General features: G+C 37.4%; 12 protein-coding genes, 1 long non-coding RNA gene and 1 pseudogene across 13 annotated transcripts in view; 10 read left to right on the forward strand and 4 right to left on the reverse strand.

The window, feature by feature from the left end:
• The first annotated feature begins 5,400 nt into the window (after positions 1-5,400).
• On the forward strand, positions 5,401-7,296 carry LOC103942191 (7-deoxyloganetin glucosyltransferase). Its single transcript, XM_009352396.3, has 2 exons — positions 5,401-5,947; positions 6,200-7,296. Exons 1-2 carry the CDS (start codon positions 5,416-5,418, stop codon positions 7,135-7,137), a joined length of 1,470 nt encoding a protein of 489 aa, XP_009350671.2. The 5' UTR covers positions 5,401-5,415; the 3' UTR covers positions 7,138-7,296.
• Positions 7,151-8,355, forward strand: LOC125474556 (annotated as a pseudogene).
• A 4,794-nt stretch (positions 8,356-13,149) lies between these two features.
• Positions 13,150-15,015, forward strand: LOC103942196 (7-deoxyloganetin glucosyltransferase-like). The gene is made up of 2 exons (XM_048578365.1): positions 13,150-13,889; positions 13,987-15,015. Exons 1-2 carry the CDS (start codon positions 13,361-13,363, stop codon positions 14,913-14,915), a joined length of 1,458 nt encoding a protein of 485 aa, XP_048434322.1. The 5' UTR covers positions 13,150-13,360; the 3' UTR covers positions 14,916-15,015.
• Positions 15,016-20,322: 5,307 nt separating this feature from the next.
• Positions 20,323-21,587, reverse strand: LOC125474557. Its single transcript, XM_048578482.1, has 2 exons — positions 21,441-21,587; positions 20,323-21,294 (listed from the first exon to the last, which is right to left on the reverse strand). Exons 1-2 carry the CDS (start codon positions 21,585-21,587, stop codon positions 20,323-20,325), a joined length of 1,119 nt encoding a protein of 372 aa, XP_048434439.1.
• Positions 21,588-22,428: 841 nt separating this feature from the next.
• LOC103942194 (7-deoxyloganetin glucosyltransferase-like) lies at positions 22,429-24,211 on the forward strand. The gene is made up of 2 exons (XM_009352397.3): positions 22,429-23,036; positions 23,151-24,211. The coding sequence occupies exons 1-2, from the start codon at positions 22,508-22,510 to the stop codon at positions 24,038-24,040; spliced, it is 1,419 nt and encodes a 472-aa protein (XP_009350672.2). The 5' UTR covers positions 22,429-22,507; the 3' UTR covers positions 24,041-24,211.
• A 297-nt stretch (positions 24,212-24,508) lies between these two features.
• Positions 24,509-27,557, reverse strand: LOC125474148. Its single transcript, XR_007255820.1, has 4 exons — positions 27,021-27,557; positions 26,577-26,824; positions 25,485-26,467; positions 24,509-24,659 (listed from the first exon to the last, which is right to left on the reverse strand). It is a non-coding gene; the product is annotated as an uncharacterized LOC125474148 (long non-coding RNA).
• A 1,394-nt stretch (positions 27,558-28,951) lies between these two features.
• Positions 28,952-31,293, forward strand: LOC125474149 (anthocyanidin 3-O-glucosyltransferase 2-like). The gene is made up of 2 exons (XM_048577591.1): positions 28,952-30,023; positions 30,557-31,293. Exons 1-2 carry the CDS (start codon positions 29,060-29,062, stop codon positions 31,036-31,038), a joined length of 1,446 nt encoding a protein of 481 aa, XP_048433548.1. The 5' UTR covers positions 28,952-29,059; the 3' UTR covers positions 31,039-31,293.
• A 248-nt stretch (positions 31,294-31,541) lies between these two features.
• On the reverse strand, positions 31,542-32,524 carry LOC125474150. Its single transcript, XM_048577592.1, has 2 exons — positions 31,903-32,524; positions 31,542-31,771 (listed from the first exon to the last, which is right to left on the reverse strand). The coding sequence occupies exons 1-2, from the start codon at positions 32,398-32,400 to the stop codon at positions 31,661-31,663; spliced, it is 609 nt and encodes a 202-aa protein (XP_048433549.1). The 5' UTR covers positions 32,401-32,524; the 3' UTR covers positions 31,542-31,660.
• A 3,366-nt stretch (positions 32,525-35,890) lies between these two features.
• On the forward strand, positions 35,891-37,826 carry LOC103955509 (gibberellin-regulated protein 14-like). Its single transcript, XM_048577593.1, has 3 exons — positions 35,891-36,040; positions 36,397-37,107; positions 37,452-37,826. The coding sequence occupies exons 1-3, from the start codon at positions 35,893-35,895 to the stop codon at positions 37,484-37,486; spliced, it is 894 nt and encodes a 297-aa protein (XP_048433550.1). The 5' UTR covers positions 35,891-35,892; the 3' UTR covers positions 37,487-37,826.
• A 2,532-nt stretch (positions 37,827-40,358) lies between these two features.
• Positions 40,359-42,147, forward strand: LOC125474517 (36.4 kDa proline-rich protein-like). The gene has a single exon (XM_048578366.1). The coding sequence runs from the start codon at positions 40,386-40,388 to the stop codon at positions 41,910-41,912; it is 1,527 nt and encodes a 508-aa protein (XP_048434323.1). The 5' UTR covers positions 40,359-40,385; the 3' UTR covers positions 41,913-42,147.
• Positions 42,148-43,499: 1,352 nt separating this feature from the next.
• On the forward strand, positions 43,500-45,796 carry LOC125474518 (proteasome subunit alpha type-4-like). Its single transcript, XM_048578367.1, is given in 2 exon segments — positions 43,500-43,805; positions 44,180-45,796. A coding segment is annotated over 1 exon segment (441 nt). The 5' UTR covers positions 43,500-43,805; positions 44,180-45,226; the 3' UTR covers positions 45,668-45,796.
• A 3,674-nt stretch (positions 45,797-49,470) lies between these two features.
• LOC103955512 (probable inactive leucine-rich repeat receptor kinase XIAO) lies at positions 49,471-51,197 on the forward strand. The gene is given in 2 exon segments (XM_018649497.2): positions 49,471-50,525; positions 50,527-51,197. Coding segments are annotated over 2 exon segments (1,248 nt in total). The 5' UTR covers positions 49,471-49,844; the 3' UTR covers positions 51,094-51,197.
• Positions 51,198-54,362: 3,165 nt separating this feature from the next.
• LOC103963010 (RCC1 domain-containing protein RUG3, mitochondrial-like) lies at positions 54,363-57,862 on the reverse strand. The gene is made up of 7 exons (XM_048578368.1): positions 57,235-57,862; positions 56,598-56,737; positions 56,166-56,360; positions 55,603-55,731; positions 55,354-55,509; positions 54,960-55,140; positions 54,363-54,884 (listed from the first exon to the last, which is right to left on the reverse strand). Exons 1-7 carry the CDS (start codon positions 57,801-57,803, stop codon positions 54,866-54,868), a joined length of 1,389 nt encoding a protein of 462 aa, XP_048434325.1. The 5' UTR covers positions 57,804-57,862; the 3' UTR covers positions 54,363-54,865.
• A 10,974-nt stretch (positions 57,863-68,836) lies between these two features.
• Positions 68,837-69,529, forward strand: part of LOC125474157 (F-box/kelch-repeat protein At3g06240-like) — a 1,620-nt gene continuing 927 nt past the window's right edge. Inside the window, exons 1-2 of the mRNA XM_048577599.1 lie at positions 68,837-68,849; positions 69,285-69,529. The exon at positions 69,285-69,529 is cut by the window's right edge and continues 927 nt beyond it. Coding sequence (XP_048433556.1) covers positions 68,837-68,849; positions 69,285-69,529 — 258 coding nt within the window. The remainder of the gene's footprint in view (positions 68,850-69,284) is intronic.

Consider the following 69,529-nt stretch of genomic DNA (forward strand, 5'->3'; position numbering starts at 1 on the left):
TTAATATTAAGAGTAAGAGCTTTTAAAACATGTGGATCTGAAAGACTTATTGTGAGATCGGGAAAACAATCAAAATGGATAGGTCCGTTGTAAAGACTAGATTCGATCATTCCGAGTATACTATCGTTGAAATCAGTAAATCTAGCGTCGCGTAGACATAAAAGGATAAAAGTGTTAAGACCTTTTCGTGTTAATGTTTTAACTACAATTTGAACTAAACCAATATGAAGATAGTTATGACCATTTTACGATGCGACTTGATTTGTTCTGGAGAAAATAATTGACAAGTCTCATGTTCTTTGCTAAGAGCATAAGCCTTCTCAACTGTTTTGACGTGATGTTCTGATTTAAAAAAAGTCAAAGACCATTTTTTCTTGTAAATATTTTGGGTTGAAACATTTGGAATATTCCACTCAGAAAAATCAATACTTTCGTCCGTTTGAAAATCTAATTTTTGTTCTTCATTGACAATGTCAGGTATAGTTCCTAAGTTGGGTCTAGAGCTAGTGCTGGCTATTAAATTAGATCTAAATAATCTACTCATGATGCACACAAAACAAATATGCTGTATGCAAGACTTAAAAGATTCACCTTCCTCGTATGTCTAGACTTTTCCCCCGCTCATGCGCTCCGCTCATGCCTCTCCTGGGACTTAATGTTTGGACCACGCCTTACTGTTTGGCTGGAAGAAAGAAGAACTGAGGACCGACGATTAAGAAATGCAGATAGAATATAAGAATGTATGAATCAGAAATAGATCAAATAGATGCTAATGCAATTACCAACCACTTGGCTCTGATACCAAATGGGGCGGAACTAACAGCAGCAGGCGGCAAAGCCGTCCATAGAATTCAAAGTGCGGAAGTAAAGCATATAAAAACAGAGAAGCATATCAATATATTGAATTAAAAAGAACTCAGGTTGATTGAAAAAAAAACATCCATGGATGACTGATGATAACATGGAAGGAAATAATTAAATTAATTATAGAAGATAATTCCATGAAAATAATGAATTAAATGTAATGATACAAATATATTTGGAAAATAAGTTTTATTGAAAACTTACTGCAATGCAGATTACAAACAGGTATTGCCTAATGGCAGATGAAACAAGTAAACAAGGTGTAGCTCACAGGCATCCTGAATAATATATGTATTACAAGTGTTTGGGAAAATAATCTCTGTCCTTCGTGGATAAGCAGAGAGATGTATTCTTGAACTGAGCTATTGAGTTAAAAACCCATGTTTGTCTTCTGAAGATGAATTCCTCTTTTATAGAGGGAGGAGAATGATTGAGGAATGCAATTTTAATCCGGGAATCCAGCTGGCATAAGGAGAAAGCTGGCAAAGCTGGCTGACTGATGAATCCTTACTGTGGAGTCACGTTGTTACTTTTACAAAAGCTAGATGAACAGTGATCTTTTTGTTTTTTCACTATTGAAGAATAATGCCTTGTCTTTTGCGGAAGAGATGATAGCAGCTACTGCTGATGATGTTGTTTGGCTGACACAATCACATGGGCAAATAAAGCAGTTTCAAAAATCGAACGGATCTTGTGCGTCTTGAAGGTCCACTTGATCAGCCTAATTGGCGGGAGACTGAGACCCTGCATCAGAAGCGTCAGAATCCGAGTCGGAATTTTTCTTTTTCTGGAGCATTGCTGCTTCGGCCATGAGCTGCTGGGCCAAGTCCAGAAGCTGGGTAGTCTTTGAAGATTTTTCTTTCTTCGAGCTAGAGGATTTGGTTGACTTGGTCTTTCTTTTGAGGGAGGAGGATGGACTAATGTCTGATAGAGATTGAGCTGGTACTTGAGCTTTCGGTAGTTCAGGAAATTGTTGAGTGTCTGGCAAGGCCTGTGAAGAAGATGCAGCAATTGTTGGGGACGAACTCTGGGGAAATTCAGCACGAACTAGATCAATAATCTTTTGGTAGTTGAATTTGTCCCACCATTTCACCCACCGGGTCCTAAAAATTCCTCTATTGTCTAACTGGAAATTCCATTTTAAGATCCATGGAACTTTGTATTTGGCCATGAATAAAGAGAATAAGGAAACCCGGCTGTCAAAACGGATGCGGTCAAAACCAGTCTTGAAACTATTGTTTAGTGATTGACGAAGATCTTCAGGGACAAGGGAAATATTTGGGCCATGAGTAGCCCACCAGTCTGGAAACCATGCTGGGAATCTCAATCTGAAACTTTTATCAAAGGTCACGAACCATGAATGACTAAAATCTTCCGTCTGATGAAGAAAAATATTAGTCCAAGCTTGAATGTAATCATAATAATTGTAATTGTTGTTTGGTATGAGAACATGCTGGGTGTGAAGGGTTTTGGTATGATAAAGGGGGAGACCCCAATCTTGTTCAATGAGAAATTTTCCAATATAAAGTGAATGGTATAAAATTTTATTTTGGTGAGTGGTGCTGTAAATTGGCTTAATAGCAATGCTTTCGGTCTCAGAGAGAATGACCTGGTAGTATTTGAGACTTTTGTATGGTGCTGCTGGGAGATAGTGAGAATTTGGGGGCAAAAGCAGTTTAGTAATACATTCTGGAGGTTGATTTTTATCAATGTTAAGAGGTATGCAAAAAAGCTTTTCAGTAGTGGGGTTTTGGATATATGGAGAAGTTTTAGCATAGCTAGGTGTTTTAGGTTGTGAGGGTGTTGGAGAACGTACTGAAGAGTAAGGATCATAAGGGGTGGCTAAGGCCGTTTGGTAATTTGGTCGGATATTTCCTATTGTTGATCCTAAGGGAGTAAATCTGTTTGTAATGGCGAGGGCCGATGAAGAGTCGGGAATTGTAGGATTAAGGTTTTTGATTGAGTTCTTATTTAATTTCAGATTGGAATGGGTATAATCTGAGCACTCCTAAAACTGAAAAGTTCTTCAAAGATTGCGAGAATGGCTGTGTCAGATATGGTTTATCGTCCATCCAAGAATAGCGTACAACAATGGAGGATGCTATGAGCTCATTAAACTTTTCTCTTCCTATTTGAAGTCGTTTTCTGAACATAAATTCTTTTATGTCCATTCTCCAAAGTTTCTACTGTTGTATTATTTTCCATATTTATTTAGCATGTTATAGTTAGGATTCAACTGAATATAATTTTATTCGACCTGTTCAAATCCTCTTAATCATGTTCTTGAATTTTACTGTATGTATCGTGTTCTTTGCATTTCAGTATCTGAACTCTGGTATTTGAATTTGGTTACCTGAATCGTGCCTAAAATTTGATGTGGCCAACGGCTTTGTATGGCTGGCTGGTGTGATTTGGGAGTGTTTTTAGTCAATGGGAGACAGAGGACAAAGGTGTGGGGCAGTGAAGTCAAGTGGGATTAGGAATTTAGGATAGTAGAATTTTTGCTAACTTATGGGATTAGAAGTCTTCCTTTATTTTTGTCTTGGTGTGATTAATTGTAACAAAGAATTTTCTTTGGTAACTTATGGGATTAGAAGTCTTCCTTTATTTTTGTCTTGGTGTGATCAATTGTAACAAAGAATTTTCCATGGATTGAAAACGAGTATGGAACCATTGGTCAAGCATACGGGGCTGTTGCTTCTTTTTCTTGGCGAAACAAAGCATTTTTTGCAACCACATATTTTGTAATCAGCTGGGTTGAATGTATATAAAAGTTAAGTTGCTTATCTTACCGACGTCACTCACTCATCTAGCCCTTTTGTTCATTCATGAATATATTGAATTTTTTTTCTTAGGTTAAATGTGTCTTATTCATGCAATTAAGGTTAATGCATTCAAATCCTGCAACAGAACGCATGCATATTACTAGTAATAAACCCGTTTTATGGGTACGGTACCATATGTATTTTCATAATTCAAGAGAGAGCAATCAAATTATTACATGTTACCCTGAAGGTGCAAAATGGGATCGATCCAGTAAATGTCATGGATATATGTTTAGCCAGCCACCATCTTCAATATTGCCTAGATATTAGTTTTTTTTTTCTTTATTTTTTTGGTTGTTCAGGTTGAACTTAATGTTACATTATTTTATGATCTATAATTACAAAGAAATAAGGTCATGGTGTCACCGGTGTCAAATTATTATATGATTTTACGATCCAAGAAATGCTGTGTGCGCTAAAAAATAGGTCATGAATCACAAACAAATTTTGTTATGCATATATGATTTCTCCTGCCATGATTTTACGATCTATAATTAATTACTCAATGATACAAGACAGCATCCAATTTTTAAAGAACAAAGTGACGGGCCGCCTTTGATTTTAATGGTAAATGACTTAACAAGATTATTGTATAGCATCTTTGTTGAAATCCTTGTATTAATTATTCATTCCCTCCATGTGCCTCCATGTGCTGATGCTCCACATGCAGACTGCCATCATTACAACTGTGGTCATCGTTTCCTTAAAGAGAGGACATTAACTTCTGGAAAGGAAGATTGCATGTGGCTGCTGTGCTGTTGCTCCTGGACAGCAGGGAGAACATTTTAATATTGCTGCATATGTGCTGTTGCTGCATGTGGCATCGGTGTAAAGCTTTTCTCCTCATATAGTATAGGTGTAAAGTTTTGATCTAATTATATATAAGTATTGTAAAATGTATGAAAGTTCAGATCAGTTGGAAATAGACTTTTTCTACACATATACAGTTCGCCATTTCTAGAATCTTCCCTATAGATTTTTTAATCCTTACGTTACCGTACAGCATTTCTCTTACTGTATAAAACAAGGGGAAAAGCCGTGGAGTCGTGATCAAATAGCTGTCTTTCTGTCTTGCTCGGTTGATTTTTTACTTGCACGGTATTTGTTGGCGGCCAAATCTACCATTAAGTCAATCCGTAAAAAGATTTCTTCAAAACCTTGCCTATTTTCTTTCAAATCTCTCTAAATTTACTTAACCTGTCAGCACAAGAATGAGAGATTTTTTTAGTGTGATTGGCACACGAAATAATACATTACGTATCATTATATAAATAGTAAAATTTATGTGTCAGAAAGTTAATAACTTAAAAAATAATTTTTTTACTATTTACAAAAAAACACGTGATATCATCTATGTTCCCGTTATAATTAAATAGAGTGAGGACACGAAGAGAAAAGATGAGAAAGAGAGAGGGAGGACAGAGGGAAGACAGTCTTAATCACTGAAGCTAGTTTATTCTGAGATAGTTCGGTGCAATAAGTCACCGTTTAAGTTTCTATTTTGGCTGCGCTGTATGCCTCTATCATGAAACAAAAGACAATTAGTCAATTACCTCGTCGCCCAAGATTAATTTTTGCGTAACCTGCAAGTCTTAAAGGAGCACGCATTCAATTTGACTTACGGTTGTGTCTACTTTTAAGAACAGTACTAATCCGCACATATATACACATATATTATATATATTTGTGTTGAGTGCAAGCACAAACGCATAAGCACAATCTTAAGATGGATTCCAAGGCAGCGGCTAACAATAAACCTCATGCTGTTTGTATTCCAGCTCCAGCTCAAAGCCATATAAAGGCAATGCTTAAATTTTCAAAGCTACTCCACCATAGAGGGTTTCATATAACCTTCGTCAACACAGAGTTCAACCACAACCGCTTTCTTAAATCTCTTGGATCCAACTCCCTCGACGGCTTGCCTGATTTTCGATTTGAAACCATTCCAGATGGCCTTTCACCAGACTCCAACCAAGATGCCACCCAAGACACCTCTTTAGCATCCGATGCCATCAGCAAAAACCTTTTGCCTCCGTTTCGAGACCTCCTCATAAAACTCAATGACGCGGCGATTTCGATCAATAATGTTAGTCCTCCAGTGACTTGCATTTTCTCAGATGGTTTCATGCCATTTACAATCACAGCTGCTGACGAAATTGGACTCCCTTTGGTACTCTTCTTTCCTATTTCTGCAGGCAGCTTCATGGGCTATAAACAATACCCTACTTTGGTGGAAAAGGGTATTGCACCACTCAAAGGTAGTGAAACAAATCATTTGAATAAGCTAATTGCATAATTTTATTGATTAATTTTTTTTAACGAAAAATTAAATTAGTGTATTGCACCATGGTAGCTCCTCGGAGTAGGTGTAGAACGCAAAACATACGGTCCTACACACTCGGGGAGAGTCCATGCCCATCACTCGTCCTATTGTTTAATCTCTCGTTTCTAAACATAAGATATTTAATTTCATTTAATTACTCTTACTAGAGTGTTAATTATATATGTAGATGAGAGCTGTTTGACAAACGGCTTCTTGGACAAGGTAATAGATTGGATTCCAGGAATGAAGGATATTCGTTTAAGGGATCTACCGGCAAATTTTCGAACTACAAATCCAAACGACAGCGTGTTCAAGCTCAGTTTGGAATCAGTGGAAAGAGTTGATAAAGCTTCAGCAGTTGTTGTTCATACTTTTGAAACATTGGAGCCAGATGTTTTGACTGCTCTCTCCTCAATGCTTCCACTTGTTTATGCCATTGGCCCTCTCCAATTGCTTCTCAATCACTTACCAAAAGATCCTTTGAACGATATGGGATATAGCCTGTGGAGAGAAGAAACTGAGTGCCTTGAATGGCTAAACTCAAAGCCACCAAATTCAGTTGTTTATGTGAATTTTGGCAGCATAGCAGTCATGACACCAGAACATCTTGTAGAGTTTGCATGGGGACTTGCAAATAGCAAGCTTCCATTCTTTTGGGTAATCAGGCCTGATTTGGTTGTTGGTGAATCGGCGATTTTGTCAGCTGAATTTGTGGCTGAAACTAAGGACAGGGGTTTGATAGCAAGTTGGTGCCCGCAAGAGCAAGTACTTAGCCACCCTTCAGTTGGAGGGTTTTTAACACACAGCGGTTGGAATTCGGTTGTTGAAAGTTTGTGTGCAGGAGTTCCTATGCTTTGTTGGCCTTTCTTTGCTGACCAACAAACTAACACTTGGTGTGCTTGCAATGAATGGGATATTGGGATGGAGATTAGTAATGATGTCAAAAGAGTAGAGGTAGAGAAGCTTGTTAGAGAATTAATGGAGGGAGAAAAGGGTAAGAAAATGAAAATTAAGGTCATGCAGTGGAAGAAACTTGCAGAAGAATCCACCAGTCCAAATGGTTCCTCATCCACAAACCTGGACAATTTAGTCAATAATGTGCTATTAAGAAACTCTTTTGGGTAGAGCGATAGCGTTAATGACTCAAAATAGTAACTTTTGTTGTTGTGTCATAAACTAGCATATGAGAATCTATTACTGTGTTTGAATGAGGAAATTTAACTTAAGATTACTAAGAAATTTCAAAATGACGGAAATCGAAACAACGGAATTTAATTTCTCGAATTTGTGCCTTTGAGACTATTTGGAAAAGGTTATAGATTGGATTCCAGGAATGAAAGATATCCGTTTAAAGGACCTCCCAACCCCTCTTCGGACTTCAGATCCGGATGACATCATATTTAACTTCTCAATGGAATCAACCGATAGTGCTCATAAAGCTTCTGCGGTTGTTCTTCATACTTTTGATGCCTTAGAGCCAGATGTTTTGGGGGCTCTCTCATCTATGCTTCCACTTGTTTATCCAGTTGGCCCTCTTCAATTACATCTCAATCAAATACCGGAACACCCCTTGAATATTGGATAGTCTATGGAAAGAAGAAACAGAATGCCTCGACTGGCTAAACACTAAGGCGCCAAATTCAATTGTGTACGTGAATTTTGTCAGTATAACAATTATGACACGTGAACATCTTGTCGAGTTTGGCTGGGGACTTGCAAACAGCAAGGTTCCCTTCTTTTGGGTAATTAGACCTGATTTGGTTATTGGCCAATCAGCGCTTTCGCCGCCCGAGTTTTTGGCTGAAACAAAGGAAAGAAGTCTCATTGCGGGTTGGTGCCCACAAGAGCAAGTCCTGAACCACCCATCAGTGGGAGGATTTTTAACACACTGCGGTTGGAATTCAACCATGGAGAGCCTCACTGCAGGAGTGCCTATGCTCTGTTGGCCATTCTGCGGCGACCAGCAGATGGACTGCCGCTATAGTTGCAATGAATGGGGCATTGGCATGGAAATTAGTAATGATGTGAAGAGGGATGAAGTAGAGAGGCTGGTCAGAGAGTTAATGGATGGGGAGAAGGGTAAGAAGATGAAAAATAAGGTCATGGTGTGGAAGAAGCTTGCAGAAGAAGCTACTGGTCCACATGGTTCTTCATCCAAAAACTTAGAAATGCTAGTGAATCAAGTGCTACTAAGAAAAACTAGACGTCATCCGTAAGAATATTTCTGGTCATGTGGTATCCATATATGCATATTTTATAGATATATGTATATATGGTAAAAATGGCTGGAGACATATTTATATCAAAAGGAAAGAAAAGTACATGTGCTGCTGTTTATAATTAGCACCGGTGAAGCACTAGTAGGTTTAGCAATATTTACCTTGGCTGTGAAAGTGTAATTTTTCCAATGCAATAAGTGGTTAGAATTTGGGAAAAAAAATTCATATAATCTGGACATGAACCTGCAAAATGAATAAGGATAATTTAAAACTTTAACAATGAAAATGCTTAATTTTCATAGGTGTTAAATGAATGAGGATATCTTAAAACTTTAATTAACCGGAATGACCAGGATCTTTTCAAACCTGTTAAAAAAACACCATCAATTCTAATGAACTAAGAAAACTATGTTGGCTTTAAAAATGCAATTACAATACTCAGAGAAATGAGAACAGTCAAACTAAATTAGGTATTGTCCTCTCAACACCATTGGCACATCTTTGATTTGCAAGAAAAATAAGCAATGCTATATATAATTGTGTTCCCATGTCTCCATTTTTCATTTTCCAATAAATATGAAACAAAACCCTATTAAAAACTAAGAAGCATAATTCAAGCATTATCAAATATACACAGCAAAAGACAATTTGTTCTACAAATAATTTGAATACAATTTTTTCTTTTTTCTTTTTCTGATGATTTTACATTTTTTTTATAGTTTTTGCATGTCCCGAAAAAGCTTATGATTTTTAAGCTTCATTTTACTAAAAGCTATAAGTGTGGTAAAAAATGGGAAGCCAAATGATTTGTTAACAAAAAAGGTAGACATAAAGGTAAAAGGAACAGGGCAGACATTAGTTGAGAAGAAGCTATTGTCACCTTCAATTGACGACAAACAGTTCTTATCTTCTTGAATTAACGAAGATAAGCACAATTTTTCGTTAATTCAAGGTAATATAAAATGAAATTATACCTGTACAGTATTCACACGTACCAATCTTATGTGGTAAAGACAAATAGGGGAAGGCAAGTGGAGAATGTAGCCAGCATTCATCTTAGAGGAAATCAAATACTATTTTGATTCCTCGTCTTCCTTAGCTTAATTTGTTTGAATGCTAAGAGCATTTAGGTGAAATATCACTGTGCATATTTGACATCAAAAGTTTCTCTAACCAAAGTGTTATTTGCTAACTGAAGTTGAAGGCTTTGTGATTTGTAATCAAATTTGACATTGACTTTTTAATTAATTTTAATTGTGGATCCCTTATTCCACTAACATTTGAACCAATAAAATTTTTGAAACTTTTTAATAATTCCAAGCATTTAAAATTCTATTTAATTAATAAAATAATATTTGACAATTTAGTTGGAGAAGTACAAAATTTGACATAAGACTTCAAATTATCATATCAGTCATCAATTGTAATTTGACAAACGCCTGATGGCTGGATCCAAAGAAACGTGCTATTTGGAGAGATTAGAACTGCACCCTTTGACATGTGTAATGGGAAATTAAGTGGATGACCTGGGTATTTAACGTGGACAAGTCTATTTTTAATCCCTTTACTTTTCATCCGATACATGCGATATTGGATGTGTTGGAATTTTGATGAGCCCATGATATAGTTTACAATAAAAATAACAAGAGATAGAAATAATACTCAAAAAGTGTGTAACAATGGAACTTCCAAAATATACTCACAATTGATATAGCAACTTGACATACTTGAGATACCTATTACTCTTTTACACTTCCTATTTCTTGATTCTTTTTTTTTTTTCTCACTCTTGGTGAACATAGTGCTCATGGCAACTCAGAGGTTTGGCTCGTTCAATTTTGTAAGGTCATAATGTATTTATATATTGTAATGGTTAAAATAAACTTTATGAGATTATTTCAAGGGGCGTTCGTGTAATCTCATTTCCTTTTTATTATGATATGACAAGTTTTCGGATGAAATTTTAGTAAATGGAGTTTTGTGAAATCAATTTTATACTCGAGGAGTGCTATTGTAAATTTGCAAATCTCAAAAAATTTTTATGAAATTACAAAAAATCTCAATATATGGGTGTTATGCTATCAAACCACATCCTTTGAGGCAGCAAATCACATCCTTTGTGGTGGCCGGCGTATGGACCATTGCCTTGCCGACTCCTCCTAGTCCAATTGTAATCTCATGATCATATGGATATGGTCCAATCGAAAATAAAGTGAAACGACTTGTAGTGCTTGAATTATGAAGTGAGGCTGCAATCAATTTCAGATATTTCTTGGGAGTAAGCATTGTTCAATTTTAATTGCAAATCGCAGCTGAAATTATCTTATTTATTATCATTATTGATTTGGATCTGTAATACACAATGTTTACATCATTTGATCGGTACTTAATTAAGTTTAATATTGGCGGTTTGGCTGTAATCGAATTGATCCAGTCTCAAATGGTGTGTCATGTGAGATGATAGTAGACTAACAGAGGAAAAGGAGTTGATGCACATCTGTGTTTGATTTACAAACTTTGGCAAATCCTTGCCATTTTTTTGGTTTCCTGGTGATATATATCTATCTTCATAACCAAATAGCGATAACTTCAAGTTTCTAGAAGTTTTAATGTGTTTCACATACTGCATTTTTGTATCGTCCGTACAAGTTGTCACTAAGATCTTTTGGTTTCTGGCTACTTTAGTTTTTCAGCATTGAATTGTAGGATTAAGGTTTTTGATTGAGTTCTTATTTAATTTCAGATTGGAATGGGTATAATCTAAGCACTCCTAAAACTGAAAAGTTCTTCAAAGATTGCGAGAATGGCTGTGTCAGATATGGTTTATCGTCCATCCAAGAATGGCGTACAACAATGGAGGATGCTATGAGCGCATTAAACTTTTCTCTTCCTATTTGAAGTTGATTTCTGAACATAAATTCTTTTATGTCCATTCTCAAAAGTTTCTACTATTGTATTATTTTCCGTCTTTATTTAGCATTTTATAGTTAGGATTCAACTGAATATAATTTTACTCGACCTGTTCAAATCCTCTTAATCATGTTCTTGAATTTTACTGTATGTATCGTGTTCTTTGCATTTCAGTATCTGAACTCTGGTATTTGAATTTGGTTACCTGAATTGTGCCTAAAATTTGATGTGGCCAGCGGCTTTGTATGGCTGGCTGGTGTGATTTGGGAGTGTTTTTAGTCAATGGGAGACAGAGGACAAAGGTGTGGGGCAGTGAAGTCAAGTGGGATTAGGAATTTAGGATAGTAGAATTTTTGCTAACTTATGGGATTAGAAGTCTTCCTTTATTTTTCTCTTGGTATGATTAATTGTAACAAAGAATTTTCTTTGGTAACTTATGGGATTAGAAGTCCTCCTTTATTTTAGTCTTGGTGTGATCAATTGTAACAAAGAATTTTCCATGGATTGAAAACGAGTATGGAACCATTGGTCAAGCATACGGGGCTGTTGCTTCTTTTTCTTGGCGAAACAGAGCATTTTTTGCAACTACATATTAGCTGGGTTGAATGTATATAAAAGTTAAGTTGCTTATCTTACCGACATCACTCACTCATCTAGCCCTTTTGTTCATTCATGAATATATTGAATTTTTTTTCTTAGATTAAATGTGTCTTATTCATGCAATTAAGGTTAATGCATTCAAGTCCTGCAACATAACGCGTGCATATTACTACTAATAAACCCGTTTTATGGGTACGGTACCATATGTATTTTGATAATTCAAGAGAGAGCAATCAAATTATTACATGTTACCCTGAAGGTGCAAAATGGGATCGATCCAGTAAATGTTATGGATATATGTTTAGCCAGCCACCATCTTCAATATTGCCTAGATATTAGTTTTTTTTTTTCTTTATTTTTTTGGTTGTTCAGGTTGAACTTAATGTTACATTATTTTATGATCTATAATTACAAAGAAATAAGATCATGGTGTCACCGGTGTCAAATTATTATATGATTTTACGATCCAAGAAATGCTGTGTGTGCTAAAAAATAGGTCATGAATCACAAACAAATTTTGTTATGCATATATGATTTCTCCTGCCATGATTTTACGATCTGTAATTAATTACTCAAAGATACAAGACAGCATCCAATTTTTAAAGAACAAAGTGACGGGCCGCCTTTGATTTTAATGGGAAATGACTTAACAAGATTATTGTATAGCATCTTCCCTATAGATTTTTTAATCCTTACGTTACCGTACAGCATTTCTCTTACTGTATAAAACAAGGGGAAAAGCCGTGGAGTCGTGATCAAATAGCTGTCTTTCTGTCTTGCTCGGTTGATTTTTTACTTGCACGGCATTTGTTGGCGGCCAAATCTACCATTAAGTCAATCCGCAAAAAGATTTCTTCAAAACCTTGCCTATTTTCTTTCAAATCTCTCTAAATTTACTTAACCTGTCGGCACAAGAATGAGAAATTTTTTAGTGTGATTGGCACACAAAATGATACATTATGTATTATTATATAAATAGTAGAATTTATGTATCAGAAAGTTAATAACTTAAAAAATAAAAAATTTTACTATTTATATAAAAACACGTGATACCATCTGTGTTCTCGTTATAATTAAAAATTTATTCACAGAAAGCCAGAACAGTAGATGTTGAAAAGTAGCTCAATAGCACTATCAATGGCTGCGTTTGACCAAGCACCGCAGCTTCCCGATTTTTACATCCGTTTCCAGTTGTCTCTTTCGAAAATATCTGCTTCCGTTGCTCTCAACTGGATCTGGATTGTCTGTACTTTTCGTCCTATACCTTTCTTATTTTTTTTAATTTATATGATCATGGTTAAATTATGTTAATATTATATTAATTTTTTTTATAAAAATAATAAGATAAAAAATAATAAAAATATAAAATATTAACATAACTTAATCGTGATCATATAAATAGAAGAGGATGAGAAGATTATAAGACGCGAAAGGCAGACAATCCAGATCCACTTGCCTTCTGACACTCTCAAACGCCGGATAAGCTATCGACCACCCCCTCTCTACCTTCTTCTTCTTCCTTCGCTTCTCCCTGTGCAAATCTGAGAGACGCCTACCTTTGCTTTCCAAATAATAACAATTTCGAGGTTTTCTTGAAAGTTGATCCTTGTATAATCTAAATGGATGTCACAGCAGTAGCTACTAAGCCTCATGCTGTTTGCATTCCACTTCCGGCTCAAAGCCATATCAAGGCAATGCTTAAATTTGCAAAGCTCCTCCACCATCGAGGCTTTCATATTACCTTTGTCAACTCCAAGTACAACCACAGGCGCTTTCTAAAATCCTGGGGCCCCAACTCCCTTGATGGCTTGCCTGATTTCCAATTCAAAGCCATCCCAGACGGCCTTCCAGATTCAGATGCAGATACCACCCAAGATGTCCCATTGCTTTGTGATTCAGTCAGAAAACAAAATTTCTTGGCTCCCTTCCGTGAACTACTCATGAAACTCAACGGCGATGCCATATCAACATCCACTAATCCTCCAGTGACTTGCATAGTTTCAGATGGTTTCATGTCGCCGTTCACAATCACAGCCGCCGAAGAGATTGAAGTCCCTCTGGTGCTGTTCTACACTATTGCTGCATGCAGCTTTATGGGCGTTATACAATTTCGTGCTTTGGTTGAAAAGGGACTTGCACCACTCAAAGGTGACATAAATACAACTTTTCAAACAATTGCTTAATTTGTCTTTAACTCTTATTTGCTTATTCCCTAATCATGTAAATGAAATTTTTCGTGTTGTAGATGATATCTGTTTGACAAATGGCTATTTGGAAAAGGTTATAGATTGGATTCCAGGAATGAAAGATATCCGTTTAAAGGAGTTCCCAACCTTTATTCGGACTTCAGATCCCGACGACATCATGTTTAACTTCATGATGGAATCAACAGATAGAGCTCATAAAGCTTCTGCAGTTGTTCTTCATACTTTTGATGCCTTAGAGCCAGATGTTTTGGGGGCTCTGTCATCTATGCTTCCACTTGTTTATCCAATCGGCCCTCTTCAATTACATCTCAATCAAATACCAGAACACCCCTTGAATATTGGATATAGTCTATGGAAAGAAGAAACAGAATGCCTCGAGTGGCTAAACACTAAGGCGCCAAATTCAGTTGTGTATGTGAATTTTGGCAGTGTAACTGTTATGACACCTGAACATCTTGTCGAGTTTGGCTGGGGACTTGCAAACAGCAAGGTTCCCTTCTTTTGGGTAATTAGACCTGATTTGGTTATTGGCCAATCAGCGCTTTTGCCGCCCGAGTTTTTGGCTGAAACAAAGGAAAGAAGTCTCATTGCTGGTTGGTGCCCACAAGAGCAAGTCCTGAACCACCCATCAGTGGGAGGATTTTTAACACACTGCGGTTGGAATTCAACCATGGAGAGCCTCACTGCAGGAGTGCCTATGCTCTGTTGGCCATTCTTTGGCGACCAGCAGATGGACTGCCGCTATAGTTGCAATGAATGGGGCATTGGCATGGAGATTAGTAATGATGTGAAGAGGGATGAGGTAGAGAAGCTTGTCAAAGAGTTAATCGAGGGAGAGAAGGGTGAGAAGATGAAAAATAAGGTCATGATGTGGAAGAAGCTTACAGAAGAAGCTACTGGTCCACATGGTTCTTCATCCAAAAACTTAAACATGTTAGTGAATCAAGTGCTACTGAGAAAAATCTAGATGTCATCCGTAAGAATATTTCTGGTCATGTATTTCTTCCTTTAGCTCTGGCGATGTTTTGTTATTGTTATGCATCCCCTTAAATAATAATCAGCTATAGTAATATAAACGGTACAGGGGTGCTATCCACACAATCATTTTTACTTCTCATAAGTTTGTTAATTTTTATCTTTTGATTTTTTTAATTCATTTGATTCAATGACTAAAGATTTAAGACAAGTGTGTGGAAAGTAAAAATAATGTGTAAATAACACAATTCTAAATAGTATTATATAATTTTGACAAAAAAAAAAAAATATATATATATATATATATATATATTACTGAGACACCAAATGGTTAGTGATCAAACAATCCTCTTGATTACTAGCCAAAAATATTTAACGTAGCGGTATTTCAATACCACAAAATAATTTGTCCTATAGTTTCACTTTCATGTCATTTCTAACTCCAAGTCCTCATCATCGACCATCGTATTATATTTACACGCAATAGAAAAAATAGCACTAATTAACCATATGTATTATATTATATGTAAAATCAATACAAAAGATAGCCCCTCTCTATCTCCCTTTTCTAAAAAAAGTAAGAATTCCTACTACAATACTCATGTTGGAGAGATGTTGACATGAAGCTAAGGCACAATTTTCATTAATATTCAAATGCATATTATAGGAAAGAAGATAAACACGAACACTGTTACATAAATTAAAGAAAATAAAATCGTACTTTAATTAAACAAATCCTCATGATTACTTGAGGTATAAAACATGCGACATTTCGGTACCATACAATAATTTTTCAGCCTAATTCGTCTAGCTCCTCATCACTAATTAAATTATACACGCATTGTTAGGCATTAAACATGTATTATATAATGTATAAACTCGAAGAAAAAGCAACATGAAGTATTCATTAATATTTAAATGCACAACATTGAAAAGAAGGAAAACACAAACAGGGTTAAAGCAAATTATAGAAAATAAATTCCTACTTTGAATATTCCTCGTCTCCCCTTACGTTAATTTGTTTGACTGCTAAGCTTCTTTTCTTGAAACTTTCTTTAATCTCCTATTTTGGCTGCCCTTGATGCGTATCTGAAATTCTGCTAAGTTTCTTCACCTCGATCAGCAAGCGCCATGGATCCAAAGAAACGTGTTATTTGGAGAGGTTGGAATTGCACCCTTTGACATGTGTACTGGGAAAACAAAGGGGATGACCTGGCTAATTTAATCCCTTTACTTTTCATCCGATGCATGCGATATTGGATGTGTTGGAAGTTTGATAAGCCCATGATATACTTAACAATAGAAATAACGAGAGAAATAATATTCAAAGGTGACTGCAACAATTGAACATCTAAAATATGCTCTTTTGACATATTTGAGAGACCTATTACTCTTTCACATCTCCTATTTCTTGATTCTTTTTCTTTTCTCACTCTTGAGGAACATGGTGCTCATGGCAACTCAGAGGTTTGGCTCCTTCAATTTTGTAAGATCATAATCTATTTATATATTGTAATGGTTAAAGCCTCATGACGATTATGTGAAAAATAGTAATTTGATGAGGTTATTTCAAGGGGTTTGTAATTACCTCTAAGGGTAAAATTTTCATTTCAATTTTTTTTATATGATAAATTTTTGGATGAAATTTTAACAGATGGAGTTTTGTGAAATCAATTTTAAACCCAAGGGGTGCTAATGTAATTTCGAAAGTCTCTAGGAATTTTTATCAAAATATAAAAAACCTCAATATGGGTAGTATAAATTGGAATGTATAATTTGAGTGTAAGTGAGAGTATGAAACTGCACTAACAAATTAGCTTAATCTATATCTCACATCTGTATGAACACAAGCCCGCCTAACATGATTCCAAATGTATCATCATTTGACATAAAAGCTAAGAAATAGGTTATGACCTTATCTTATCAAATAACAAACCTAATTTATGGGTACGGTACCATATGTATTTTGATAATTCAAGAGAGAGGAATCAAATTATGACATGTTACCCTGAAGGTGAAAAATGGGATCGATCCAGTAAATGTTATGCATATATATAAGGATATTATTATTGATAATAATAACTTTTGCGGGTGTTCCTATTGCTGGTCTTAACAACTACCAATAAGTAATACACAAACATGAGATATAGAGGCAGACTGAAAAAAGTAAAACAAAAAGAGAGAGAAGACAGGACATTGTCTCAATAAAACTAGCTACGGCCATTGCATTAGGGACTAAAATAACAACATTACAGAGAGGATTGGTTTGGATATGATTATTCACCATATTGAAGGTATTCTAAACAAAGAAATAGATGACAAATTCCTTATTTTGTCGAAGTTGAAGGTTACTCATGAAAAAAAGATATGCCTACAAATTGTTAGATTGAATTAAGCTCTGATTATTCTCTTGTTAAATGGATTCAAAGAAGATAATAAAAATGGAAAATGGTTTCTTCTCACTCTCTGCAAGATGCAAAGGTGCTCTCTTAATTTCTAATATTTTTCACACACCTCTCACACATAAGTCGTGAGATGAGGAATATAACTGTTAGGGACTGTTGGATTCCTTCTCACTCCTAGCTTAGATCACAGCCACACATCACATGGCTCTCATGGCCTTTACAAAACAAAACTTTACACTTGGCATTCTAAGCACAAGTGGATACACCAATTAAATCATAAAACTTATCGTATCAGCTCACAACTTATAATTCAACACTCCCCTTTAAGTTTTGAGTTGATTTCACACCAAGCATGTTTCTGAGATAGTTGAATCGATCTTTGGTTAGAGCCTTAGTGAAGATGTCTGCAACTTGCTCATTTGTTGGACAGTACACTAAGTCAATTACTCCTTCTTGTAGTGCATCCTTGATGAAATGGTACCTTCTGTCAATGTGTTTAGTTTTCTAATGAAATACTAGATTCTTGGTGATTGCAATTGCAGCTGTATTGTCACAGTGAACTGGAGGTACTTCAGTTTGTAACTCACCAAAATCTTAAAGGACAAATCTAAGCCAAATAACTTGAGCAGTTGCCTCGGAAGCACTGATATACTCAACTTCTGCAGTGGATAGAGCTACATAATTTTGTTTCACTGAGGTCCATGAAAACACACCATTGCCAAAAGAAAAAGCATATCCAGAGGTGTTTTTGCTATCATCAACAGATCCTCCCCAATCACTATCGTAAAAACCAATTAGCATTGCATTCTTTCCCTTCACATACTCCAAGCCATAATCCATGGTACCTTTAATGTATCTTAGCACCCTTTTAGTAGTATCAAAATGTTTATTTGTAGGACTGTGCATGAATCTAGCAAGGAGACTGGCAGCATACATTATATCTGGTCGAGTGGCAGTAAGATATAGCAAGCTTCCCACAATTCTTCAATATTTTTCCTCACTTGCTGGTCCATTACCATCATCTTTACACAGCTTATCTGATGGAACAAGAGGTGTGAATACAGATTTGCACTCACTTAGACCAAATTTATTCAACAGAGAGACGGCATACTTTCTTTGGTGAATAAAAATGCTAGTGTGAGTTTGAATAATTCCTATGCCAAGAAAATGATGAAGAAGCCCCAAATCAGTCATTTCATACTTAACCATCATATCCTCCTTGAATTCTTTCAACAGATCATTGCTATTTCCAGTATACACTATGTCATCCACATAGATTGATACCATCAGAATTTCATATCCCCTTGCTTTGGTGTAGAGAGTAGCTTTACTTAGACTTTTCACAAAACCACATTGTGCAAAATAGGTGTCAATCTCTCCATAGAGAACTTTATGAAGTTTATATACTTTGTCTTCTTTTCTTGTGATCACAAATCCATCAGGTTGCTCTACATATACTTCCTCTTCTAGAACACCATTCAGAAAGGCAGATTTAACATCAAGCTGATAGAGTTTCCAATTCTTTTGTGCAGCCAAAGCAATAAGAGTTCTGATTGTATCTAACCTAGCAACATGAGCAAAAGTCTCATTACAGTCTATTCCTGGTTTCTGGGCATATCCCTTTGCAACAAGCCGTGCCTTGTTCTTTTGTACAGTTCCATCAAGGTTGAGTTTGGTCTTAAACACCCATTTAACTCCAATTACAAGCTTGTTTGATCGATAGTCTACCAGTTCCCAGGTTGCATTTTTTTCAATCAAGGGAAGTTCATTCTTCATGGCTTTCATCCAAGACTCATCATCAGCAGCATCTTCATACTTCTCAGGTTCCATAATGCATAAGTTGCATTGAGCAAGTACATCATCCAAATTTCTCCTTCTCAATGAAGTATGATAAAAAACTTGGGAGCCTCTCACATCTTCACATGTTCTGCTAGAAGGTTCACTTGATTGGACTTGTGGAGTAATCTGAGTATCATCAGTACCACTTGGAGTTTCTCTTAAACTACCAGGTGACAGGTTGTTTGAAACTTGAGTCTCATCTTCAATGAACTCACTTCTTGGTATCTCAAAAGACTGCCACTCATAATTGGGCATAGTCACATGTTTTTCTGTGCTTTCTTGCCAATCCCAACTTGACTCTTCATCAAACACAACATCTCTCGACAATATTAACCGTTTAGAGAGGGGATCAAAAATTATGTATCTTTCTCACACTTTGCATAACCAACAAAAACTCCCTTTAGACTCTTAGCTTCTAGTTTGTGTCTTAGCTCGGATGGAGTGTGAACATAACAAACGGAGCCAAATACCTTCAAATGAGCAATACCCAGTTTCCTTCCACTGTAAGCTTCAAAGAGGGTTATGTTGTCAAGAGACTTGGTAGGACATCGATTCAGAATATAAACTGCAGTATGTACAGCTTCTGCTCACATATAGTAAGGCATCCCTTTATCATGTAGTATAGATTTTGCCATTTCAATCACTGTTCTATTTTTCCTCTCCACCACTCCATTTTGTTGTGGAGTGTATGCAAGAGAGAGCTGCCTTGAATGCCTTCTGTATCATAGAGTTGATTGAATTTAGTAGATAAGAACTCCTCCTCTGTCACTCCTCAAACATTTCACTTTTAAACCAGTTTGCAACTTAGTCATTGCTTTAAATTTCTTGAAACAAGAGAAAGCATCGGATTTATATCTAAGAAAGTATACCCAAATCATTCTTGCTGCATCATCCACAAGCAGCATAAAGTACTTGTTTCCTCTAGTGGATTCATTTCTCATTAGGCCTACATAGATTAACATAAACCAATTCGAGTGGAGCACTTGCTCTTTGTGCTTGACCACTAGGAAAACTTTCTCTGTGTTGTTTACCATATTGACAGCCTTCACAGACTCTATCATATTCTTCTAGATATGGTAGACCATAAACCCTGCCTTTATCCTGCAATTTATTGATTCCACCAAAGTTTAAGTGACGTAATCTACTGTGCCAAGTCTAAGTACAATGAGCAAAACTAGTCTTCAACACAAGTTGATTTTCAGCCCTTAGAGATAAAGGATAGCATCTGTTTCCTTTAATTTTCACACTGATAATTTGACATTCCAGATAAGGGCCATCAAAAACAGTACATATACTTCCACCAAACACAAGATAGTATCCGTGCTCATCCATTTGTCCCACACTTAGTAGATTATCCTTTAAACCAGGTAAGTACATGACTTCTCTGATGTATTTCCTCCCTCTGTTAGTTTCAATTGCCAGGGATCCCATTTCTGCCACATTCACTAACACTCCTGGTGGCATTTGAACTTTCCTTGCAACATTAGTCTTCACATCAACAAGAAGATCAACATTCCATGTCATATGGTTGCTGCAGCCACTGGCAATATACCATTCCCCATTAACCTTTGATTCAGCAACAACACAATTTGCATAAAGTAAGTTTCCAGTCACTTCCCTTTGATTTGCATAGTTTGCTTTCTGAACAGCTTTTCCAACAGTACATTCTTTGGCCCAGTGTCCAAATCTATCACAGTTATAACACTTAGATTTCCCCTTGTGCCTACATTCACCATAATGAAATTTAGAGCACACCTTGCACTGAGGTTTTGTACCCTCTTGATCCATGATTTGAGGAGAAATACTATTCTGTGCAGCATTAAGAATTGGCTTTTGCTGAAACTTGGGTTTTGAATCCCACTTCTTACCTTTCTGATTATAAATTTTTTGTGGCTTAAACGTACTAGACTGAGCATACCCTCGATTTTGTCCTTTTGAATTAACAGTAAGAGAAGAAAATTCTCTCTCAGTTGCATCAGAGGAATGCAAATCAAACCTCTGCTCTTGACTCTTTAATATAGCTAGTACCTCTTGTAGCTCAACAGATTCCAGACATTTGGTGTTTTCTATCACTAAACATATAGGATCATACATCTTAGTGAGACTATTAACACCTTCTGAACTAATCTCTCATTTGGAAGAGTTTCACCAAACGTCTTCATTTGATTAATCAGATCATTTAAACGAGTAAGATACCCAGACAAGGATTCATCATTATGCATTCTAGTGTATTCAAATTCTCGTCTAAGATTTTGTAGTTTCATAGACCTTACCTGATCCCCACCATGATATTCACCATATAACAGATCCCATGCCACCTTTGCTAAGTTTGCATTTGCGATTCGAGGGAATATCTGATCGGAGACTGCGCTTTGAGTGATGCCAAGGGCTTTTGCATCTTTCATGAAGATTGCAGTCATTTTCTCATCATCAGTCACCATCAGCGTCAGTATCTTCATCAGTCTTTGCCTTCTTTTTCGAATCGGGAGTCGTAATCCCTTTCTCCACCAGATTCCATAGTCCATGTGACTTGAAAATAGAGACCATTTTGATTCTCCAGAACTTGTAGTTCTCACCGGAGAAAATCGGAGTTCTCACTTCAGCATTCCCAGATTTGATCGTCGCAAACTTGTGTGAACCCAGAAACGCAACACAGTGCATGCCCAGTTCTAATCACAACCTGGCTCTGAGGCCATGTTAGATTGAATTAAGCTATGATTATTCTCTTGTTAAATGGATTCGAAGAAGATGATAAAATTGGAAAATGGTTTCTTCTCACTCTCTGCAAGATGCAGAGGTGCTCTCTTAATTTTTGATATTTTTCACACACCTCTCACACACAAGTCGTGAGATGAGGAATATAGTTGTTAGGGACTGTTGGATTCATTCTCACTCCTAGCTTAGATCACAGCCGCACATCACATGGCTCTCATGGCCTTTGCAAAACAAAACTTTACACTTGGCATTCTAAGCACAAGTGGATACACCAATTAAATCATAAAATTATCCTATCAGCTCACAACTTATAATTCAACATCCCCGAAAAAAAAAAAAAAAAAAAAAAAAAGGATTAAAAGAGACAACTATTTTCATGACTAACCTACAAATCCTAAAAAACTTTCCTTAATTTATATATTAATGATCAATCAGATTCAACTTGACAAGCAAGAAATAACGTACAGGGAGGGAAAGGGCCGTATTTCAACTTTTGCTTTTATTGACCTCCTATACTTCAGTCAATCGGAAGACGTAGAAAAGTAGCTGAGCAGAAAAGTAGCTCAGGAGCACTATAAATAGTCTGCATTTGTGCAAGCAATGCAATGCAAACACAAAACCTCAAATGGATCCCACAGCAGTAGCTACTAAGCCTCATGCTGTTTGCATTCCGGCTCCAGCTCAAGGCCATATCAAGGCAATGATTAAATTTGCAAAGCTCCTCCACCATAGAGGTTTTCATATTACCTTTGTCAACACTGAGAACAACCACAAGCGCTTTCTAAAATCTCTGGGCCCCAATTCCCTTGATGGCTCACCTGATTTCCAGTTTGCAGCCATCCCAGACGGCCTTCCAGATTCAGATGAAGATGCCACCCAAGATGTCCCATTGCTTTGTGATTCAATCAGAAAACAAAAATTATTGGCTCCCTTTCGTGAACTACTAATGAATCTCAACAGTGATGCCATATCAACATCCATTAATCCTCCAGTAACTTGCATAGTTTCAGATGGTTTGATGTCCCCGTTCACAATCACAGCCGCTGATGAGATTGAAGTCCCCATAGTGCTGTTCTACACTATTGCGGCATGCAGCTTCATGGGAGTCATACAATTTCGTGCTTTGATGGAAAAAGGCCTGGTACCGCTCAAAGGTAAAATATATTATATATACAACTACAGAAGCTTTAATTAATTTATGGCTCGCTCTTAATTCCTTGTTTCTAAACATGCAAATGAAATTCTCTTTTTTTTTTTTTTTTTGGTAGAGGAGAGCTGTTTGACAAATGGATATCTGGAAAAGGTTATAGATTGGATTCCAGGAATGAAAGATATCCGTTTAAGGGAGCTCCCAACCTTTATTCGGACTTCAGATCCCGACGATATCATGTTTAACTTTATGATGGAGATAACTGATAGAGTTCATGAAGCTTCTGCAGTTGTTCTTCATACTTTTGATACCTTAGAGCCAGATGTTTTGGAAGCTCTCTCATCTATGCTTCCACTTGTTTATCCAATTGGCCCTCTTCAATTACATCTGAATCAAATACCAGATCAGCCCTTGAATATTGGATACAGTCTATGGAAAGAAGAAACAGAATGCCTCGAGTGGCTAAACACTAAGGCGCCAAATTCAGTTGTGTATGTGAATTTTGGCAGTATAACAGTTATGACACCTGAACATCTTGTCGAGTTTGGCTGGGGACTTGCAAAGAGCAAGGTGCCCTTCTTTTGGGTAATTAGACCTGATTTAGTTATTGGCCAATCAGCACTTTTGCCGCTGGAGTTTGTGGATGAAACAAAAGAAAGAAGTCTCATTGCGAGTTGGTGCCCACAAGAGCAAGTCCTTAACCACCCATCAGTGGCAGGATTTTTAACACACAGTGGTTGGAATTCAACCCTTGAGAGCCTCACTGCAGGAGTGCCTATGCTCTGTTGGCCATTCTTCGGCGACCAGCAGATGGACTGCCGCTATAGTTGCAATGAATGGGGCATTGGCATGGAAATTAGTAATGATGTGAAGAGGGATGAAGTAGAGAGGCTTGTCAGAGAGTTAATGGATGGGGAGAAGGGTAAGAAGATGAAAAATAAGGTCATGGCGTGGAAGAGCTTGCAGAAGAAGCTACTGGTCCACATGGTTCTTCATCCAAAAACTTAGACATGCTAGTGAATCAAGTGCTACTAAAAAAAACTAGACGTCATCCGTAAGAATATTTCTTGTCAATGCTTTGTTATTGTTGTCCATTGCCTTAATTAATAATCAACTATAGCTGTATTAAACATGTAATATTGTGGTACCATACAATAATTTTTCAACGTAGTTCTTTTAGCTTCTCATTAGTCATTAAATTATACACGCATTGTTAGGCATAACATGTATTATATTTTATATCAACTCGAAGTAAAAAAAGCAACATGACATAAGAAGCCATAAGTATTCATTAGTATTTAAATGCATAACATTGAAAAGAAGAAAAGTCAAACATGATTAAAGCAAATTTGTCAAATTTAGTAGATAATTTAATGATTTAGTAAATAACAAGCAACTTAGCTCGCACGATGCCGTGGGTCTAAAACGATGTTAAACGTATAAAATATGTTAAAATATATTTACTTCTATATCAAAACATATTTACATCTTTAATTATAATCAATAAAAAACAAAAGATACATGTTTGTACAATATATTACAACACTCTTGAGGCTCGTGTCTTTAGTTCTAGTGATTCATGCCTCGTCAGCAAATCAACCATTTGTTCTTTACCAATGTCCAAGGCCTGTTATGGAGAAGGCAAATGGAGTATAAATGTCAATGGGGCTACCAACACGTAACTTAAATTTAGTTAAGAAAATATATTAAATCTAAAAGCAAGAAATTAGCAGATAGCTAAATCATGTAGAAAGTCATAATAATAATCATAATTTAGATGAAACACATGAAACTGGAGTGGTCTTAATGCATTTATATCGAATTCAAAATAGAAGAAAATTCAATTATGCTGGAATGAAAAATTTTAAGCTTTTAACATAATAAATTCGACGGCACATACTGCTCATTCGATATGTGGTATGGCAAAACTCTAAAACTTATGCAAGTTTACACAATCATACTTGGCACTCGTCAGTTTTCTTCACCTATTACAAATGCAGAGCAGCACTACATTCCAAAGTTAATTTCAATAGGAAATATTCGAAACGGTTGTTTCAGAAATCCTTGTGGGCATCTTGAATTTGCTGAACCTATTTTGGTGTGCCAGTCTTTGGGTGGAACTCCCACACCTGGGACTTGCAGCCATGTTTCCAATTGCTGCATCTCGTGCATCCCGTCCCTATTGCTTAAGGGAAACATGGCTGCAATTGGAAACATGGCTGCAAGTCCCAGTTGTGGGAGTTCCTCTCATTAATATAAACAATCATTGGAGACCAAACAGCACACACTCATCAATAACAAATTAGCAACCTTTGGCTCAGGATAGACATAATGCATACAGAAAAATAAAAGTATAACAAAAAACTTGCACACAAACTTTTGCACTGAAGATGATGAGAATTAAAAATATAACACCAGAACTTCCACTTTCAAAAACAAATTGTGGACCTACGGATTAGGAAAAAGCCGTAAGGCACTTCATCGCATTTGTCTGGGTCTGATATCTGCAAGCCGTTCACATATACCTATCAAAGTGAACAACACCATTAAATGATAGGGTTGACATCTATTTGTACATCCACAAAATAGAAATAATGAAGGAGACATAGAAAGCAAACCAAAAGTACTACTATTTTGCAATGGAGGCTATATAAGTGATAGTTTCAGCAACATGTTGCTGAACCTGCATTTATCAAGACGTATTGTTAAATCTTCCTAACTACAAATTTAAAACTATAAAGTACCTAAACATTTTCTCACTCCAACCAAGGATAGCAGAAAGTAAACAAACTAATATCTCAACTGATTGGTTAATGTCCTGTTAACCTTCCACTTGTTGTTTATATAAGGATATTGCTGCAACAAAATCAAATATAGTTATAATAAATTCAACCAATATGGCATGAAAACCATGGGAATTAATCATATGAATTGAGTTAATTGCCTGAAAAACAGAACACAAAACATATTAAACCACCAAAAAAACAGACCGATGTCCAAAGTTTGCAATGAAATACAGAGACTTAAAAATTAACAGGAAGAAATAGTGACAACCATTGTTAAAAATACACTCAAAGTGTTAGTAAGATTAGATACAAAACATTTAAGCATTTATAAAACAACATGAATAAATAGAGGAAAAATTAACAACTCACCCTATAGAAATTAATCAAACATTGTAAGCCTGCAATGAACAAAACAAACAGTGCAAATTAACAAAAAACCAAAAAAAAAAAAAAATCAAACAAGCAAAAATTCAAAATAAATCAAACATGCAAGAATAAAAATTAAATAACATTAAACACGACATCAATCCAAAACCCAAACTTTATTTCTTTTCTTTTCCTCCAAATCAGACCCCTCAAATCCAAAATGGATCGAGCCCAGGGGACCTGCAATTTCTCACCGGTTCCAGAAGTCGCATGCCCTGGGGTTCTACACAGAGAAGATCAAATAAAACTCCTGATTACCTGCTATTGGAAACAAATAATAAATATATAGGGAATTTTATAGAAAATTAGGATTAGCTTTTAACGGTTCTTACCCAAATTTGGCCAAATTCAAGCCTACCCTCAACGATTCCAGTTCGTAAAGCCTCAACTCAGCATCACACAGAAGAATGTTAAACATGCAACACGGAAACAAACCAATTCCCTAAACTTTCGAAATTGGGGATGATCTGAATATGGAATAAAACCTAGAATAACTTACCATGAGTACAGAAGGTTTTAGAAAACGATTGAAGCCCATAATTTCACGTGGCAGTGGCCCCTAGTGGTCGCATTGGTTCCGCTGCAAGAGAGAGAGTAATTGAAATATGCAGAACAAAAAAACCATAGAAACAACAGAAAGAAAAACTCAAAATTTTTAGTAAAATTAAGAACAACAATCACTAATCACACAACCAAAATTAATAGAAATAAAAAATTAGTATGCACGAAAGACCAAAATAATCTTTGAGGGGGAGGAAATCGATGAAACATCGAACCTTGAGAACTTGATTTTCTGGGTAGCGAGTGGAAGAGCAGAAACAGGCTTGAAGGGGGTGAGTTCGGTTGGATTCTAGGGCTTGATAGGTGTGCATGTAGTCGAAATCAGTGATGGGGAGAAAATTGATTTCGTGCAAGAGATTTTTTTGTTCGAATCAAGTCGAGCAGGAAGAAAAAGAAAACCGAGTTTCTCGCTTCAGGTTGCTAATCATGGTTTTTAGCAAGAAAGGGAGGGAGAGAGAGAGAGAGAGAGAGAGAGAAACAGAGAACTGGAGATCGGGGAGCCATTAGAGCACGAAGAGCTTTTGTGAGGCAGAGATCAAAATCGAAATCAAAAAAGGAAGGCTCGAGAACTTCTGGAACCATGCAAACGCGTCAACATCTCATAAAAGTAGAGGACGCGTGGATATCAGGGGCTCAGCTTCCTGAAGAAATCGACAGATTTCTATCGCACAGCAGGGACAAAAACGCCATTTTACTGTATAATAAACACAAAAAAGCAAAACTTAAAGAACAATTAAAGGGCAAAAACGGAAGAACACTGGCGAATGAATAGTAAAAAGGACACAAGGGAATTAATCAGAAAGTTAGGCGTTTAGTGTATATATAATTTAATCGTGGATCTCTTATTCCAATAACATTTGAACCATAAAAATTTCAAAATATATGGGTGTTATGGTATCAAATCACATCCTTTGTGGTGGCTGGCGTATGGACCATTGCCTTGCCAACTCCTCCTAGTCCAAGTGTAATCTCATGATCATATGGTCCAATCGAAAATAAAGTGAAACGACTTGTAGTTGTAGACTTGTAGTGCTTGATGTATGAAGTGAGGTAGCAAATGGAGAGATGATATGCCATCTATATTAGAACAATTTACATGGTATCGGTATATTGTCATGTGACGTTTTGTATCATTAAATTAAAAATATATACATAAAAACTTACACATATCTCCCTTTTATAGAAAAGCTACTAACGAAGGCTTCAAAATTTTTAAATTTAACTAAAAGTCTTCTAATAACTTTATTTAATGAAAAAGATTAAACTTCAAGAGCATGTCTGTCAAATTAATTACATTTTTGTTCTTTTATGTTTGGTAAACATTCAGCTTCAGCTTTTTTTTCACAATTTTGGGTGAAAAAAAACCAAAAACACAAAGCTGCAAAACCCAACTTTGAAAAACTAGTTTTTTCCCCATCTGTTTTACATAAAAGTTTATCAAACACTATAATACTGTTTTTTTTTTTTTCAAAAACACTTTTATAAAAAAGTTTACCAAACACTCTGCTGCTTTATTTCACAACTGCTTATTCTCATAGCACAGCAGAAGTAAGTTTTTTTTCAAAGTACAACAATACCAAACCAGCCCCACCATGGATATGGACAAGAAAGATTTACCTTGAATTTATGCCCATTTGCAATGTTCCAGTAGAGCCATAAACAACATGCTAGCTAACCTGAAGGGGACTGGCCATCATATTGTAAGTTTACATGCTGGCTAACCTGAAGTGAACTGGCCACCATATTGGAAGTTTCATTAATCGAGCCAATTAGCATCCGATATAGAATTTTCCTCGCTTTTCCGATTCCATGTAACTTCTGGTTCTTGGTCCTTATGTGAATGAAATTGACTTTCTTCAATTTCGGTTTCAAAATACTACAGTCTAATGATATTTTTTTCACTTGAAAGTGAGAGGTCTTAGGTTCGAATCTCATGGATGACGAATTCGATATATACCAAATTAGGTTGCACATTGTGTAGTTTTGCTGAACTCTCACTTCCCTTAATGTAAAATATCGATGTACTAAAAAAAAATTAACATTTTTGTTTCTCTTCATAAATTGTCTATACCACATAAAATGTAAGACGTTCCCTCATCCTTCATCCACACACAACTCTACCAAAATTTATATCAAGACGCGACATAAAAAGTAAGACGTTTCCTCGTCCTTCATCCACACACCACTCCTACCAAAATTGGTATCAAGACGCGATTAAAAATTATTTGTACCATATCAACTGATCATACGCACAATGAACAGATCAGAGCTGGTGTTTGTTCCGACACCGGCGGTTGGTCATCTTGTATCAACCATAGAGTTTTCGAAACGATTACTCGACTGTTGTGATAAATTCTCTGTTACAATCCTTGTCATGAAACCACCATATGAATCCTCCACTACTTTGGACTCAAACCCTAGCACTGCTCGATCACTTGCAGCCTCCCACGCCCACATAAAAATCATAGACCTTCCCAGTGTGAACCGCCCATTCGAGATTCTTCAACAATCTGTGGAGAAATACGTCACAGTTTACATAGAGAACTACAAGTGCCACGTCAGAGACGCCATAGCTGACCATGTTCTGCCGAACTCCTCCGTTTCTGGTTTGGTTATTGATATGTTCTGCACCACCATGATTGACGTAGCCAATGAGTTTAAGGTTCCATCTTATCTGTTTTTCACTTCCGGGGCTGGTTTTCTAGGGCTTCTCCTCCACCTTCCGGGCCGGTATGACCGACTCGGCACAGTTTTCAAACCATCAGACCCTGAGTCTGTTGTGCCGAGTTATGTCAATCCAGTTCCTGCAAATGTGCTTCCTTCGTTTGCTTACATGGACACCGGGTACAGTTGCTTTGCAAACCATGCTAGGAGGTTCAAGGAAACCAAGGTTATAGTCGTCAACACACTTTTTGAGCTGGAGTCCCATGCGGTTGGCTCACTTTTGGATTGTGAGACTGAGATCCCTCCTGTTTACACGGTGGGACCCTTGATTGGTGAGCATCATGTGCAGCCGTCTGATCGGGCCAAATTTGGAAAGATCATGACGTGGCTTGATGGTCAGCCTCCAAAATCAGTGGTGTTCCTCTGCTTTGGGAGCTTTGGAAGTTTTGATGAGGCCCAACTGAGAGAGATTGCGGTTGGATTGGAAAAGAGCGGTATGAAATTCTTGTGGTCCGTACGGAAAACCCCACCCGCGGGCCAGTTTGTAATGCCAGGTGAGACAATTTATTTTTGGAAAATAATTTTAGCACATCTTTTTATGTTATATATATATATATATATATTTAGATTTTTGAATTAATATTTGAATCAAAATAAAATTAAGAAACATACATAATGTAAAATGAGGTTTTAAAATGTGTTAGCGGCTTAGGGCCTCGGCATTTAGGCGCGGGCCTAGGTCTTTTTTTTTTTTTTTAATTGAATTTATTATGTAATATATAAATAAATGTTTATACTTTAAGAAAATACATAATTGTATTGGATTTAAATTGCAAAAAATGAGGAACAATCATATAATGAGTGTTCATTTAGGTATTTAACAAGTCTCTTACAATTTATTGAAAAATAAAATCTAAAATAAAATTTAATATTTTCTATTTAAGTGGGTAGCAACTTGTCAAACATTACGTCTCTTACTCTCGTAGATAATTTAATCATTATTTTTCAACTTGTTAGTGAATTTGGTCTTATCCCCTCCAAGTGTAAATTTTGTGAACATTTCTAAGCTTAGAAAATGTAATGGCAGGTGAGTACGCAAATCATGAGAAGTTTTTGCCTCAAGGATTCTTGGAGAGGACCAAAGATGTTGGTATTTTGTGTGGCTGGGCCCCACAAGTGGAGGTCCTAGCCCACAAAGCGATTGGAGGGTTTGTTTCGCACTGTGGGTGGAACTCCATATTAGAGAGCATGTGGCATGGTGTCCCTGTTGTGACTTGGCCTCTGTCTGCAGAGCAGCAGATTAATGCCTTTCAGATGGTGAGGGATTTGGGATTGGCCGTGGAGCTGAGATTGGACTACAGAAGGGACAGTGGTAATCATTTCGTGGTGGCGGATGAGATTGAGAAGGCTGTGAGGTGTGTGATGGACGGTGATGGTGCGGTGAGGAAGAGGGTTGAGGAGATGAGTGAAGTGTGCAGGAAGGCTGTTGGAGATGGTGGATCTTCCTCTACTTCGTTTCGACATTTGATTGAGGTTATGTTGGCAAGCCTTGACAAAAAGGAGGAATGATGGGATTAGTCGCACATATGCCCACGGCACAATATAATTGCTTTTATTTTGGGGAACTACAAATATAAATAACTAGAATTTGTTCATTTGCACATTCGCGACTGATCTTAGTTGTTTGATTGTGGTCACGGGTAAGGTGAAATTCACAATAGCCTTTACAAGCCTGGAATAGATGAATAATTGTGGTTTGCCACCAGTTGTCTATCTTTTTCTAAGAAAAAACTCAAGTAAGAGCAACTGATTTTGTGTGCTCAATGACAATTCTAGTGCAATGTTTATTAACGCATGGTTTGCTTAAGAAACGGACTTAACTATAAGTGATTTTCGCACTTTGTTTTCCTCGCGCACTCCTTCATTTCTTTTTTCTAGCATATGGAATACATCGAGAGGTAGAAACACAATAAATGCCGAATGAGCAACGCAAGTGCGCAAATCACTACCCAGGCAAATACCTATATTGGAGGAACGTAGGAAAATGGAATTTTAAGGACAAAGAGAACATATTTCTTCTACAAAGTAATGTTGCTTTTATTCATCATCCAGATTACAAAGACAATTAAACGAATTTAACAAATTAAATGAAACAATAAAAAATTACAAATGAGGAATTAAATTTAATCCTTCATATATTTCCATCCGATCTCAAATAATTGGAGAACCTCACACGATCCATTGGATCTTTCTTCTTTTTCTTGAAATGCTTAGAGGCAGCTTTCAGCACCTTATTCCACACCTGAACACCAATTACACAACTTCATATCTTAGAAATCAAAAAACAGATCAACCAGAAATTTTCGGTTACCAGATTGATTAAATTTCCAATGGGTAAATCCTGAGAACACAGATTACAAAAAAAGGCAGTACCTTCGAGGCTATGGGGTTACAGTTAACGTTAACAGGAGTCGGAGAGAAATCAGAGGCCAAAACCATCTTGCTTTTCTTCCTCTTCATCAGCTTGTTCTTCAGAGCACTCCGATTCAGATTGAAACAAGTTGCGGTTGTGGGGATCTTCTTCTTCTTAATGCCGGAACCGGCTTCGACAAGGCTGTTCTGATTCTTCACTTCCAACCCCATCTCAAAATTGAGCTTACGCGGCGTCGCGAAATCCAAATCCAAATCCAGGTCCAAATCCACGGGAGCGTAAGCCCGGGGGACCAACGGGGACCATATCGAGCTCTGCGAGTAGTCGAAATCAAAGGCGGAGTTGTCCGGGAACTTGCAGAGCAGCTCGTTTGACATCACTGGCTGCAAATACTCCACCACTTTGCAAGCGCAGCTCAAACCCAAAAAACTCTCTCTCTCTTCTTCTTCTTCTTGCTGTCTGAGTGAAGTGAGATAATATGCTTCTTCTTCTACTTCCATTAACGAAGTGAAAAGCTAACAACTTTGGTGTTTTTTTTGGTCGCAAAAGCTAAGATCTTTTGTGTTGGGAAGTTTGGTTTTGGAGCAGAGTCAGACTAAGGAGAAGGAGGACAAGACGGGACAAGAAAGTTACCGTTACCGTGGGTTTTAGTGTTTGCTTTTAAAATGTCCAACGGCCGAAACAATGTGATGTCTGACCAAAAAACATTCTGATATGTCGGATCTAGGCCCAAACATCTGATATGTTAGATTTAGCCCTGCTTCTATTTCAAGCCCAAAACAAGTTTTTTTTTGTACTTGGGATTTTACATTTCAATTAGCTCATGGAAATCAAGATTACTGAGTAATTTTTCTGCGTACATAAAACATGGATCACGTAGTGTTAATATTTAACTCAAATTATAATTCTTGTTATAACACATTACATGGTACACAACGTGATTTGTATTTCTGGTACCGATTAAAATTTCTCTAACATTACAACCATGAACTTCCAAAATAAGAGAAGTAATTTCCACACTCTCATTTTTTCAACCTTGGGTTGAATAAATCAAAATAAATTAAAGGTATGAACAAAAGAGGGGTGTAAAAAGAGAAAAAGAGTACTACACCAAAATAAGTCTCCTCCTTGTCTTGTTGATTTCCCCTACACAAAAGTAGAAGAATACATATGTTGAGTGGTCGGAGAAGTTCAAGTATATAAAAAGAGGGTTTTTGCCACTTAATACTGTAGTCTAATGGTATTTCTCTTCACTTGTAAGTAACAGGTCTTAGGTTCGATTTTCATCAAATAAGAATTTGAACTACATTATTAATAGCCCATTGTAAGGCTTAGCCCAATCCCCCTCCCCTCCTCACCCCCATAATGTAGATAATATCGTTTATTCAATAAAAAATAAAAAAAAAGTAGTGCTTTTTAGTCAAAACGGTCCCTATGATTGACATAACTCCTCACTATTTAGTCTCCGACAATGAAAATCGATAGAAGTGGTTTCTAAATAATTTATGGTGGACAAACTCATAAATCACTTTTATCGATTTTTATTGTCCTAGACCAAATTGAAGAATTATGTCAATCTCAGAGACAATTTTTGCTAAAAAGCCTAAAAAGAGTCTACATAATGTCGTATCAACCGTGTCAAGTATGAGAACAAATAACGCGAGTGATTTTAACACATCTCTTTTAGCCTCTTCATGTGTATTCAAGACAAGTGCCACAATCGCTAGCAAAACAGATATAGACAAGCATGTAACTCATAGGTAATAAAAACTCCACTATTAATCATAATTAATTTTTTACTGTTGTCAAAATTTCCACTGTAGTAAACTAAGACAAGTTTAACTTGGTTATTACACGATTAGTACAACCACAAGAGTTAAACCTCAATGTATCTAACCTTAATCTTTCTTCCTTATTTGACCTAAGTTTGAAATACAATCAAACTACATTGGAAGAAAAGATGATGGCTCCCTCAAAGTTTAAGGAAGCACCCAACGGCCGATGACATCCAGTACTAGGCTTTCAGCTACTTCCTTAGGAGGGATGTCAGCCCAAAACTCGACTCGCTTCCACTCCGCAGCAATCCTGGCAAGCAAGTTAGCAGCAGAATTGTCATCCCTAGTGACCGAGCGGAAAGTCACACTCCTAAACTTCTGCAAGTCATGAATGCAACGAAAAACAAGTTCCCTGGTCTCGGAGTGAGGTATCTTGGTCTCACCTGTTATGATCTGAAACGAAAATGGATGATTACCTTCGATCTGTAGGTAATCAATGCCTTCTGTCATGGCAAACTCAATTGCCCGGGAGAAAGCAATCAAATGCGTTGCCAAACCGTCCCTGACCTTGCCTGAAGGTCCAGCAATGGCAGATTTGAATACAGCATTGTGATCTCTCACAATGCAAGCAAAAGATCCAGTCTGTGATTCCGGCTCGTGGTGAGCAGCAAAGCTGATCTTCCATGCATTATTGGGGGGCGGAGTCCATGAAATGTGCCGGACAGGCGCTATCCAATTTGCATTTAGCATATCTAGGAGAGGTCTTGCAGCCATATATGTTTTTGTCCTGAATGAGGCTACAGCTTAGCAACAAACACACAATGGCTACTAATTCGAACACTTAGACCCAAATTTATACTATGAGTTTACCTAACCACCTCGTCCAAAACAGGTCATCATGCCATTTCAGGTCATAGATTATAAGAAAGGTAAAAATCGTGCTATGGAAAGAGACCGTTGAATACAGTCAATTTCCTTCTAAATGCAAGAAATCTACCAATTCTAGATATGCAATTCTAGATATGCTATAGATGGTAAGAGACCGTTGCCAACGGCATCATAATTTTATAACATTTCGAGCAAAAACATAATTGACATTCTGAATAATGAACATGACTAGATTTGCTTTTTAAACTCGAGAACAGTTCAAGCCTCACTTACCATAGCTGGCAAGCGGTTGTTGGCAACGGTCATATAACTTATTGTGCAAGTTTAGATGCTGTGTTTAAATTTGAACTCTAAAACATAATTTGAACATACTGGGTAAGTAACTTCTTCCCAAAGTCCCCTAAGGAGGAAGAGTTAGGTTACGAGTAGCAAAATCTTGTTGCCGAATGGTAACAGAACGGCCAAATTATAACAGGTTGACATAGAATCTTCAATTGAAAAGTTATCAACAGGAATGAGAGCTCTGGACTTATAGTCAACCAAGCGTGATTGGTGAAGAGTATAATTTCTCTCTTCTGCAAAATCAAGTAAAGGAGTTTTATGCGGAACTTAAATTTTATGTCTCGATAATTCTTAGACCTTCTAGTTGTTCTTAGCTAGAACTGAAAGTCAGTACCTACTATGTGTCTGCAATGAAATATACAGAGAGTAAGACATGCCAAAAAATAAGATGGCATGTTATCCTTAACGACGAGTGAAAGTTTTATGCAGTTCTTTTGTTCCCAATTCCAGTATGGTGTGTGATTGTGGCCTTTCAGCCTCCGTGCCTTCGTGGTTACATTGGCAAACAAAAACTCCTAGGTATCAGGTTCAATGATGAGCACGAACCAAGAGTTTTAAGGCGTTCCATCAAATATATACGTTTCATAATATTGTTAAACTCACTGAACAGAAGACAAGTATACGAGAAAAGAGTTTTAAGGCGTTCCATTATGATGCAAAAGAAAAGATGCTAAACATCTTGGGATGGTAAGAGATCAGCTACAGAGACAAGATTAAAAGTTCGAAAACTACTTATCGAAGGACTCATAACTTCCGGAGAAATGCAGAATCTAATATAGAGAGTGAGAGAGAATAGAAGTGTGCGTCGCTTTTGAGTGGAAAGCAAGCAAAATACAGTTCAGAAAACTCTGCAATGTTCATATTTTCTCCACTGCCAAGCAAGAATATATTCAAAGGAAGCAACAAAAAATCTTAGACTACAAAGTAGTGAAGAGGAATCTTCTTTAATTAGCTTTACTTTATGTCCTGCCTATATATATCTCCCAAATGTTTTCTTGGAAGATGACTCAGTTAAGCAAAACATTTCAGACTGGTTTTTTTAGTGTTTTGGAGCTCACAATGTATTGCATGAGATTGAGCATCATACCAATTTTCTACATCTCCATTTCAATCACAACTTTCTCCATTCTATGTGGTAAGCAAGTCCTTCTCTTTGTGTCCAAAGTCATTAATTTAGCCCTCTTCATGAGCGAGAGAAACTTACTTACGTCTGGAATGTCTCAATGGCGGTGTCTCAAGCCTATCACGTGCCACAATGTGTTTTCACTTCTCACATTGAAGTGTGTTATTGACTTGTAGTACCGTCATTGTGGCAATATGTCACTATGACAATATTCCAAGCCTATCATTTAACTTTGCACATTGGAGTGCGTAATTGACGAGTTACCATTAGTGTAACGTACTAGTTGCATGCAAGTTCTTTCTTCCTACATACAACTTACATTGCTTGGACAACTTTTACAACTAATTCTATGGTTTGTTTTGGTGCAGATGCAAGAAGTTTTGCCCAATTCTTTAAACTACACAAAAGCAATTCAATCTATGAATTAGAGAAGAACAAGCTGAAAGCAATATATCACTTGGACTTACAATTTCCATTGCCTTCCCCAAATATTGAATTTACACCGTCCGATGCCAGCTCTCCCTCTCCCTCCTCATCACCACCGTTGGATTCACGAGCACCAGGAAATCTCCCTCTTCCAGATCCATACTCTGTACTCCCACCCATTCCTTCAAACCCACCTCTTACAAATCCTCCTTCATCTGGGCCCACTTCCTCACCCATCCCAAACCCACCACAAAATGGGCCTAGCCCATACCCACCAACCACAATCCCAATACCGCCCAAAAATTCTCCTATCCCACCCAAATCCATCCCAACCCAACCAATCTCTCTGCCCCCCATAGCTTCCCCTCCGCCGTCCGGGCCACCATCTCCTCCGCACAAAAAGCCACCGCAGTCTGCAGCGTGGTGCGTGGCCAACCCGGCGGTGCCGGACCCGATAGTCCAAGAAGCCCTAGACTATGCATGTGGGTCGGGGGCGGACTGCAAGTCAATCCAGCCCAGTGGGTCCTGCTACAAGCCCGACACATTGTTGTCGCATGCTTCGTACGCCTTCAACAGTTACTGGCAGAAGACCAAGGAGGCTGGAGGCACTTGTGATTTTGGAGGGACTGCCATGCTTGTCAAAGTTGATCCAAGTAAGTCCAAATTGTTCCTTCGACAAAAAAAAAAGTCCAAATTGCTGCCCAATCAAGATATAATTTTCAATACGAATTGTCCTTATATATATTTGGCATATTGTACTTGATATTTCGCAGGGCTTTGATCTAGACATTATTTTGAATTTATTATTAATAACGCATGGGGGAAGAGTTCGAAACTTTTACAACACTTTAGGGTAAAGAGAGTTTTGAATTCGAAACACATATCTAGAAATCTAAGATGCTATCTACTAGGATATTGCACCGCATGCTGATTCAAGAACACTAACACACAGCATGCTAATTAACAAATTAATCCTTGCATGATTGTGACACGGCAGGTTTTGATGGATGCAAATTCTTCTACAAGGGATGATTCATGAAGAAGATAAAGAAAACTCTATTGCACGGAATATATTCCCTTGAGATTTCCAGATTGTCCAGAAACTGCAAGCACTTGTATATTTCTTTCATTTAGCAGGATTAGCAAGAAGGATGAGTTTTTATTCTATCAATAAGTACCAACTCGTGTGGAGAATGATCTCATATAATTATATATTTGGTTGGAAGGGAGCGAACAGCTGCCCAATTACTTGCATTCGATGCCTTCATTCTTTGAAGGGTTTGTTAATTAATGAACATTATCAAGTGAAAGCAAATGAAATGATGTAATTAATAACTAATTTTAAAGAGAAATGTTATTTAGACTCTCTCAATTGGAACTTGCTTAAACATGTAATATTTTTCTTTTATTGAGCTGTAACATATACATAGAGTTAGTTAGGAGCATCTCGAGTAGTGCTTTTATATCCAGTCCTTACAACTATTTAGTCCTTAGGATGCCTTTAAGGGAAAGAATTTTTATTTTATTTTTTTATAAAAATAGGGATTAGGTGTGGAGTCCACACCATATCGAATTTTAACGATCCGAATTGTCTATTTTTGAAGTTACACCTCATAGATCATCCTTGCAAAATATTAGCCAAATCAGAAATATTTAAGACTTTTTTTTAACAAATTTTATCTTGATAATTAAATAAGTAAAAAATTTCAGATTGAATTGAATTAATGCAAATGACTTCAAAACTTTGAATTTTAACAAAAAAACCATCATAGAATTTTATGTACTGAGAAGTACAACAGAAGCTTCAATGTTTAGGTTGACAAAGATAAACCACCAGCACTTAGTGGCATTATACTGCAACTTGCACCAAAACTAGGCCAGCTGCTTACCTTTCTTGGACACCTTAATTAAATGGCTTGCAGTAGTGACCGACGGGTTGGACTTTCATCATTAAACGCCAATACACAGACTTGTTTGCAATAGGAAGACGACGGCAATACATGCTCATTATTATTTCCTCCATATTTGCACAATTCTTTGGCAAACATGACTTTGCACATTACAGAATAATACAAACCCCAACACATGGCCCCAAGTACAACCCTAGTGACTTTTCAATGGAGGTTCGATGATCTTTTTTGTAGCTGCATGTGAAGCATTATTTTTAGGACAAGGACTGTATGCCCTCCCATTTCCGGTGCCCTCTCGTGCTCTCCTGTTTTGTGTGGTCACAGTTAAGCCACGTCAACATTTTATATTGTTTTTTTATAGAGATAATAAGACAAAAATGAATAGTAATATAAAATGTTGACGTAGTTTAACCGTAACCACACAAACAGGAGGACACGGGAAGGCACCGAAAGTGGGAGGGCAGACAATTCTTGTCCTTATTTTTAGTTTGTTAAAAAAATGCACCAATTTTTATCTTTTACATATCATTGTTAATTTTTTATCGTTGATCTTGTTTTATTCATTCAATCCGACAGCTAAAAATTAAGAAATTGTGTAAGAAGTAAAAATGAACGTACGGATAGCATTACCCTACATTGAAATGCAATTGTATGCAGCTAGGGTTATAGCAGCTGTGTAAATTAAAAGGAAGTTCCTACATCCGAATTCCGATAATATAATTTAAAGAAAATTAATGAAAATGACTTGTAAACTTTGAGTTTTAATGATAAGGATAAAATAAAGAATAAAGTGAATAATATCAAGATTGATTTTTAGTATAATAATGTAATTTTTCGTTAAAATAAATAATACCGAAAATTTTTTGTTAAAGTTCCCCGTAATTTAAATGAGAAGATGTATAATAAGGTGCAGCCGACACCCAAATGCAATTGCTACTGTCTCTTCATAAGATAAGAATGCCTAAGCCTAGTGGTGAGGGTGTGGGTGAGGGGTGGGGTAGAAATAGGTCCTAGGTTCGTAACCTGGTGGGGGTAGGGTGGAGGGAGGTTTAAAAATAAAAACCCCAAACTTTCTCTAAGAAAGAGGTGGAAAACAAAACCCAAAAAGAAAAAAAGGAAAACAAAACCCTCCAATAAAAAGAAAAAGAAAAAAAGGCATGTCCTTTAAGTTGAAAAAGTCTAGGGCCTCTTTTGTCCCCATTGTTTTTTTTATACAAGAAAATTTGTTAGTGAAAGCATCACATGTTTAGTTTTGGCAGCATGAACCCCAATCACGGGTTGAAAAGCACACTACATGTTAAAACTTTGCCTGTATCAAAATCCGGGTTATTGATCCTTACCTTTGTCCTTTAACATTATGATTGGATTAGCAATTTGCAAGTACTTAATTTTTTCTTTTTTTTTATACAATGTTGAATTTGTAGTCAGGAAGTATGATATTTAGAAATGCGTTTCTGTACAAAAACATAAGCAAATGATTTAGAATTGGTTCGTTTCGGGTAATCAATATGCACATCCTCTCAATTCATTGTATTTATCATTTCAAATTCATTCATCTAATATTTTACAATGGAGTTTTAACTAATTTAACCTAAGTTTATTAGTGCTTACAAATCTCTCCTCCACACATACCTATATTTGGCTAAAGATCATGACCACTGATTTCAAATTATAATACCCTACTTGGATATATCTTGAAATCTGAATCTAAGGTAAGGAAGTGACTCCAGGCGAATGTGATCTTCAACTTGGTTTTGGAAAGACCCTCAAGTCAATGAGTCATGACAATTTGGCAAATTAATTATACACAAATTAATAATTTTATATATGCACTTGGTACCACAAAAGAAAGGAGCAGGAGTATCTCTGTCTCTGTCTCTCTCTCTGTCTCTCTCATACACACTGTCAAGCACACACACTAAGCGCGTTAAACTCTCTATAAAGGCAATTGCTTGGTATTGGGTTTCAATATCTAGTTTTGTACCCAGCTCTCTTTGGGGTTGTGGAGTGTAGCATTGAACATGGAGATCAATTACGCTCTGGCATTGCTCTTAGTCCTCGTTCTCAACTTGGGTAGTTTGCTCACTTCTCTTGCTAACTCCTATTGCCCACCACCAACATACCCTCCAGTTCCTCACTTGCCACCCAAATACCCTCCCCATGTAACGCCACCCTCCCACCCTAAACCACCAAAGAAGCCACCACCATATGTCAAACCACCTCATGCAAAGCCTCCTCCCTATGTTCCCAAACCGCCCTCAAAGCCACCACATGCAAAGCCTCCTCCTCATGTACCAACCAAACCCCCTCATGTTAAACCACCCATTGTAAAACCACCTCCTTATCCGAAACCTCCGGTTGCCAAACCACCTCCTTATCCGAAACCTCCGGTTGCCAAACCACCTCCCCATCCCAAACCTCCTGTTGTCAAACCACCTCCCCATCCCAAACCTCCTGTTGTCAAACCACCTCCCTATCCCAAACCTCCTGTTGTCAAACCACCTCCCCATCCCAAACCTCCTGTTGTGAAACCACCTCCCTATCCCAAACCTCCTGTTGTCAAACCACCTCCCCATCCCAAACCTCCTGTTGTCAAACCACCTCCCTATCCCAAACCTCCTGTTGTCAAACCACCTCCCTATCCCAAACCTCCTGTTGTCAAACCACCTCCCCATCCCAAACCTCCTGTTGTCAAACCACCTCCCTATCCCAAACCTCCTGTTGTCAAGCCTCCAGTTGTCAAACCACCTCCCCATCCCAAACCACCAGTTGTACTGCCTCCACCATATACCCCGAAGCCCCCAGTTGTCATGCCTCCACCATATACCCCGAAGCCCCCAGTTGTCCTTCCTCCACCATATACCCCGAAGCCCCCAGTTGTCCTTCCTCCACCATATACCCCGAAGCCCCCAGTTGTCATGCCTCCACCATATACCCCGAAGCCCCCAGTTGTCCTTCCTCCACCATATACCCCGAAGCCCCCAGTTGTACTGCCTCCACCATCTACCCCGAAGCCCCCAGTTGTCCTTCCTCCACCATATACCCCGAAGCCCCCAGTTGTACTGCCTCCACCATCTACCCCGAAGCCCCCAGTTGTACTGCCTCCACCATATACCCCCAAGCCCCCAGTTGTACTGCCTCCACCTTCACCACCTGTTGTAGTGCCAAGCCCACCATCAACACCAACGCCAACCCCAGTTGTCCCAGTGAAGCCTCCTCCACCCACTGAAACACCATGCCCTCCTCCACCGCCAAAGGTAGTACCACCCCCAAAGTCGCCACCGAAGGACACGTGCCCCATCGACACCTTAAAGTTGGGAGCTTGTGTAGATGTGCTGGGTGGACTTATCCACATTGGAATTGGGAGCAGTGCCAAAGATGCATGTTGTCCGGTGCTTCAGGGACTGGTGGACTTGGACGCTGCTATTTGCCTTTGCACCACGATCAAGGCTAAGCTTCTCAATATCAACCTCATCATCCCCATTGCTCTTCAGGTGCTCATTGATTGTGGGAAGACACCTCCCTCTGGTTTCCAGTGTCCTGCATAGATGATCATCATGTCATATTCCTAAATCACAGTTAGTGGTTGTTAATCATGTCCTTCGTTCTGCAATATGTGGCGCCACCTAGCTAATAATATAGCATGTCAATGCTTGGAAGTAAAAACTGCTTCTTAAGGATGAATATCTGTAATTTGGTTTTGTTTTGTTTTGTTTATTTGAAGAGTGTATCAGGTCGATCGAAACACCGTGGTAATTAATTAAGTCATGTTAATTTGGTGAACTGTAGACGTTTCTATTTTGGAATGTTATAACTTGAGCTTAAAGAACTTGATTAATTCACTGTTAATCTGGTTTTCTCGCCGTAGTGTTTCGGTTAATATGATAAAAACTTGCATATAACATTATATTATTATATCAAAACACTATTAACATAGCAATATAGGTTCCTAGCTCTCCCTTGTCTGTCGCTACGTAAAGTGTGTTGTTTGTAGGTGCACGTGATTGTGTACTGCATTGAGTTACTTTTTGACTGCATTCGTATATAAAGATACAGTAGGAATAAGCTATCAACGTCAAGTGCCACATGCATGATCGATGCATGCATGCAACACATATGTCAATAACTTTCTTAGGTCCTGCTGAATCACACGCACCAAATCCAAAGGGGAATCGGAATAATATTCTTTTGCAAAATGTTTTAATTCAAATTTCACCATGTTTTTCGATGTTTCAATTATTTGATCAATTTATCCGAAAAAAACATGTTGCGATCATATGATCGAGATCGGCCACGATATCGACAATTTAGAGAGGGAAAAAGAATAAAAAAATTTTAAAAAAAACTAATAAAAAAGATTTGAAAATTTTAAGTTTCAATGATAAAAACAAAATAAAATGTAAAATGAATAATATCATGATTAATTTTTTAATGTAAAAATATGATTTTTCGTTAAAGTAAACAGTACTTAAAGCTTTTTGTTAAATTTTTCATAAAAAAAATGATATGACCTCACCTAACTTTTAATAGTGTTACTAAAACATTTCAAGTTCCAATACAATTACTTCTGATGAGCAATGTTTGTCTCATATGCTGCCATGCAATACCAAACTCTCTACCGAAAGGAACGAGGATCATCTTCGGATCTTCTTTATGAGGATTGCAAAAAATTTCATATTGTGTTTGTTCATCGTATAATATGTGATCGGTTTTTATCAGGTACTGTTTATATTTAATTTTAAATAAAAAAATGAAAATAACCTTTTAACTATACGATATACGATAATCTTATATAAGAACAAAAAGAATTTGGAAAGAATCCTCGTTCTACGAAAAGCACTTAATGTCACTCCTACAGTCTCAAATAATCTTTTTATATAGTGGAGTCAATGTGGGGTATTAGCTGTCGTTGAACCCCATAACATATAAATCCCCTCGTTGAAATTTTGTTTGACTCTTATATTAGTTAAGACATATATGTATGTATGTACGTACGTAGTTCAATATCTTAATAGATAAGGTGTTAAGTTTCTACATCTTGAGTTCGAAACACCTTTTACCTTTAAATTATTGTAATAGTTGCAAACTCTCTCACTCACCTTAATAATAATAATTTGTATTAAAAAAAAAAAAAAACACAATCCCTACTATATCTTCTCATGTTTTTATCAAAATTTCAAAATCATGCTCGAATATTATGGGTTGCATACGAACCAACACTTGGGCTACCCACGTCAAACAGGCCCATATTTATCCCCATCGTTTTGCACAAATTTTCACGAAAGCCCTTACTCCAGAGCAGACAACGTGAAACCTTTGGTTATTTCTTGAGGAAGAAGACGACGAACAACTGAAGAAGAAAGAGGGAAGTGAGCCGAATAGGCGGCAAAGACATAAAATTTCTTTGACTATCTGCACGAACGGAGCGTGAGCGATTCTGGGTAAGATCCGCATTCGCCAACAATCGTCTTTTCAATTAGTTTCTGAGAAATTTTCATACTCTTAAATGTCGACAACTTCATTGTAATTCGCTAGTTGGTACCTCTGATTATCGTGCATTTTAATGTTTGTTAATCCATTTATCTGTTCGGTGATATTATTGTTGTAATTTTTTTTATCTGGGTTCTGATGTTCTTAGTATTTCAAATATGTATGCTGCCCAATTGATGCTATTTAGTAATTTCGTATGTTACATTGAAGAAGAAGACCTTGCCCAAATTGTATTCATATTTTGATTTCTGGGTTTCCCTTGTTCTTCCTTTTTGAATTCGATTTTCGGGTGTTCTTGCTATAAATTTCGATATTTACTTCCCAGTTGTAATCAAAGATGTCTTGGAGATATTATAGCCGGACAACAATCTTTTCCCCTGAGGGCCGTCTCTACCAAGTTGGGTACGCAATGGAGGCCATTGGGAATGCGGGTACCGCAATCGGTATACTGTCGAAAGACGGGGTTGTCTTGGTTGGTGAGAAGAAAGTCACATCCAAACTCCTCCAATCCTCAACTTCCACTGAGAAAATGTACAAGATAGATAACCATGTCGCTTGTGCTGTGGCTGGCATAATGTCTGATGCCAACATTCTGATAAACACCGCTCGGGTCCAAGCTCAACGCTACGCCTCGGTCCGTTAGTGCGGAAACAAAATTTAGATTACCTCACCAAGATATAGACCCACTGTTGAACATAATAAAATACAAGAAATAAAGACATCGAGAAATTTACGAGGTTCGGCAAAAATCTGCCTACGTCTCTAGAGAGATATTGCTCTTCACTATGAGAATAATAATACAAGTTACACATGAGTTAAATCGACATAACCCAATCTCAAATCCCTTGTACATCCACTCACAAAGTTTTCCCAAAAGCCTCACTCTACCCCAAGAGTTCTTTCACTATAATACTTTTCACTCTAGCTCTCTTGATTTTCTCTCAACCCATGTTCAACCCTTCCTCCCATGGGAGAGCCGGATGCTCTCCCCCTTGGATGCTTCTATGATGCTTACCTTCCCACTTTCCAAGCATACTAAATGCACAAATATTGCATCTAGTTATGGGCATACGCTAGCAACCATGCCAACAACCAAGACCAAAAAGTCTTAAGTTCACATGACATAATCATCACCTAGCCTACCTAGCGTGCACCAAAGTCTATACCTAGCCTATAGAGTACAACTTTTTCTCCATTTGCCATTTGATGCATAGAAGAGAAAACATGCACAATTGCATGCAAGCAAACACAAAGTCACGGTTGCTGTCATTTCCTTGTAGCATTCACATGGTCTTCAATTGTTGTCAACACATGACTTAAAATTACTTACAAATGTATAAGCCAAATACAACAGTTTGCATATCAGGAACCGATGCCTGTGGAGCAGCTTGTTCAAACTCTTTGTGATACCAAGCAGGGGTACACGCAGTTTGGTGGTCTCCGGCCATTTGGTGTTTCGTTTTTGTTCGCTGGTTAGGACAAGAATTAAGGTTTCCAGCTTTACATGAGTGATCCGAGCGGAAACTATGCTGGCTGCAAAGCTGCTGTGATTGGGTCTAACAACCAAGCTGCGCAGTCAATGCTTAAGCAGGATTACAAGCATGATATGACTAGGGAAGAGGGAGTCGAGCTAGCGCTGAAGGTGCTCAGTAAAACCATGGACAGCACAAGTCTCACCCCAGAGAAGCTTGAATTGGCTGATGTATTTCTCTCACCTTCCGGAAAAGTGAAATATCAAGTTTGTCCGCCTGCATGTTTGAGTAAGTTGTTGGGGAAGGTTGGGGTTAACCAGCCAGCTCCCGAGGATTCGTAAGCTTTTTCTGCATTTTGTCCTGACCTTTATAATCTTGGGGAAAGTTTAAAGTTTGTGCTGTTTGACACACGATGTGATTTGTTTTTTAAGTTTGTTTTATCATATTACCACGTGTTTAAATTGCCTGCATTCTACTGATTTTTGCATCTTTCTTTGGGTCGATTGTTGCAATAGGCTTAGATGGTGTAGTTACAGCTGCTTAGCAGATTGATTCCGGTACTAGATGTGCGAACTTTTATTGGTTTTGAGTGGATTAGGGTTGAAAACAAACTAAGAGGATTCTAATATGAGAAAGTTATGGCAGAATGTGTTTACGGAATGTTGTCTAGTCAGATATGTCAGAGCTTGAGAAGAATGTTTAGTGTGCTTGTGCTACTGCTAACCTATGCTAGGGAAGGATTTGTAGCACAAATAAATGTCAGTTTGTTTGTTCGATCATAGGTATGATGATGATCGGAGCCCAAAACCAGCAGATGTCATGGAATCTGCAACCATAGTTATCTGCCATATTTGTGTTGATTAACGTTTAGAAAGCAAAAGCATTGCCGTAGATGTCTCATGTTGGTCATTAAGGAAAGAGGCAAACCATCTCGGTTTCGAAACTCTCTGATGATTTCCTTGAAGAAAGACTCACCCCATGCAGTTTTAGCTATCTATACTTCTTATTCCCACCAGCATCCAAGCATTTGAAGGCTGCTGAAATATATAGAGTTAGGCCTAGCCCAAGGTTTTCCTCACTTCAAGACTACAGCAGGATAAAACGTAGGCCCAAAATCCTTTAAAGTGACCAAGAAGATAAAGCCTATATTATTCGTATATCCCTCTTTAAGACGTACACCATCTCATGGAGAAAGACTTGTATATTACGGGTTTTTGTTCACCATGACCACCAATACAAGATAATGTGTAAGACTCTCCTCCCGGCGGCCTTGTACATGAACCCGTTTCATGTAATTCTTTCTCTGTTTCAAGGTCCAAAACCCATTTTCCATCTCAAATTTGGGGGAAAATTCCATATGTTTTACTGTCAGCTGGCTTCGTAAGCTTGTTATGAAAGGAATTTTTGTACTATGGCGGCCACTTCTTCATGTGTTTTTACTAAATCATGTGTGATAACATGGGTGGACAACACAATTGACAGAAAATAGAATATTAATAAATGAATACACGTATCATAATATGAGTGGATTAATAACATTACGTGACACCATTTCTTCTACTTTGAAAGACAAGCAATTTTGAGCTAAATTTTTCATTAGCTCCAAGTACTCCATGTCTTTTCTTAAAGTCTTTGTTCAAGTCTTCTTATGTTTTCTCTATCCTTTTGCCCTAATGCTGAACCCCTGTCTCATAATCATACTTATTTTAACCAAAACATTTATAGGTCTTCGTATATATAACTAGCCGTGGTAGCTAGATTCCACAAGCACCGAATTCCTGTACTTAATAAATATAGTGAGGTAGACCAAAGCAGCTTCCAAATCCTTCATCATATATAGATGTATTTTGGGCGAAGCGTGGATCGATTTGCATCGTAGCAAGGGTGTTTTACACACCCGACCCTCCCTTCTTTTTTTTTTTTTTTTTTTTTTTTTTTTGGTTCTCTGGTTCTCTTTGCAGGTGTTTGATGGCAACTTTTTGAATCTCGAGGGTTCGATTTGGTTCGGTGTTTCAAAATTAATCTTATGGTTCGTGTGTGATTTGAGATTTTGTGCAAGCATCATGGGTGCGGCGAGCTGCTCTCGTGTGTTGGAGATTAGGGTTTCCTTTTGTTGCTTTGTTTCTTATGCTAGGCATAATGTTGGTTGGGCCTCCCTAAATGTTTTGGGTTGTTGTTCACTTTTTGCTTTGGCCTTTTGTTGTTTGTACTTATTTTTTTAATTAATGAATGTTCTCTTTTCGACCAAAAAATAATAAATAAATAAATAAATATATATATATATATGTGTGTGTGTGTGTGTGTGTGTGTGTGTGTGTTTTGGGGCATTCCGCATGCTCTATAGACAACATTTTTGCAGCCTTTAAAACCCACGTACTGAACCTACTCACTCAATGCTCACTCCAGTCTCTCACTCACATTCCCAGTTCGTAAAGCCTTTTGGACCATTGCCAATTTGGCATGGGTCGTCTGCATTTTCTAAAACCCAGAATTAACCAACCAGAAGTATTTTAATTTACAAAAAGAGAGATTCAAATTTGAGTACGAGAGTACGAGAGAGCAGGGTACACTGCTCTGGCTCTTTCTTGTAAACACTTCCTTTCTTCTACATATATATATATATATATATATTTTATCTTGTATCATTTTCGCAGCATCTGTATTTACTATTATTGTCCTCACCTTTAAATGTTGACTGATTAAATTAGTAACTAGTGGAGCATCTTTCTAGCAGTGGCGTCACGAAGCTCCATCTCACCTCTGTCTCTGGATCTCTCTCTATATCTATATCCAGTGCCTTTTTTTTAATGCTCATAAACAATGCGTCATCCATACTACATATGTATGTACCAAAATATTAAGAATAGACCGTCGAGAGTTATTCTTTATTGCAAAGACTTACTGTTTCGCATGCGTATGTAAATTACTTTTATGTACGTGTCATGTTGTGATTTGCAAGTAAAAATAAATGAATCTTTGCGTGTAAGAAGTCGTCCTTCATTCCAAAGAACTCACAATCTGACATGCTTGTGCATAACGCAAACATGTTGCTTTTATGTAAGTATCAGACTACAATTTGTGATTTGCAAGTAAAGAGAAACTATCAGGCAGTTTCCGTTGCTATTACTTATACATTTTGTCATGTATGCCTTGGTGTAACGGAAATGTTGCTTCTTGTGACCGAAATGTTACAAGTTCGAGTCGTGGAAACAATCTCGTTGTAAAACTGCATACGTTCCCCTCTTTTTAAGTATTTGAGTATTAGAACATGCATGCATAGTTTGACCAGTATTAGAACATGCATGCTTTTGAATCTAAAGACATCCTATTAATTTATAACCCAATTGGGCAGCAGTGATGAGTTTATTACCTTATCTCTGGTTCTGTTAAGCTTTTGTCATCATTTGCCATTCAGTAAACCAAGTCTCCAGATGTGTGGAATTTGTGTAAGTAGGTGATTTAACTAGGGTTAGTCAGTCATTAACTAATTTCATCATCAAAAAAAAAAAAAAAAAAAGAGTCAGTAATTAACTAATATCTCTAGATATTATCTTAATGTATACTAGCATATGTGTGAGAATTTTTTTTTTTTTGTTTTGTTTTTTTTTTTTGTTTTTGAAATAGAAGGAGAGAGGAAAAGAGTGATAGAGAATGTGGTAGTGGGCAGTGTTTTTTTATTTTTTTAATTAGAGATATGTTAGGATTATATGTAGGTGAGGTTTTGATAAAAAAAAAAAAAAAAGCAAAATTTGGTTGTATGAAATTACATTTCTGCCCCATATTTCTTATTCATGTTCTGTTTTAATTAGAAAGTTAAACTGATAATTTCATAGGGTTTTGGTTGATAATAAGTGTTATTAATTAGTAGAGATTTTGATGGTGACCAATGGTTAGCGGTTAGGATATAACTATTGATTGGAATGTGGGAAAAATGTTGCTTCTTTTTTAGCATTATTTTTCATGATATCCATTTGGGTGATCTAATACAACGAAATGGATAGTATCTAAATTGCTGGATCTCCGTATACGTGATTGTTATGGAGGTGCGACGGTCAAATTGTTACATAGTATTAGCGTTGTTGATCCTCATAATGTATGTATGTGTAGTGTATCTTTTGATTAAGGTAAAATTTGAAGTACTTGAAATATAAGTCATATCGTTTTCCATTTTTCATATTAGAACATCACATTTTTACATGATTATCTTCACATCTACTCTTGACTCAAACTAATGTGGCTACTTCAAAGTTTGTCTGTAAATCGAACCTAAGACCTTATAGTGAAAATAAGTATAACTAAACTGTATTACTAAGTGAAAATAAATCGAGTCAAGAAGTTGGCCAAAAACAAAAAAAAAACGAAAAAATACAAGTCAAGAAGGTGACCCAAATAAATAGCGTTGGGGCCATACCATATAATTACGCCACCCAACGGTTATATTATATCATCTCACACTCCCACCATATATTACATGAACCCGCACCAATTTTAACCCTCGGCGGACTTTTTTTGTCACTCATGGCCAAACCACACTCTCACTCCTCACTCCCACTCTCGCTACTACTCCTCTCACTCCTCCTCACTCCTTCCGTCCAACAAACTCACAAAATCTCCACCGTCGATCTCCGCGCCCTGATCGCCATCAAAAACTCCTTCACCGACGTTCCCTCCCGCCGCGGCTCCCCCGCCGCGTTCTTCTCCACCTGGAACTTCTCCGCCCCCGACCCCTGCTCCACATTCACTGGCCTCACGTGCGCCTCCGGCCGCGTCACCACCCTCACCCTCGGCACCGGCCTTTCCGACTCTCCTGGTCTCGCTGGGTCGCTCCCGCCCTCCATCGCCGACCTCACCGAGTTGACTCAGCTCATTCTCTTCCCCGGAATCGTCACCGGTCCTATTCCCTTCCAGCTAGACCGGCTCGCCAGCCTCCGAGTCATCTCCCTCACCAACAACCGCCTCACCGGCCCGATTCCTCAGTCCCTCTCTCTCCTCCCCAACCTCCACACCCTCGACCTCAGCTACAACCGCCTCGCCGGACCAATTCCGCCGGGTCTGACCCGTGTACCCAAGCTCAAGGTCCTCATCCTCGCCTCCAATTCCCTCTCCGGCGAGGTCCCCTACGACGTGTCGTCCCAGCTCCTTCACCTGGACTTAAAACGCAACGGCCTCACCGGCCCGTTGCCGCCTTCTCTCCCTACGGACGCTCCGCTACGTGTCGCTCTCGGAAAACGACATGTCAGGCCCCATCGGCTCCGTCTTCGACTCGCTCGCCGATTTAGTCCACCTAGATCTCGGGTCCAACCGTTTCGGTGGGCCCCTCCCTCAAACTCTGTTCCGCACGAACCTCCAGTCCCTCCAGTTGCAACGGAACAATCTCTCCGGGTGGGTCCCCCCAGTACTGTCCCAGCCGCCATCGTACGGCGAGGGTTCGATCGTGGATTTGAGCCACAACGTCATAACGGGTGAGCTGTCGCCGATCCTGGCGGGTGTTGAGAGCTTGTATTTGAATAACAACCGTCTGATCGGGACGGTACCGAAGGAGTACGTTAAGAGCGTGTGCGTGGGGATCACCAAAACGTTGTACCTGCAACACAATTACATTTCCCGGTTCGCGGTGGAGCCCGGGTCGATGTTGCCCGATACGGTGTCGTTGTGCTTAAGTTACAACTGCATGGTGCCGCCGGTGGGGATGGAGGCGTGCCCGGCCAACGCAGGAACGGATCTGTCGCGGCCGGCGTCGCAGTGCTCAGTGTTTAACTACGGCTAATGTGGAGAACTAATGATTTAGCTACTATAATTAGGGAGGTTTGAGCAACTTATTAACATTATTAATTCGTTTTAGTCTAAATATATTTAAAGTAATGTTATTCATACTATGTTTTTATACTATATTTTTCTACTATCTTAGCTAGCATATAATGTAGGACAGCTATATCATTTGAAAAATTTGCATAACCTAAGGAAATAAAGGAGAAAGAATCCTCGTATACCACAATCATCATTTAATTAACTAGTTTTTCTTAATTATTAGTTTATTAAATAATGAACTAAATTTAAAAATCTGAATAATTCAAATGATGTGACTGTTCACATTAAATGTCACTTAAGGTAGTATGAAAATGTGGTACAAAGATATGGTATGAATAACATTACTCATATATTTACATATTTGTGTTTTCCACATTTGTTTTGTGATTTGTGTTCGTATTTGAAAATAGTAAAAGGAAAATATTATGTTCGTTTTACTTTCACTATATAATTATCGTGCATGAAATTTAAATTTAAAAATTAATTTGACGTGTCTTTTATTTTTACATTTGTCGCCAAGTGCCTCCCATGTGCGAACCCGGATCCTCTTTGGATCCCTATAAATCTGAGCTTAAGGATTCAACGATCCAAATCGTTGAAATTTGATCCAATGGTTACAAATAAGAGATTCTTCTAAAAGTTAGAATAATTGTAGTCGTTATATGAACTTTCAATGGTTCGAATCGTTGAATTCTTAAATTCAGACTATTGGGATCTGGAGAGGATCCGGGTTCCGGTGTGCACCCAAAAATTCCGACTGATTACTAGGGCTGATACATTAACTGTCACATTTTAACATGTTAATACTTATTTTTTCAATATTAAAAAATATTTTATGTATGAATTCTCACTCTTTATCGACGAAGACAAAACATGAAAGAAAATAATATGTGATATAATATATTTATAACCCATAACGGATTGATGACGTGATGTGACGTGACGTGGCAAACGTATTTTTTTTACCATTGACATGCCATGGATATATTTTCAAGATTATTGTGACAATACACCCAAGGAATCATGTATATATTTTCATGCATGCAAGGAAGGGGGGAAATATAAATACAAATATTAATGGGGCTAATAATAATATTCTTAAATGTTTGTCGTGAGAGGTGTGAGGCAGCCAAGCCATAATTGAAGTTTGTCACGTACCAAACGGATCTCGGCATGCCAAAGCAGCTCCTTTGTGATCCACATATCACATATCCATGCATGCACGTCACCTAGAGGCCAGAGGTCCAATGCAAAACCCAACATTAATTCACTGCTCCACGAGGTACGCCAACGATCTCGTTGTCGCGTGTTTGTGGCGGATTCAGAATTTTTTATTTTCTTCCCGTCTCGAGCAAAAATTAAGTCTACATACATTGCCTACGCAACTTTTGTTAGTTGTCATTGGCTACTTACCTTATACATTAGTTTGTTTAAGGTATTTAGTCAACAATCTATTACGCGTAGAGCGGAGTTGGAGAAAGCACCTGACCAAGATGAGCCGCATAGCAACCAAATACAGTATGGCCCATTCCCTTCTGAGAGTTCTGATCGCCCAGCTAGTCGTGTTGCACTACCCCGTCAATGGTGTTTTTGCATTAATAAATACAAGTTTATAAGAAATGCTAATGTTAGTCGCGTGACTCATTTTCTTTATATCGATGGCTGAATCTAAGTGTTGTGGTAGCCTTTTTATCTCCAAGTTAGTGAATCCACTCAATTGGTATAAGGGAGTAGGAATATCACCTTTTATTCTTATCCCCTTCCCTTCTTTCCTCTCACACTTTGCTTTGTGTCTTTTTGTCCCCATAAAAAGTTCAGTATAAAATGCTTACGTGGCTCAATCGTAATTGTTCAAGTACGAGGGGAGATAATGGAAGAGATTAAGAGGGAAGATAATCCTTCTCTTGGTATAAGGGCGACAAGAAAGATAGGTCCTTATCGATTAGTTTGCTTTCGGTGGTGGTGTTGATGGCTAGGCCATGAGATATATCTCTAAAGGGTATCCCAAATCAATAAGGCTTTCGGCTTTGAGAGGGTCGGGAGAGAAACATATATCGTACGCAATCTTATTTTTACTTTACAAATAGACTGTTTTTACGACTTAAACTCATAATCTTTTGATCAAATAATATTTTTATTGCGCCATGGCTCGACCACCTCGCCAGACCATGAGATATATATCTGCTGGGGAAAAACCAGCTTTTAACGAAGTTAGCGTTGAAGCCAAGGAAAATGATGTCCTTCTCTCTGTCATGTCACGAAAATTATAAAACAACCATGGCAAGTGAAAGCCTCAATCAACATCAGCAGACGAAAGCAAAGCCAAGTGAATGTACGATGACGTGCAGAAAATGTTGGATCCATTTTACCCAAATAATGTATTTTAAAAATAAAATTTAGCAAGTAGCTGTTTTAAAATTTTCATGGAAAAGGCCATGAAAGCAGTGAAAATCACGGTACAACAACCAAACTATGACTTACACATAATAGGCTCACTCCTATTGTAACATCCTTATCCAAAATTGTAATGTCATGTGAAATTTTTCTCCGTACGTCATTACAGTATTGAATTGAGACACTACGTGACAACGAAGCTATTTCATGTATGTTCTCTCCAAGAACATGGTTACTTGACACGTTAGTCTTAGAGATACCAATTGACACTATTAATGTCACCCATGTTGTCATCGGTATAAATCTCCTTGTGTATTTCACACCACTCTTTAGCCAAAATAGTCCCTGAGGATCTGAGAGTAGCATAATTCCTCACTTTGGTCCTTAAGATTTAAAATCGAAATAAATTGTCCCTAAGTTTGTCTATAGTCAATCATTTTGATCATTAAGTGAAAAATGTTCGTTAAATACGAACCAAAATGAAAAAACCACCCTCAAAATTTATCAAATTATTTGGCCCATTATTTATTAAATTAAGAGTATTTTTGTCATTCTGATACTTATCTAACAGAGATTTCACAAAATGAACAAAACGATTAACGATGGACAAACTCAAGGATTACTTCTATCGATTTCAAATTTCAGGAACCAAAGTAAGGCGTTATGCTAGTCTCAGAAACTATTTTGGCTAAATTGCCTTGACATAATCATGACCTACTTACATGGAGAGATATATACAGCGGTGATAAAGACAGAATCTCTCCTCAAGAAAACATTGAAGAAGTAAATACAATAAGCAAGAGAAACTCGAAAGCTATTGGTGACGAAATCATGGGGAAAAAAATGCACTTTCAAATTGCACTGGAAACGAAATCATGAAAATAATTGCCGGACAATCACAGCCGAAGAAAATTTGTAGTAAAGTTTGGGCCAGTCTAGCAACTGGTACAACAAAGAACCACCATACGTTACAAGAATGTATAAGATATCTACCACCTCTGCCAGTAATTTAAAGAGACTGAGAAGCTCTTATGTGTTTTCAATAACTGAGTTCTGTCAATGTCTGTATATCCTTGCAACAGGCTCTGATCTGTTGCATTTGGAAGCAGGTTTCCTTGAGTAATTTTAAGCAAGTTGAGTTGGAACACACGGTCGATGTAGCACTTACGCCAGAGCAAGGAAGGGCAGCAACTTATTGCACTGAAGCGTTCACATTTTATTTCATGTATCGTATTTCTTGTATATCTTGACTAGACGTCATCTTTCTCGCATGCGATAATCTTCATAATCTCAAATCAGTTTACTTCAGCACCATAGATTTTCATTTTTCTCCTAGCTCAGTTGGACAATTCATCCCTGTTGCGAATCTAAATAGGTTAGAGAGAAGGAAAACATTAGTAACTATCACCGTGAAATTTTTGACAAACCGACCTTGAAACCAAGCACATGGCATGGGAAGCACCAACTGCAACAGACAGCACATTGTGGGCTCCCAGTCCATCATCCTCCATTAAAAACTTGACTTCAACAGGAGATGGTTGGATCTCCGGCAGCCCAGGTACTCCTAGCTGAGAGTCTTTGGTGTATCCCCACATAAACAACTTTCCTTTATCTGTTACGAAACAAAAGATGGGCACTCAGCAGGAATGTATGAAAGTTTCACGCTTACTTTTTTGAACCAAAAGCCAAAACATTTATGACTCATGATAAATGCTCTGGTGGAATGTAAAATTAGAGGATGCAAGGAATTTACACATTTGAGCGCCACAATAAAGTATTTCTAAGACCTAATTGATTACAGTACCAATAAGGCACGAGTCATTACCTGTTATAGCTGCTGAAGATGAACCCCCGCAAGCAATATAGATAACACGCTCATCAGTTAAAGCCTCAACAACTGTAGGTGTTTTCTGACTCTGTAAAGAAGAGTTGCCCAACTGACCATGACCACCATGGCCCCAAGAAAGTACTTTACCTTCATCTGAAAATTAAACACCAAGAAAGAAGGACCATTAATAAGACTTAACCTTTCCAGAACTAAAGACAATAATAGTTGCTGCTGCAGTCAATTTACCAGTTAACGCAAGAGAATGATATCCACCACTTTCTATCTGAATAATACGAATGCCTGCAAGACTAGGAACTGGTTTTGGTGTCCAACCACCAACCTTATCGCCCCTTCCAAGCTCATAGTTAGAGTTTGCTGAGGAAATAACAAGAAAACACAATAAATTCATTAAAGTGGAGCATTTAAAGTCAGTCATAAGTCTCAAAGATGGCAATAATATCAAGAGCCAATTAGCTAATCCCCTTAATTTAACAGTAACAGCAACGCTTCCCTCACAGATGTTCCAATGGCCTCAGGATTGCTAAAATAAACTAAATCTAGCCTTTTATTATCTCCTTATGGCTATCTCCATTTGTCAAATTTACAGGTTGAAATGAATTTCCATTAACTCATTCAGTAATGAATCAAATATTTTGGAGAACCTTTGAAAACAATAACACCATTTCCTACAATAATTATACAAAACTTACTCAGCATTGGCAGTATGTGGTGAAGTTACAGTAAATAAATTTAATTCACTTATATAAGAAAGAAGCAAACACTTTCCGCATAAGAGGCTGCAACCTTACCTCCCCAATTCCAAAGTTCCCCATCTTCTGTCAGTGCCATTGTGAAAAAACCTCCGCAAGAAACAGCAGTCACAGGCATAGGTAATGCTTTTACTTTGGAGGGTATGCTGAGTCCACCACCCTCGTTTGGGCCTCGATTAGGACCAAGTCCCAATCTACCATCCCCTTCATCTCGACCCCAAGTATAAAGTTCTCCTACAAGCTACATCCAATTAGCAATAGCCTATTATATGTAACGACAAATCAAACATATAAACATAATCTTCATACTGGAATACGAATGCAGAAAGCCAGAGAGGAGTGAGAATCTGAAATTCATGCCATCTGCAACATATTAGTTTAAATTCTTCCTATCCTAGAGGTTGGAGTCCATTAATTTGTTGGATCCACGCAGTACCACATTTACTCCAGTAAAAAATAACTGCAACAAACCTGATTCCGTGATGGCACCAGTATGCGTCCCACTAGTCGAAATATGACGTATTTTCCCACTCCACGATCCTTCTACCAATCTAGGGAACAACTCTCTAGTATAAACAGAATGCCCCAGTGCACCAAAACCACCATAACCCCTGCAAGCTTCATGTTTAATGACAACCATGAGTCGATAGAGCAATATGGTCAATGAACACAAAGATTTGTAGCACACACGAAAACAATATAATTCTTTCAAACTTATTGAATGTGTTAGAATTTGATAAAATCCATGCGGGTTGGAGAAGTAAATAGTAAATTGGTCTTTCAACTTATAACAAGCGAATGTTTTGGGCAATTTTACTCTTAAAAAAGAACTTTTAACTGCATATAGTTGAGAGTAGAAACGATTACTCTCGCGAAGAAACGAACTTTACGAGTTATGGGCTGACTCTGCTCATTGCCACAATATGTTCTATACAGGTAAACCGTGAATTCGATACAATACTTCCTCTTTCAATAAGATCAAAGCAGTAAATATTTGTGCAAATTGAAAACAACAAGGAAAACCGAATTGATTGCAACCAACGAAATGCAGGGCAACACATCCTGTGATAAACTGCTAGAAATGTGTAATCTTTACTATTGTACTGACCAAGTATAGACCTCCCCGGTGGCGGTGAGCGCCACCGAATGCAACCCGCCAAGCGCCACGAAGCGAACCGAATCCAAATTGGGGTTCAAAGTCGGGAGAAACAGAGAATTCTCATGCCCAAAACCAAGTCGACCGCCGTCGCCTTTACCCCAAATCCAAAGCTTACCATCCACCAACAGCGATGAGTGGAACAACCCACAAGAAATACCCACCTCCACAACACCGCTGTCGGCATTGTTCTTTTGATTCGAGCAATTGGGTGCTTGAATTCGGCCCTGGGTTGGTGAAAGAGTGAAGGATGAGGTGGGAACGACAAGGTTGGCGACTGGAGTTGGGTAGAGCCGGATTTCTTCGATGCCGCCGCCGAGCTGACCGGAGGCGCCTCTGCCCCATGAGAGGAGTTGGAGGGTTGTGGTGGGGACGGCGTCGTTTTGGGTGGTGGTGGGGGCGGCGGTGGGTTCGTAAAGGGTGGGGATTTTGGAGATGGTGCTGGTGGAGAAGGGCGAGGAGGAGAGGCGGCGATTGAGGTATGCGAAAGAGCGGTGGCGGAGAGACAGATTGATACTCATGTTTACTGCTTTGTTCTCCCAATTGAAAATGGAGGGTTTTAGAGAAGGGTTTAACAACCATGGATTTGACACAAATTCTTTTTATTATTTGAGTTATTTTTCAAAACAGCAAATTTGACTTTGGGTGCAGAATCCTAGCAAAAATGGCTATGACTACGTTTGTACTAACATTTAACAAAAATTATTGTACTTTTATTAATATTAGAAGATATCCGAAGTTCGAATCTCTTATTTATTAATGAAAAAATATTAAATTAAAACGACAACGATCTCAAGTATCGTTTGATTAGTGTGACCATGTGGTTAATAAGTTAATTGACATCCACAAGTTAAACCTCATGCCAAGTTTAATTAGGAGTCTTTGAGACCTACAAGTCTCCCACTTGTTAGGCATGTATCCTTAGTCATGCATCAATTGCTTAATTAGCCAAGGAGTGTTTCTTGAATTGTTGTAGTACTAAAGTTCCACCCTTTTCAACTCTTGTGCATTTTCAGCAACGTGGGAGCTGTGTAGACAGCTCTTTATACACAATTCTATACCGAAACGAAATCGAGAAATAGAAATGAAGCTATTTAACATGTTCTCTTGTATTATATCCGCACATTTTTGGTGTCATATCGGTCTTCTTTTCAAAATTTGACGAATGATACATGTATGTATTCCCTTGTACAAGGTAGACAGTTGTAACATGATAAATAATTTACACGAGAAGGAACAATTTCATGTATTGTGCAAAGAGCTTGACCTGAAATAGCTCTTGTGAGTATAATCATAGTCACAAAGCACTTGGTTTTCTTTTTAAAGGTTAGTCAAGTGAATCAACTTAGCAAGTCTCATTAATTTAAATCCTTAATTGCCCCTAAAATTGATATATAAGGCAAGTCACTGAGAAGAATTTGGCATTTGCAAAGGAGAATGCAAATGGAAGAGCGACTGAGAGACACAGCGATCGAAGGAAACGGTAGGCGGGAGAGAGTAATCGAGAATTCGAAACCATACATCCTCTGCATATTTTCTAACATATGCTTTGCAGGGTTCAGTGTTGTCTCCAAGGTCTCTCTAGACAAAAGGCATGAGCTGTTATGTGCTTGTGGTTTATTCACATGTTTTCGGAACTCTGACAACTGCTCTTCTTGCCCTAAGTTTCGAGAGGTCAACATAGTTTTCATTCTTCTTGTATTTTCGTTTATGTTGTATCCGATGTGAATTTCTCCTCTCATTAATTGTAACCTATCTCATGGCAGACAAAGCGAGAGCAAAATCAGTGTTCCAGTCTTGCGAAATGTCTTCTTCTTGGGCTTCCTTGGGTGGGAAGCTTGCTGAACTCTGAACAAGTAATCTAATTCTGATTAATCCTCTAAATTTTCGTGTGTATCTTAGAGGAGTGTTTGGAAGAATATTGAATTACATGGGACTCGAGTACACTTCAGCGGCTTTTGGAACTGCCGTGAGCAACCTTATTCCATGTATTACCTTTATCATAGCAGTTTTGTGCAGGTAATGCAATCCATTTGATCACACGTAGAAGTCAAATGATTTTTGCATTAGGATTTTAAGGATTTGCATCATGATGTACTCAGGATGGAGAAATTCGATATTGGGAAGCTTGGCACGCAAGCAAAGACTGGGGGAACTCTTGTTGGTTTTGCTGGCGCGACGCTGATGACCCTATACAAGGGCATTGCTGTGATTTCAATGCACACTGAAGGCTCCCATCGAACCACAGCTACCTCAAAACCATCCATAGACAGAGACTGGATAAAGGGCTCTCTTGTCCTTCTTGTTTCATATTTTGCATTATCTGCATTCTACAGCTTACAGGTGCTTGAAAAAACATCTTAAATGAACAAGTTTTGTCACAATTCTCATAGCCACGTAATATTATTGATGCAGACGGTAACAATTGAAATGTATCCAGCACCAATCACGCTTACCTTACTTGCTTATCGGGGACTTTACTCACGGGGATCATGGCAGCGATTCTCGATCACAAAGCATCCTCTTGGAAGTTGTCATGGAACATTACACTTCTTGCTTCTGTGTATAGTGTAAGAATCCAAACTCCGAAGACTGATCTTTTAACTGTCTAATGTTTTTACTGCTCAGCTCATGGAAAATCTGAGGAGGTGAAACCTTTTTTGCAGGGAGTTGTGATTTTGGGACTTGTGATTTATCTGCAGACTTTGGTAGCAAAAACAAGAGGTCCAGTTTTCATGACAGCATTTAGACCCCTGGCTACGATTGTTGCGGCTATTATGGGATTGTTTATTTTAGGAGAAGCTCTATACATGGGAAGGTATTTCTAAACTGAGTCGAGTCATGATCAATTTACGGATCCCAAATCTCTACATTTAGAATCAGTACATTTATCCACCTTTTACTTCGTGCAGTGCATTGTATTGATCAACATTTACAGGCCCGGGCCGTTTGATAACCATTTCATTATTTTTATTTTTTTGAAAACTGAAAATAAAAAACGAAACGGTTATCAAACTGCCCCTGGAATCTTTTGGTGGCTGATTTTATATGAATTCATTTAGTCTGGGATCTTCAATTTAACACACCTTAACATTTTGGACATTTTCAGTATTTTAGGAGCCTTCTTGATCGTTCTTGGTTTGTTTGCAACTCTTTGGGGAAAGAAAAGGGAGAAACAGAAAGTGAATAATTCATTGGAAGATGCTGTGTCCCAACATGAAGCTAGTGATTACAACAGCACATGATCTTTACTATTCAAGTTTTGGCCAAGATGATTGTACATTTGAAATCTTTGGTCAAATGTTGCACAAATGCAAGGTTTTTTTTTCCTTCAGAAACAAAATTCGTTCATTCAAACGGAAAAACCTCTAGTATAATCAGTTTCAATACAATCAAATATCAGAGTATTAGTAGCTACGTTAGAGATGGACCTATCCCAAATGTGCATGTTTTGATTGGGAACGCCCACATTTGCAATCTCCCTGAAGACATGCATCCATTTGATGCAGAGGAAAAAGGAAGCCAATCATCAAATATCGTCAATGATTGGTTTAAGTCTCTAGGGGATGCTACATAATTAAATCCTAAACGGTATCAATAACAAGTTTGGTGATTTTGCCTCGGGAAGCTTTGTATGACTGATAATTTGATTCATTCAGTAGAAGTTGCTATCGTGAATTTTCGTTGAATTGTTTTTCTATCGAAAAAAAGAGACTGACCTGCCTTCCCCCCTCCCTCCCTCTTCCGTTGAACAGTAACATTGACTGTGTGATATAACTCACAGATGAAATGAACAGAGATTCTGCTTAACGGTTGTCCTTCACTTATCAAGTTGATGAAGAAATTACCAATACAAACTTTATGGCTATTCTGATGTACTGTGGTTTGAATTAATTGTTCGGACTTTATGGCTATCCTGAAAACTGATGTACTGTGGTCTCTAGTCATATTTCAAAATTATCAGAACCCAGTTTGTACATTTAGAGGCAAATGCCAGTTGCACCTAGAATAAGTTGTAGCTTTCATGTTGTCCAGATCTGATTGTTGAAACCAATGGCTATATAAGCCCTTCGTTTTATTGGTTTTGCCTCTGAATTACATGTTTTCATGCCGTTATATTCAATTTGCCGACTCTGACTTCTCGGATTGGTGATTTGTCAATTTGTTTCCCCGCTTATGCAAATTAGGTGAAGTCATCCAGCGCTCGTGAATATGTACCTGTGCAATATCCAGAAGTTGCTCTTTCCATTGAGGTTTACCAAAATGTGCAAAAAAGGTTTAAGGTATAGCATCTTCTAAAGCGTTATCTTGCTGATGTCAAATAGAATAGGTCTTGGTTTTGGTGTTTTTCAGTTGTATATTTCCTACTAGTCAAGGTTTAATGCGAGCACTTTTATTTGGCTTCTGATTTGTAGGGTTGAAATATCTGACATCTCTCTATGATTGAGATGTGTGCAAGTGCAATTCTTCATTTTTATGAGGCACACACTACATGGGATACAAACATTGACCAGAAACTCCAAAGACAGATTTCCATGCTCAAACCTAGCTGGCTTATACAAAGATGTAAGAAACTCATGGTACGTGTAACTCTGTGATGGGAAGGTCTCAGAATTAAGCCTAAAGAACAACTGGATCTGCTGCTTTTATTTTGGAATTGGTTTGAGTTCGCTAGGTTCTTAGACATAGGCTTTTAGGTCCCTTGTGGCTGAATCACCTTCAATAAATTGGGAGTCCACTGAGAGTGGAACAAGACCAAAGTTGTCGTGCATTAGACTTGTCATTCTTTTTTTCTTCATCTGAGTTATGTACATATATCCATCTGGTTCCTTTTAGTACTGTTGAGGGAAATGGTAGACCGGAAAAAAAGAAGTTAGCTTTCCGTCCTTTGTATTCTCTTTTTATGCAGTACTCTTTTTGCTTAATCTCATGATTCTTGCCTCAAATTCCTGATTTATTGACATAGAAAGATCGTTTGCAGAACCAAGAGTTATTGGTCCTTGGACAACAAACCTTGACTGAACTGAGGGATAAGAGCGACTGCTTGACAGACCATGTGATGCAAAAAGCTAGTCAGCATGATCCTTCAGCATACTTCCTTGTAGAAGTAAGAAATCTGTTCATCAATTCTTTGTTCCATGATGAAGATAGTATTATGACTAAAATCTAGTATGTTGCTATCCTATATAGGATACATTTTGCAATGATTTGAGGGTTCCCTTTGTGGTTGATTATAGCGAACCTATATTCGATTGGCTTAAAGATTCTAAGGACGATGCACTTGAGAAATGGGAAAGCATTGTAGCTGGAGAATTGAAAAAGAAGCAAAAGGCAGTCGTAGGGGATGTAACGGGCTCACAATTGTCTAGTTTCAGAGCTGTTGACATGGACAAGACTAAGTTTTCTGACTTGAAGTTCCGCCGTGGTGCTGGATATCTGTATTGTCACCAGGTACAGATCTCTGTTACCATATATGTTCATGCTTTATAAGGGAAATGTTGTTTTGTGGTGCACCTACATATTTTGCTCATTGAGAATCTTTATGAAGTTCATATGCATATTTATTATTATTTAAAACTGCTTAGAGTCAATTATCTTTTAGGATCTATTTTCTCACCCTCGTGGTAAGATACAAAAGTCATCAGAACCTTTAACTCTCTGGACAATTTTAGGTTCAACGGTGCAGAGACAAAAAGATAGATGGACATGCCTTTCGGGGATTTTGTCTGTATCTTTCAAACCATGATCGTTTTCAACTGTCTTATTCCGGAAATAAAAAAAATATTACAAACCATAGATTTTGGTTGGAGAGCGTTTTACTTGTTTTTGTTTGGCCTCTGTGCGTGTCGATGGTTGTGCTGTTCCTATGGTGTGGCTGAATAACTTGATTTTGGGGAATGACTTGGAAGAGGGAGACTGCAGACAAACGTTTGTAATTCGTGACATGAGATTGATTCATCCCCAAGATATACAAAACTGGGCAGCTTATCCAGTACTCTTATTTCAAGTGAAGCCAGTCATACAAAAATGCAACGCTTGTAAAATATTTCGAGCAATGAAGGTGACTGTTGATGGCAAGTGGACACAGGAGAACCCGTGTTACTTGTGCGGCGATTGCTATTACCTTCTTCACTATAAAGACGGTCGTCTACTCTGTGGTGACTTTTCTGAGTATGATTATCACCGTGATTAATTGTTTTGTACAATGACTGCTATTGAACTTGATGCAATTTCTAAATGTTTGATTCAATTGATTTTGTACTTGCATGCAATGGCGGATCCGAGATTTGAACCTTGGGGGGTCTCAGTGTTAAATACAAGTTTTTTAGATAGAAATGAAGCTTGAAGAGCGCAAAAAAAAAAAAAAAAAAAAAAATCAGTTTATTCACTTGGTGGGCTTGTTGTGCACATGTCAACAAATATCTACACATGCCGAAGCAATCTAAAAAGTGATGTATAGAGAACTTGTCGAGTGCTATCAGTGCAACATGTCGAGATATGTTTAGTATGCATTACATAAAACATTTAGTAGGCGCAAAAGTGACCCGCACCAAACATTCAGAAGGTCCTCGAAAGACCTTCACATGTATAGTTTCCGGACTCGAGTGGTCCTGGGACCAGCTTAGTCCCTATTTTCATCCGCCCCTACTTGTATGAGCACTCGAGAGTGATGAATGCTATGCTACCATAGTCATAGATAGATCACTACTACAAAAGGGTCTTATAGTGTCAGTAGGTGGTGTCGGTTTAATATAATATAGTGTCGAACTAGACAATTGCGACACTTATTGAACATGACGTCGGATTTACTGTCACTTATATGTGTCATAAACATTTAATGTCGCTTTTAAACCGACGTAAACATTTAATGTCGCTTAAAACCGACATACATTTTAATAATTTTTAAATACTAGTGTCGCTTTAAATAAAACAGTGTCGCTTTAAATAATACAGTGTCGCTTTTAAGCGACATTAAATAATACAATGTCACTTTAAATAAAACAGTGTCGCTTTTAACAATATTAAATATAACATGAACTTATAATATTTAGTAATATAAGAATTTATTATGTTAAATTAATAATTAGAATTTATTTATACTTTCACTAGTGTAAATATTTTAAATTGAAGATCGAGTTCGTTCATTGTATTCATATAGGGTCAAGGAGTGTAGCTGTAAAAAATCATCAAAATTGGAGTTCAAATCACCGTTAAATCGTTATTTTTCGTTCATAACCGTCGAAAAGTTTTGTCCCGTTACTTGATCTCTGAATGTTTATTTTTTGCCATTTTTGACGTATGCGATCTCGAAGCATGCATAAACAAGTTTGATGGTTGGATCATTGAAATTAGTTTCGTAAAATGCGTATGCGATCTCGAAGCATGCATAAACAAGTTTGATGGTTGGATCATTGAAATTAGTTTCGTAAAATGCGTATCCCATCAAAACGATAGATTTACTAACACTTAGAATTTATTTATACTTTTTATTAAGTATAATATAAGATTTTGTGGTATCCACTAGAATAAATATTTTAAATTGAAGATCAAATTCATTCATCGTATTCATATAGGGTCAAGGAGTGTAGCTGTAAAAAATCATCTAAATCGGAGTTAAAATAACCGTTAAATTGTGATTTTTTGTTTATAACCGTCGAAAAGTTTTGTCTCGTTACTTGATCTCTGAATGTTTGTTTTTTTCCATTTTTGGTGTATGCGATCTCGAAGCTTGTATAAACAAGTTTGATGGTTGGATCGTTGAAATTAGTTTCATAGAATGCGTATCCCATCAAAACGATAGATTCATTGACACTTAGAATTTATTTATACTTTTATTAAATATAACATAAGATTTGGTGGTATCCATTAGTGTAAATATTTTAAATTGAAGATCGAATTCATTCATTGTATTCATATAGGGTCAAGGAGTGTAGCTGTAAATAATCATCTAAATCGGAGTTAAAATAACCGTTAAATTGTGATTTTTCGTTTATAACCGTCGAAAGGTTTTGTCTCATTACTTGATCTCTGAATGTTTTTTTTTTGCCATTTTTGGCGTATGCAATCTCGAAGCATGTATAAACAAGTTTGATGGGGGATCGTTGAAATTAGTTTCGTAGAATGCGTATCCCATCAAAACGATAGATTCACTAACACTTAGAATTTATTTATACTTTCATTAAATATAACATAAGATTTTGTGGTATCCACTAGTGTAAATATTTTAAATTGAAGATCGATTTCATTCATTGTATTCATATAGGGTCAAGGAGTGTAGCTGTAAAAAATCATCAAAATCGGAGTTCAAATCACCGTTAAATCGTGATTTTTCGTTGATAACCGTCGAAAAATTTTGTTCCGTTACTTGATCTCTGAATGTTTGTTATTTGTCATTTTTGGCGTATGCGATCTTGAAGCATGTATAAACAAGTTTGATGGTTGGATCGTTGAAATTAGATTTGGAGAATGCCTATCCCCATCAAAACGATAAATTCACTAACACTTAGAATTTATTCATACTTTTATTAAGTATAACATAAGATTTTGTGGTATCCACTAGTGTAAATATATTAAATTGAAGATCGAATTCATTCATTATATTCATATAGGGTCAAGGAGTGTAACTGTAAAAAATCATCTAAATTGAAGTTAAAATAACCGTTAAATTGTGATTTTTCGTTTATAACCGTCGAAAAGTTTTGTCTCGTTACTTGATCTCTGAATGTTTGTTATTTGTCATTTTTGGCGTATGCAATCTTGAAGCATGTATAAACAAATTTGATGGTTGGATCGTTGAAATTAGTTTCGTAGAATGCGTATCCCATCAAAACGATAAATTCACTAACACTTAGAATTTATTTATACTTTTATTAAATATAACATAAGATTTGTGGTATCCACTAGTGTAAATATTTTAAATTGAATATTGAATTCATTCATTGTATTCGTATAGGGTCAATGAATGTAGCTATAAAAAAAATAATCAAAATTGGAGTTAAAATCACCGTTAAATCGTGATTTTTTGTTTATAACCATTGAAAAGTTGTCCCGTTATTTAATCTTTGAATGTTTGTTTTTTGCGCTTTTTTGAAGTATGCGATCTCGAAACATATATAAACAAGTTTGACGGTTGGATCGTTAAAATTAGTTTCGAAGGATGCGTATCCCATCAAAACGATATATTCACTAACACTTAGAGTTTATTTATACTTCCATTAAGTATAACATAAGATTTTGTGGTATCCACTATTGTAAATATTTTAAATTGAAGATTGAATTCATTCATTGTATTCATATAGGATCAAGGAGTGTAGTTATAAAAAAATAATCAAAATCGGAGTTAAAATAACTGTTAAATCGTGGTTTTTCGTTTTGTAACCGTCGAAAAGTTTTGTCCCGTTACTTGATTATGTATTTTAATATCAATTAGACTATGTTTCAATTAATGTGTGATGATATTTTATCATAAAATTATATTATTGTTTTTTATTATGTATTAAATATTATTTATTAAAATATTATATGACATAACTTGAAATATTTAGGCGGGAATGAAAATTTGAAATGTTTTAGGCGGGAATGAATGTTTGAAATGTTTGAAATGTTTTAGGCGGGAATGAATGTTTGAAATGTTTGTGTGTCAGACCTTGTGTTGGTTTTAACCGACACAACCTCTACTTATTTCGACGCAAGCTTTGAAATATTTTAGTGTGTCAGACCTTGCGTCGGTTTTAACCGACGTAACCTTTTCTTAATTCGACGCCAGTTGCACTATCAAGTCTGTCACACTCACATCGCTTTTAACCGACGCAATATGTTATTATTTCGACGCCACTTGCTTTTCAGTCAAGTGTGTCAGATGTGGTGTCGGTTTCAGCCGACGCAAAGTCCAAATATTTCAACCATATTTATACCCCTTTCTTCCCCATTACTTCCATGCTTTCGTTTCCGTCTCTCAGTTCCTTCTTTGGTTTTGCCCCGTCTCCTTCTCCCATTTCAGCCTTACTCCTTCTCCTTTCCACTAACTTTTGCTATGGATCAACAAAGTGAAGATAAACGTTCTGAGGAACTTCATTTCGAGGAGGAAAAGTTCAAAGGTGGTTCATTTGTGAATTATTATTAAATTTTTGTTTTGTGTTTAAACTAGTATTAGGCTTAAACTAAAAATTTACTTTTGTTTCTTGGTTGCTAATTGTTTTTTTGTGTTAATAAGGAACATCTCGACGGAGGCGCGGACCCTCAGTTCCCAAATGGACAAAACAACTTTGCTCGTTTGATTCGTCTGGAAAATGCGTTAGTGATAACTCTAGTGCTTTTTCAAGATATGTAGCAAGGGAGGTTAGAGAGTATAGAAATCTCCCATTGACGACTGATTGCGTAAGATTAAGGAAGAAGAAAATGAAGTTTTCTGGAATAGAATAAAGGAATAAGATTAATCGGCTGTTGAAAGCAATGAACCATACAACTGGTTCAAAATCTTTTGCAAGAGTGTGGCAAGAATTTTGTATGAGTTGTACATTTTTAAGATATTTGTATATTCTGTATGAGTTTTTGTATATTATGTGGAATATTGGATATAAAATATTTGTACATTTTGGCACTATTTTTATTGTTAATAATTTTTGTTAAGGTTTGTTTTGGCCTTTACATGAAATTTATTAATTTGGTTATATAATTTTTTTTAGTACCAATTAATTGAAAACGATGCAGATTCTCGTATTTTTTATTATTATTAACAAAGATGGTGTCGTACTAGTTTGAATATTTTATTTATTTAATTGTTATCTGACGTCGGTTTAGGCATATTTTATTTATTTAATTTTATCACAATGTCGGTTAAAACCGACAGTAGGGTGGATATATTATAATTAAATTACTAATGAGCGTCGCTTTAAACCGACGTAATGTTCAAGTATACGTCACTTTAAATCGACGTTAATGTCAGTGTCGCTTTTAACCGACGCTGCATAGTGTCGGATTAAGCGAAACAACCGACACTGAAGGCCTTTCGTGACGCTAGCATTAGTGTCACTATTCTAATCCGACGTTGCATTGTTTTATGTCGGATTTTTGCCAAATTGCCGACAGAAATTGTGTTTCTTGTCGGTTTTTGCTTCGCCAGTGATAGCCTATATTGTAGTAGTGGATGTTCGAGGTGATGGATTGGAAACATAGTGGACAAGGAAGCGAATGAAGCAGCATCGTCTACTATCATTGAGAATATTGTTGCAAATTCGTCTCAATGGATATAAATAGTAGGGAATCGACTAAAACTAGAAGCACCGCGTATTAAGCATGTTCGTCCAATGTGGAAATAGCGGCTATAGCAACGAAGGTGGATATCGTGGTTCACCGTGTTATCTAAGAATGTGGAACCATAATTTGCTTAAGAATACCTAACTTAAAATACCCAATTCGACTCAAAATAGCCACCCATTTCGAAATAGCACAGCTAACGCAGAATCATTTTCGCTTGTAATCTTCCCCTGCCTGCTTCTCCCTGCACAACGCACAAACCTCTTGTCTCTTCATCTTCTTCCCTTCACCTGTCCCAATGATAATCACAGGTATGGATTTTTTTCTCAACACATAGTTTGCTAATTTGATTCTTTTTTTCTATGTCTTTCCAGATTGTTTCGTCAACTTTACACCTATATATATTTTAGGGTTTTATATTGGGATGATTCTGATTTTTTTTTGTTTGGCGTCGCTAGAACTCTATCATTCAGATGATTATTTGTCTGATTATTCTTTCCTCGTCCCTATATCATAGCAAAATTCTTATGAGTTTTTTAAATGGTAGTATATGAATTTCTAGCTTTTGCGGCATGTTGAACTTGGCCAGCAGACTGACCAGTACCTCCTCTCGTTTTATAAACCCTACATACGTAAAAGCTTTAGGGTTTTTTTTTTCTATTCTTCTTCCAATTTTTATTCTGACATTTTTAGGGATCTTTTTGCAGTCAGATGAGATAGATTTGATAATCTTACTAACATGGCAGACAGCGACCTCCTGGAACGAGAGACGCAACTGGTCCCCTCCGATGATGGCGCCTGTATTTTCACCGATGACATCATCCTTGAGATACTGTCACGGGTTCCGGGGAAGTCTTTACTACGATTTCGGCGGGTATGCAAGTCATGGTGTACCCTAATCTCCGGCCCTAATTTTGTTAGAAAACAGCTCTGCCAAGCAGTTAGACACAACACCAACTGGAGGCTGCTAATGTTTACAAGCTGGAGGCAT

This window comes from the organism of the source record quoted next, unplaced genomic scaffold (assembly GCF_019419815.1).
Source record: "Pyrus x bretschneideri cultivar Hongxiangsu unplaced genomic scaffold, Pyrus_bretschneideri_v1 Contig12, whole genome shotgun sequence".
Classification (NCBI taxonomy): domain Eukaryota; kingdom Viridiplantae; phylum Streptophyta; class Magnoliopsida; order Rosales; family Rosaceae; genus Pyrus; species Pyrus x bretschneideri.

Excerpts from the sequence above, each read along its gene's own strand:
- LOC103942191 (XM_009352396.3), top strand. The coding sequence starts at position 5,416 with ATGGATTCCAAGGCAGCGGCTAACAATAAACCTCATGCTGTTTGTATT. Across the intron at positions 5,948-6,199 it reads GGGTATTGCACCACTCAAAG|ATGAGAGCTGTTTGACAAAC; the intron begins GTAGTGAAACAA and ends TTATATATGTAG.
- LOC103942196 (XM_048578365.1), top strand. The coding sequence starts at position 13,361 with ATGGATGTCACAGCAGTAGCTACTAAGCCTCATGCTGTTTGCATTCCA. Across the intron at positions 13,890-13,986 it reads GGGACTTGCACCACTCAAAG|ATGATATCTGTTTGACAAAT; the intron begins GTGACATAAATA and ends TTCGTGTTGTAG.
- LOC125474557 (XM_048578482.1), bottom strand. The coding sequence starts at position 21,587 with ATGACTGCAATCTTCATGAAAGATGCAAAAGCCCTTGGCATCACTCAA. Across the intron at positions 21,295-21,440 it reads AATATCATGGTGGGGATCAG|ATTAGTTCAGAAGGTGTTAA; the intron begins GTAAGGTCTATG and ends TCCAAATGAGAG.
- LOC103942194 (XM_009352397.3), top strand. The coding sequence starts at position 22,508 with ATGGATCCCACAGCAGTAGCTACTAAGCCTCATGCTGTTTGCATTCCG. Across the intron at positions 23,037-23,150 it reads AGGCCTGGTACCGCTCAAAG|AGGAGAGCTGTTTGACAAAT; the intron begins GTAAAATATATT and ends TTTTTTTGGTAG.
- LOC125474149 (XM_048577591.1), top strand. The coding sequence starts at position 29,060 with ATGAACAGATCAGAGCTGGTGTTTGTTCCGACACCGGCGGTTGGTCAT. Across the intron at positions 30,024-30,556 it reads GGGCCAGTTTGTAATGCCAG|GTGAGTACGCAAATCATGAG; the intron begins GTGAGACAATTT and ends ATGTAATGGCAG.
- LOC125474150 (XM_048577592.1), bottom strand. The coding sequence starts at position 32,400 with ATGGAAGTAGAAGAAGAAGCATATTATCTCACTTCACTCAGACAGCAA. Across the intron at positions 31,772-31,902 it reads GTAACCCCATAGCCTCGAAG|GTGTGGAATAAGGTGCTGAA; the intron begins GTACTGCCTTTT and ends ATTGGTGTTCAG.
- LOC103955509 (XM_048577593.1), top strand. The coding sequence starts at position 35,893 with ATGTTTTCTTGGAAGATGACTCAGTTAAGCAAAACATTTCAGACTGGT. Across the intron at positions 36,041-36,396 it reads AACTTTCTCCATTCTATGTG|ATGCAAGAAGTTTTGCCCAA; the intron begins GTAAGCAAGTCC and ends GTTTTGGTGCAG. Across the intron at positions 37,108-37,451 it reads GCTTGTCAAAGTTGATCCAA|GTTTTGATGGATGCAAATTC; the intron begins GTAAGTCCAAAT and ends GTGACACGGCAG.
- LOC125474517 (XM_048578366.1), top strand. The coding sequence starts at position 40,386 with ATGGAGATCAATTACGCTCTGGCATTGCTCTTAGTCCTCGTTCTCAAC.
- LOC103963010 (XM_048578368.1), bottom strand. The coding sequence starts at position 57,803 with ATGAGTATCAATCTGTCTCTCCGCCACCGCTCTTTCGCATACCTCAAT. Across the intron at positions 55,732-56,165 it reads GGAACTTTGGAATTGGGGAG|CAAACTCTAACTATGAGCTT; the intron begins GTAAGGTTGCAG and ends TTATTTCCTCAG. Across the intron at positions 55,141-55,353 it reads ATCTTCAGCAGCTATAACAG|ATAAAGGAAAGTTGTTTATG; the intron begins GTAATGACTCGT and ends GTTTCGTAACAG.